Source organism: Melitaea cinxia, chromosome 21 (genome assembly GCF_905220565.1).
Source record: "Melitaea cinxia chromosome 21, ilMelCinx1.1, whole genome shotgun sequence".
Classification (NCBI taxonomy): domain Eukaryota; kingdom Metazoa; phylum Arthropoda; class Insecta; order Lepidoptera; family Nymphalidae; genus Melitaea; species Melitaea cinxia.
In genome coordinates this window covers 12,923,156-12,995,244 of record NC_059414.1, presented here as the reverse complement: position 1 = coordinate 12,995,244, position 72,089 = coordinate 12,923,156, and the positions used below count along the sequence as shown (strand labels likewise).

At 33.0% G+C, this 72,089-nt stretch overlaps 1 protein-coding gene and 1 non-coding gene across 2 annotated transcripts; one reads left to right on the top strand and one right to left on the bottom strand.

The window, feature by feature from the left end:
- Positions 1 to 24,326: 24,326 nt before the first annotated feature.
- On the bottom strand, positions 24,327 to 24,399 carry Trnat-ggu. Its single transcript has one exon. It is a non-coding gene; the product is annotated as a tRNA-Thr (tRNA).
- Positions 24,400 to 43,870: 19,471 nt separating this feature from the next.
- Positions 43,871 to 71,225, top strand: LOC123664022 (IDLSRF-like peptide). Its single transcript, XM_045598649.1, has 4 exons — positions 43,871 to 43,994; positions 59,427 to 59,555; positions 68,714 to 68,866; positions 69,235 to 71,225. The coding sequence occupies exons 1-4, from the start codon at positions 43,871 to 43,873 to the stop codon at positions 69,426 to 69,428; spliced, it is 600 nt and encodes a 199-aa protein (XP_045454605.1). The 3' UTR covers positions 69,429 to 71,225.
- Positions 71,226 to 72,089: the final 864 nt, after the last annotated feature.

The following is a 72,089-nucleotide window of genomic DNA, read 5'->3' as shown; positions in this document are numbered from 1 at the left end:
TTCCATTGAGAGTAGTATAAATGTCGATGAAAGTGAGATAAGCATGGATGAAATAGTGAAAGCGCTGAAAAGTATGAGATTAGGTAAGGCTGCAGGGTATGACAGGATCACCGTCGAGATGCTGAGGGCTGGACAGGGTATAGTGGCTAGCCAGCTGTACTGCCTTTTCAATTTGTGCTGGCGAAATGGGCAAGTACCGGAAGACTGGTGCAAAGCCGTAATCGTGCCGTTGTATAAGGGAAAAGGGTCACGGCAGGACTGCATAAATTACCGCGGTATAAGCCTTCTCAGCGTCGTCGGTAAATTGTATGCGAAAGTGTTGATTGAAAGGGTTATGAATGAAACAGATGAAAAAGTATGGGATGCACAAGCGGGATTTAGAAAGGGAATGGGATGTACGGATCAGGTCTTTTCCTTGCGGTGCATAGCCGAAAAGTTTTTAGCAAAAAACAAAAAGGTCTATTGCGCGTTCGTGGATCTGGAAAAGGCCTATGATAGAGTGGTGAGGAATGAATTGTGGTCAGCATTGTCCGTGTACGGTGTGAGCGGCGCACTCATGCGAGCACTACAATCTCTTTATAGGGATTCTAGTGCTTGTGTGAGGATAAACGGGGCATACACTGAATGGTTTAATATCGAAAAAGGTGTTAGACAGGGATGTGTAGCGTCACCGTGGCTGTTTAACTTGTTCATGGACAATTGCTTGACAGAGTTAAAAGAGAATGAAAGTGGGTTGAGAATGGGTGAGTTACTCGTCAAATGTCTTCTCTATGCTGATGACCAAGTATTACTTGCGCCCTCGGCCGAGGAGTTGCAGGAGATGGTAACTGCTATGAGTGGAGCTTTTGTTAGAAAGGGAATGAAGATGAATGTAAAGAAGACGAAAGTGATGGTGTTTGAAAGAGATGAGGTAGTGACAGACTGTAATATCGTGATTGGAGATGAACAAATTGAACAGGTGAATGAGTTTGTGTATCTGGGTTCGAAGTTTACAAGAGATGGAAAGTGTGAGAGTGATATTGAAAGAAGAGTGAATGCAGGAAACATGGTGAACGGAGCTTTGAACTCCTTTATGAGCAGTCGGAAGGTGTCTAAAAAGGCTCGTTTGGCTGTGCATGAGGGGGTGTTGCTTCCGACACTCATGTACGGAAGTGAAAGTTGGGTATGGCAGAAGAGACATGAAAGCAGAATAAATGCAGTTGAGATGAGAGCGTTAAGAAGTATGATAGGAGTTAAACTGAGTGATAGGATGAGAAATAGTGAGATAAAGAAACGGTGTGGTCTGAAAGAAGATGTAGTGACAAAAATTGAGAAAGGTATGCTGAGATGGTTTGGTCATGTCGAGAGAATGAATGAAGAGCGACTGACGAAAAAAGTGTATAAGGCGAGTGTGAGTGGAAGTGTTGGAAGGGGTAGACCTAGGCGGACATTTCAAGACCAAATCGGGGACGTCTTGAAAAAAGGCCAGGTCAAGAGTACCCTAAACCGACGAGCATGTATGAAGAGAATAATGAAAGTGGATGAAGCGAAACAAGTATGTAAGGATCGTAGCAAGTGGAAAGAAGTGGTCTCTGCCTACCCCTACGGGAAAGAGGCGTGAGTATATGTATGTATGTATGTATCAAAATCGGTACACCTAGTAAAAAGTTATGCGGATTTTCGAGAGTTACCTTCGATTTCTCTGGGATCACTTCATCAGATACTGGTTTTCTTATCATGTTACCAAACTAGGCATATATTCTTTTCATCAAAAAAAAGAATTATCAAAATCAGTTTATAAACGACGGAGTTATCCCCGAACATATATTAAAAAAAACATATATACGGTCGAATTGAGTATCCTCCTCATTTTTTGAAGTCGGTTAAAAAATGAAGATGTCTTTAACATTACATTGCTACTGCAATACCTCAATAGAGGTAGCGTGTAGCAGGAAAAATCTTGCTTGGAACCTGGACCAACCCGGCTGGGGATGTACCGCAACCTTAGGAAACTCGGTATACTGGCCACGGGTAATATTGGTTCCGTTAGCTCCTTGCTTAGATTAAAAACCTATGTTAGGTTTTATACGTCGACCAATTACGTTTTATAAAATTAAAATCAAAATAGCAGAAACATAATATAGCAGAAAATATGCTGATCAAACCTGGAGCAGTTCGACTGGGAAAATACCTCGACCTTACAGAAGATCACAGCTGCTTACAAGCGGTGTTGTGTTCCTGTGGTGAGTCAAACAAATTAAATCAAAATAATTTCATTCAAATAGGCTTCAAAAGCACCTTCGAATCACATTCGTTATCTTACAAATAAAATTTATCGTTAAAAGTGAAGCTACCACCGATTCGGAATTTTTTAATATCTTGCATAAAATACAGCGTCACTAAGTCCACACCTTATCATTTATGTAATCTAAAATTCATAAAAATAGTTTATTAAACATTATATACTCGTATATTTACAATTCACAACGTAAGAACTAAATATTATCTTCTATAATATAAAAATGAGTCGCTGAATGTGTTGCTAAGCGCAAAACTCGAGAACGGTTGGACCGATTTCGCTAATTCTTTTTTTAAAATATTCCTTGAAGTACGAGGATGGTTCTTACGGAGAGAAAAATTCTAAAAAAAAAATTTAAATTTCCTGAAAAAGTCTAAAAACAACACTTTTCTATAATCCCATACAAAAGATTTGTGATAATACTTAAAAGTCATTTTGAACTTTAATACCATACGATAAAGTTTGTGTTAGGCGATACGAAGTTCGCCGGGTCAGCTAGTATATAATAAATATTATATAAATTATATTAATAAATATTACATAAATCTAAAATATATTTCATCAATGAAAGAGTATTTTTCATTGAAATGTAAGTAGTACACGTATTTACAATATATAAAATAATATATAAAATAAATTAAGAACCGAAACAAAACTAAAACTTTTAACGTAGCACTCAAAACTTATAACGAACGAGTCACGGTTGGTATAATTTTTTAAAACTACTTTTAGAGGATTGTTGAAACTTAATAAATGTAACCAAAATTACAGTGCTTTGTTACACTGCCTTTATACGAATAAAAGAATGTATAGGTTTACTAATTATACATTTAATAAATTTTACTAACAATAATGTGTCTTAGTTTACAATATTAGACTTTACTTACGGTAGTGGAAGCCAGAAAGCTAAATGTGGATTTACTCGAGGGTCTAGAGACCTATTCGCTTATGAAGATTAAACGGTAAAAAGAAAAAAAAAGGTTATATGGTGTATGCCCTTTCAGAGATAACAAAGAAATGGGTACTCGAGCACATTAGATATTAATAGTATGTGCGCCCTAAGTGTTTCTGATAAGGTAGATTTAGTAACCGTACTCAGGAATAGAATGTCTTCTTCAAATCGTCAGATTTTTCGTTTCCTCCATATATCAGATTTTGGATCAGTACGACGAGAACATCCAGATAAATCTGTATGCTATGATAATATGTTTCTAACATTCTTTTTTTTTTTATTAATCTGATATGTTGCCTAAACTCGACGCTATAGTAAGGGTTCAAGTGTGGTTGGTGTACTCCACAAGATGCAAGACCATCCGCAATTTGAAAATTCAGTTTATTACTCGTAAAATTAACTTGAAATATAGCGGCGGTTGTGTTCATACCATCGCGCAATACTAAGGCTCTTGCTTGTCTCTCAGTGTTCAGATTTGAGTTTTATTTGATCTTATTGTATTATAAAATTAATCTTGACTTTAATTTGGTGTAATTAAATATTGAAAGGAATAAAATTGTTAATTTTGTTAAATTTTGTAGCATGAATCTCGGTATCTAATAAGATTTGCGAAATTGTTTTTTGGTAAGAAAGCCTACATTAAAAAAGAATTACAGGCTATTAAATGGGTAAAATAATAATTATAAAAATTTGACAGCCTAGTAATATTATAATCATGCTTACTTCATATTTTGGTTGTTGCTACTGCCGTATGGTACCCTGAAAGGCGGTCACTGAAAATCAGCGTTAAATTTGGGGATTATTTTTATTTTATTTTATTTATTTATTTTTATTTATTTATTTATGTATAAAAAACTTAAAATTAACATTACAGTAATCTGAATTTCAAAGCCAATTACGCATTCCAAATATAAATATATATATATATATGTGTGTGTGTGTGTGTGTGTGTGTAATAAATAAGGACGATATGATTTAGATTAATACCCAGTATAACAAGCCCTCAATGTTAACAAATTTCTATACTTATACGGGAATTTCCGCGATTTTCATTTTGACCCGTGACCATACCACCTGTGAGGCAGCAGAAATACTAGGAGCTTCTAAATGACAATCGCGGTAAGTTTAGTAAAAATGTTAATAGTGAGAGTTTATTTTTTGTTTATACAACTAGCATATAGATGCCTGGAACGCTATCCCCTACCTTACTACCTCTATCTACCTTACTTACCACAGGAACACAATACTGCTTGAAAGCAGTATTATTTAGCTGTGGTCTTCTGTAGATCAAGGTACTTCTCCATTTGGGCTGCTCCAGATTTTGAGCAGAATTTTTCCTGCTATGACCTACCTCATTTAAAAAATAAACGTTAAAGATTGAAATAGATCCAATACCGTACAGTGAGATATTTTGAGTATTTTTCGGTGTGTATTGTGTGAAACTCAAATCAAAACTGTATTTTTTTCTTTTTATTTTTGTCAAGCCAAATACTACTGAATACATTTGAATAAAAATTTGAATCGATATTGTGGACTCGAATATTGGAATTTTTATCCGTATATGCAGTGGTTTTCCCCCGGGTGAGGATAAGAAAATCAAATTTGTAATCACGAACGAACTCATATTGTTCGAAACATAAAGTTTCCAAAGATTTTAATGAAGCAACTTTTAACACAACCTTGGTGTCTTAGCATAGCTATTAATTCATATCCATAGTTTAAAACAACTTTGTAATCCAACAAAAACAAAATCAAAATCAAAAACAGCTTTATTCAAATAGGCCCGATGAGCACTTTCGAATCGTCATTTTACAAATTAAAAGTTTAAAAATTATTATTATTCTGTAAATGTAAAGCTACCACCGATTCGGAATGTAGATTCTGCAGAGAAGAATTGGCAAGAAACTCCGCAGTTACTCTTGTTTATAACTCATAAGTAAATATTGATCTTGAGTTTCATTTAACCATACATATGTAATTATGGAAAGCATATTTTTCACCCTCAATTCTGAACAGTTAGCAATTACCTTCAATCGTGGCAATTTTCTCATCGATGCACGCATGCACGGTCAAAGTGTAATACTGCCGCATTTATGCATGCATAGTCAAAGGGTGTATGCAATTCACAAGCAGGCAACAATATGAACAGCGATGTTGTTCTAATTATGTAACTTTTAACTGTATTGTAGCATAGTATTGAATAGAACAATGTGAAATAAAAACAGTTATTAATATTATATAAAAAACTAGCTGTGCCCGCGACTTCGTTCGCGTGGAATTTAACAAAAAATTATTGTTCAGTTCGCAGAATTATAAAATATATAAATTTCTAAAATAAAAGTAGCCTTAGTTACTCCTTATTATATCAGCTATCTGCCAGTGAAAGTCCCGTTAAAATCGATTTAGCTGTTTCAGAGATTAGCCGGAACAAATAGACAGACAGAAAAATCGTAAAAAATGTTATTTTGGCATATGTACCGTGTATACATCCATAAGCATTTAATAAAAAGCGGTTATTTAAATATTACAATCAGACACTCCAATTTTATTTATTTGTATGGATATATTTTAAGTTGATGATATGAACTTGTAACACTTAAAAATAGTATTAACTTTTTTACACTAACTAAAGGTTTAAAATAAATCAAATGCAAAACTATGTCCTTACAAAATATAAAATACAATTTTTATTTGTTCTCAGACGAGCTTTTTCGCACGCTCGACTTGGAGAGAGCGTTACGAAAAGTGTGATTGGGTGAGGCGAACGGAAGTTTAGAGGGAGATATAAGTTAGTATAGATAGAAAGATAGAGAGTTACGATTCGTATGTTATTACTGTGGGGAAACTAAAAAAGTTTTACTTCAGTCGTGTGGTCTAAAGCACATTCGTTTTTTTAATGTCTGTTAATGTGTTTGTATATTTTATATGTTGTGGAATAACTGCGTTATTTCTGTTCAAGAAAAGTAGTAATAAAGGAATACTTATTTATTTTATAAGACCTCTAGTAACTAGTCTAGTTACGTATCAATCTTTAGTTACAATCAGTATCTTTTGCCGCGCCAACCTTATCTACATATAATCCAGTGGGAAAACGAGTAACCAAACAATATTACAACTTCAATATTGAATATCTCGTGCAAGGTATCACCAATTGCGTATTGTTTTTTCCGATTCTTGTCTGGAGAATCTTCATTCCTAATCAGTGATAGTGTCACTTGTAACAATAATTAAAAAAAATGTAAGATGAAAATTCGAAGGTGCGTTTGAAGTCTATGTGAATAAAGTTTGTTTTTGATTTTGTTTCAATTCAGATTGTAAAATTAGTTTTGCATTAAAGGAATTACAAAAAGAAATCGCTGAATTATGGCAACTCGTATATAACAATATACACGTTATCTAATATTTTCTCATTTAGGCAAAGCTTTCGTGGAACAGTCATAATTCAAAATTACAAAATTATTGCAATAATTTTCCAACATTTTCATATTATACGCCTAACAAATCCGAAAGCAAATATTGTAATCTTTAAAGCCCGTAGCGACAAACGTGCCACAAAGGCCCTTAACCGTTTTACCTATTATGAAAATAAATGTTCACAATTGACCTATTTCCTATTAAATTAAAGCCTTTGATTTATATCCAGTATTAAAAGATACAAATTGTTACAAATTTTGTCAGAGAAATTAGATTATTCTGTTATTGTTTTAGATATTTGAGTTTTTCCTGTAAAATATTCAAATAACTGAAATGAGATGACCTATAAACTTTCTGTTGCTAAACAAAAGGTAACTAACCCGTTGGTCCACTTTGCAGTGATGCATTCTGCTTCGAAGGTTGTACGGTGGATTGATCAGTATCTGGGTGTAATATATAAATTTATTTATACTTGTATAACTTTTTTACCAAAAAATATGCATCTATATCAGGTGTCGTAACCTAAAATACAAGCATTAAGTTGCCAACCGTGTGTGAATGGTATAAATGGGTCTACTAATAGACAAATGTGTTCGAAAAGGGAGTAGGAAAATAAATAGCACCACACGGGTCCATTTTAATTCAGCAAATACCATAGTTACGAGGGGAAACGATTTTTAGCAAGGGACATCATTATGGTTAAAAGTGGAACTAATAGATTAACTCCCTCTGGAGAGATAAACAAGCAACAAAGCAAATTACAAATAACAATGCCAGAGACTAATAATTATACAAATATTTACATTCGGTCCTCAGAGAGAATCAAAACAACGAATTGAAGATCAAAATATTATTTGACTGCATTTTAAAATTAGTTTAAACAAAAGTAATGTGGGTACTAACTACTACTGCACAATTGGCGGCCTCATCGCTTCCAAGGAACTAGTTTGGTAAAGAACAACGTAATAAAAATGAATGTTGCTAAACGCATAACTCGAGAATGGCTCGACCGATTCGGCTAATTTATTTATTTTGTTTCTTAAGGCCCCGGAAGGCTTTTAAACTAAATAAATATTTAAAAAAAAAAAAAAATTACTATTAACTTTTGGCAGAACGAAGTCTGTCCTGGCAGATAGTTTTATTATTAATATTTTGCACCACAACATAAGAATGGTATATTAAATATACTATAATTGTTAACATAATTTAATTCAGCAGTTTGTTTGATTACTCTACTGATTTGATATTTTAATTTATTAGCGACCCGCCCCAGCTTCGCAAGGTTGCAAAAACTATCAGTGTTCTTCTACTATACTATGCATGTTTTATACATATATATCTTTCCCTGGAATCACTCTATTTACTAAAGAAAACTGTATCAAAATCCGTTGCGTAGTTTTAAAGATCTAAGCATACAGACAGCGGGAAGCGAATTTGTTTTATACTATACTATGTTATGATATAAAATTACAAGCAAGATTTTTTTTATTTCGAACCAGTAGTTCCTGAGATTAGCGCGTTTAAACAAACAAACAAACCTTTCAGATTTATATTTTTTTTGGGATTTTGCAGCACTACAGCTCACTGCTTTACTATGCACGTGCCGAACCTATGACCTTTACAGTCGATCGATACGAAACTAATAACAATTAAACGTAAAACTGCTCGGTTCATTCAACTTTCAATTATACGATATGTTCATATTAAAGTGGAATTTATAAAATGACGATATTGTTTCCTGAAAAATTCATTTGACTTGAATATATTAAGTTGGTTGGCTAACATAGAAAAAAAAATTGATAAAATTTGATTTTATTATTCAATAGAGTTACCTTCGAGGGCAATACAATGATTATAGCGATCATACAATTAATTGATACAATTTTTATAGTACGATGGTCGGCGATTATCTCTTCATGAGCGCTAAATTTTCAGAGCGCAATATCTTGAGATCTGAGAACAGGAAAAATTCGTATGTATTGCCGAAACTGTACATTCCGTATAGAACTCGTAACGATTTAATAAGCTAACTTGTTTCCGTCATTTAAAATTTTGTTTTGTTTATATATATTTATTAAAAAAAATAACGACTCAGCATTTCCTGGCCAATTAAACCAAGTATCTACACAAGCATTCAAATATAAGAAGAAAAGAACAAAGAAAATTCAATTAAGCTTCTCAACAATAACTTTATAAAAAACAGTCACACAAATGTCAGTCGTCTGCGTGTTTGTCTTTGTATTGTCTGTGTTCCTTAACACAGATACATACAGGAAAAAGTCCCACCCATCTTTCTCCTACACAAAAGTAAATGCTACTAGGAGCTGTTGAGTATAAATCAGTAGGTACGTAAGAACTAAATCCTAATCAATTACCATTTCTCAAGAGATGGAAACTTTTTTGATTATTATTAACACTGAAATTTCATCTTAAGCGCATACTTGCCTGATACTCCTTGATTAAATTAACTTACAAAATATTTGAAACGAGCTAATATAACCCTTATTTCATATACAAAAGGACTGAAAATAGCTAAAACGTTCATGAAAGGCCTAATTGCTCTCGTGAGAGAAGAAAGACCTAACAAAATGTTTTCACATATAACACTTGGGTTAAGACTTTAGAGTCCCTTAAGATATGTTCTATAACTAACAATATAAATAATAAGAAATGTTTTACATACGAATATTGATTTTGAGGCGTTTTTTATTTTCTGAACTAATGTTCGAATTTCAAAATTTCTTTGGAATTATACAAGATGGCGATGATGTAATGCGACGCATTTGAAGGTTTTTTTTACGCAAATAATTTAAACCACTAAATCAACTATATTTTAACGCTTTACCAGATTATTTTTTTCGGGTATAATAATGTTTATCATAACACATCGTACAATACACATACTGTTTTCACTAAAACTATTTTCATATTGCTGCCTTTATACTTTAAAAAAATTAAAAAAAAATGAAATAACGGTAGATGATATTCGTACTAATAATAATTTCTATTTTAAAAGCGTATCACATTTTCTCTCTAAGATTATTGTCAAAGAATATATAAAGCCCTTTTGTGTTTAACAAACGGTAACGTTTTTGTTATCTTTTATATGAAAGCGACACGAGTACATTTGACACTTCACAGTCTTCTCAACATGTACTAAAATATATAAGATTGTGTTACCAAAATCACTTGTAAGAAACAAATAAGTCTTCACAATACAATAAGTCTTCTACTTTAGTATTTTACCAATAAAATGTTGGATTTCATTTGAAAACACAATTCTCTCATTCGGAAAAAAAATTAATCACACTTGTAAAAAGTCTGAAACATTCAATTTCATAGCTATATTTCGGAATACAATTACAATACATATGGAAGAGTGAAAGATTTATATTTATTTATTTATACTTTATTGTACACCACAACTACATTTTATGCATTAAACATATTTTAAGACAGTTACAGACTGTGAAGTATTAGCTATTTATCAATTTCTTACAGACAACGCAAGTAAAAGATAGATAAATTTATGTCTAGCTCGAGACAGGGTAGGTAGTGCAATTATATAATAAACTTATATACAAATATATACATACTAATACTTATTCAAAATATATTTATAAATGCATACATATATACATAACACATAACCTCATTAAAGTAATAAATAAAAGATAAACAAAATTAATAATATAACATAATCAATTCTGAGAGAAAAACATCGAATAAAAACTCGTTCGTGTCGTCACCAGTTTAAGACAGGGATTCTTTATATTTTATCTTTAATACCAGTAGCGACTTAGCCTCTTTTATATATAGCGGCAGACTATTTCATAACCTTATACCTTCAACAGACTGTCTGAAAAACTTACTTTTTTGCATCGGCAACTTCAGTATATGACTTGGCGATGTCCTTAACACTGTAGCATTTTCAGATATTCAAATTTACCCTTTAAGTAAGTCGAAGCCTTTGGATTAAATAACACACAATACGGTAGAGAGCGAATAAAAAGCCACTTGAGCTTAAAGCAAAATTCAAAAACATGGTCGAATTTACGGAGGTGAAATAGGAACCGGTTAGTAAGATTTTGTAGTCAAGCTTATTACTATATACTCGGCAAATTAGGGTAGGTTGCATCTGCATTATCTAGAAAAAACAGGGGAAGAGAGTTTGCTAACATAATTTTGGTAAGGACTGGTAGAACAGATCTGAGGCGACGTAATGAGCTAATTATTATTAACAGTATTGTATCTAAATTTTGGTTAAGAAAGATATTATTAAACAATTTAAAAATATAATTGTTCTATATACGGTTGGTACAAAGCATTCCCACAGATATTTTATCAGAATCTGACATAATGCGTTTGATTTGCTGACTAAATTGATTTTTATTCCTGTATAGGGAAAGATTGTATCGTATGAAATGATTGTTAAAGGTACAATAGAACTGGCCTAAATCTATGTAGATTTTGTTTTGAATTAGATTGAAAAAAAAATAATTATTAAAAATTAGAAGTATCTTATTAACAATTTCTATAGATCTTTTATATTTACGGCTTATATTCCCTTACTAAGAATTCATCTAACCAAAAGGAAGCAAATACATTTTGTATAAAATAAAATGAATAAAATACGATGACTCTCTCGCACTAGCACTACAGCTCTACGAGTGCTACGGTACTTGCTACGAGAACTCTACGAGATTGCTCATTCAATAATCTCTGGCACGAAGTATGTAGAGAACTTTTTAAAACACAATTTATATAATAAAATAAAATTTTGTCTGCTTGTGACATTTTTTTCTTTTTAAACAATAAAAAAAATGATAACGAAATGTCTTCTTCAGCCTATCGCAGTTCATTGCTGGGCATAGGCCTCCACAAGTTCGCGCCGAAAATGGCGTAAACTCATGTGTGTTACCCATAGTCAACACGGCGGGTTGGTGACCGCAGGGCTGACTTTGTCGTAACGAAGGCGCTGCTGCCAGTCTTCGGCCTGTGTACTTCGAAGCCAGCAGTTGGACGGTTATCCCGCCATCGGTCGGCTTTTTAAGTTCCAAGGTAGTAGAACTGTGAACCTTTAGTCGCCACTTACGACACCCACGAGAAGAGAGGCTATATTCTTTACTGCCGTAACCACACAGCTAACGAACTGTATAAAAATATATTTTTTACTACCTATTTTCTGGAAGCAACCATTCCTCCCACAAATCCCTTTATAATTTTAGCATATGCAAGAATAACACGTAGAATCAAATGAATGGTAATGACATGCTGGTAATTTAAGTTGTTATAAGTTGTAACAAAAATAAAAATGGAAGGTACTTAGAAGTAAAAGAGTCTTAAAGCTCTTAAAAATAATCTCTGTATTAAAAAGAAACAATTCTTTTATAAACATACTTAGCCGATTTTAGTACATAGGCAAAATATATCTTGTTTCATTTTTATATACTTACATATTTACTTAAGCTATTGTATTCATTGGGTTTGTTTCTTTTTGTTCAATATTTTTGTAAGACATTTGTTACTTAAGAAAGATAGAGTTAGAACTTTTTATCCATTATCAATGATTTAAGAGTCAAACTTCGTTGAGGAGCCCTGTCATATATCTCTGAAGTTCATCACATAGCAAGAATAATATCATTTTTAAAGTTAGAATCAATATCATCATCATTGTCATTATGTCCGATTGACGTCCACTGCTAGACATGAGTCTCTATATATCTCTACGTATACCTTTCGCGATCAGCGTCGTTTGCATCCAGCGACTGCCAGTGACCCACCTTTCGCGATCAGCGTCGTTTCCACCCAGCGACTGCCAGTGACCCACAATGTCATCTCCACCTAGTGGTGGGACTTCCAACGTTGCGCTTACCGGTGTTACGCCGCCATTCTAACACCCTGGAACCCCAACATCCGTTGATCGTTCGAACTATGTGCCCCACGCAATGCCACTTTGGCTTTACAATCCGCTGAGTAATGTCGTTTGTTTTAGTTCTTCTACATATCACCTCGTTCCTAATTTGATTGCATAGAGAGACTCCAAGCGTGGCTCTCTGTGCCTTCCTATAAGGCTCATAGTTAGTGACCATGTTTAAATAAAGTTACAGTAAAGCACAAATAATATATATTATACTAAGGTGTAAGATGTTGTACAAAAGTAATTAAATATCATAAATAAATGTTGTTGCAGGCAAAATTTTGTTAAACACAATAAAATGACTTATCATATTTTTAAGAAAAGTTAAATACAGTTTAATGAGAAGTAACAATTAATCCTCAATTGAGATTAGAAAGATTATGAAGTTTTCATTTAAATCAAAATAATATCTCCAGAGGCGAAACTTTTTAATTTACAATCAATGTTTCTATAAAGACATTAAAAAAATAAAACAAAGTAAAAAGTAACGGTACAAAGACAAAAGAATCTGATTGTACGAGTGCTTTATTAGACAAAAGACAACATTGTTTAAAGTTAGCATTGTTACATGTACGAATATTTTATTTAAATTTTTTAATGTATTTTTATAAAATGTGTGAAATTATTTAATAACAATATTATAAAATTATCATTCTGATATGCAAACATACAATACCCATCTAATAATCAAACACATACAATTATGGCTTACGCCTCTTTCTCCCTGTAGGAGAAGGATCAGAGATTAATCTACTACGCTGCTCTACTACATATTGAGAGATAGTACCTGGGTGACCGAGCTTAGCTCGGTATTTTTAGTAAATCGTGTTTTTTGGAAATCATATTTAAATACGAATTACATATTGACAAAATATAAATAATATTTTCCGATTTTACCGAGATCATCATTACAGCCTATACAGTCCACTGCTGGACATAGGCCTCCACAAGTTTACGCCACAGATAACGTGAACTCATGTGTTTTGCCCATAGTCACCACGCTGGGCAGGCGGGTTGGTGACCGCAGTACTGGCTTTGTCGCACCGAAGACGCTGCTGCCCGTCTTCGGCCTGTGTATTTCAAAGCCAGCAGTTGGATGGTTATCCCGCCATCGGTCGGCTTCTTAAGTTCCAAGGTGGTTGTGGAACCTTGTTATCCCTTAGTCGCCTCTTACGACACCCACGGGAAGAGAGGGGGTGGCTAAATTCTTTAGTGCCGTAGCCACACAGCACACCGAGATAATAATAAAAAATATAAACTGGATATTTCAATAAAAAATCATAAGTGCAATTAGAAGAAAAGGAAAAAAATAATCGATCTTGAAGACATGGAGATTTGAACCGTGGTCTTCTCCGTCGATCTCGGCCGGTCGATTTCCCACCTGTGCTATTACAACTTTATTGACAATTACGAAATTTACCTTCGTATTCTAACGATATTGTAGCCATTTTTTTATTGTCTAAAAATAGGGATAAAACGAAATTTTATAAAAAGGAATCCTAGCTATATATTACTATGAGTAACAATTATATGAGTATCATAGCAAGTGGAAAGAAGTGGTCTCTGCCTACCCCTACGGGAAAGAGGCGTGATTATATGTATGTATGTATGTATGTATGAGTAACAATTATTTATTTATTTACAGAAGAAGAAAAAAAAAGATACAATTTATGTGATAAACAATGAACAGTTTAACAGTGCACTGTGTTTCTAAAGTAATAATACTAAAGTACATACGATATTATATACCTATGAATATAATTGGAAAAAGAAAAAAAAATAACATTAAGTGGTTAAAAAATAGTAATAATCATAATAAAAATAATAAATGCGGTCATGTCAATCTCTCTCTTTAAGTTGGTCGAAAAAGAATTTTTTAAATATGTTTTCAAGCGTACGTTTTTTATAAAAATTACTATGCCTAGGTATTTTTAATGTGTGATTTGTAATATTTCTTCTTAGTTTATAGTGACTCATTTTTATTTGAATGTTTGAATTAAAATATTGTTCTATTAATAATGTATATTATATTTAAGTATGTACTGGCATTACTTTGCAGTAGTTAAATAATTTCAAGGAGTTGTTTTTGTATTTATTTCTTATGTATATGGGTACGATTGTTTTTAAGATTCGTAATTGGAGATGACAGATTCTATCGAGATGTGATTTAAATGTAAGACCGTAGGTGCTTAGTCCATAAGATATAATAGATTCACCTAAAGATTTATAAAACATTAATAGCATTATGAATGGAATTTTGGTTTGATTGTGGTTAATTTGGCTAAAAGGGCACGTAATTTGTCGCAAACATTGTTTATATGTTCCTTCCAATTGAGGTTAGTATCTATAGTAATACCAAGGTAACGCTGAGTTTTAACAAAGTCAATGTGGTTACAGTTACAGGTACCAGTATATGAATTATGAAAACATTGATGGCTATGTGCAGTAATTTGTATGTCCCCAGAGAATCTATTTTGCATTCAGCTTATATAGATGGCTTTTGTTTTTTCTCTATTTAATACTAGGCCAATATCATGTGACCATTTTGAAAGTTGGTCAAAATCATATTGAATTTTTTTAATTGCTTGTTTTATATCATGATGGGCTGACAGAAGACATGTATCATCCGCATTGATAGATTTCACAAGTTTTTACAACGTTTATAAGATCGTTAACATATATTAGGTAATGAAGGGCTCCTAAAACTGAACCCTGTGCAGTTCCTTCTGTTATTGGTATTTCGTCACTGATGGTATCAGTAATTTTAACGCGATATGTTCTATTTGAAAGATAATTATAACACCAATTTAGAAGTGGGCCCCTGATTCCGTTATTTTCTAATTTTTCAAGAAGAATGTTATGTTGTAGAGTATCAAATGCTTTGCTATAATCTATAAATATTACTTACATGTGCTTTTTATCGTTCAAGTGTTTATTTACAGAATTTGAAAATATTGATAAAAGTTGTGTAGTACTTTTTTTGGGTGAAAACCGAATTGATTACTATATAATATGTTATTTTTATTATAAAAATTTTGAATTTGTTGATGAATGTATTTTTCCGTTCTTTTATCAATTATTGGTAAAATAGTTATAGGTCTATAATTATCATATGAGTCAATGTTTCCTTTTTTATTATAGGTCTTACAGTACCTGTTTTTACATCTTTAAGGTACATTCCTGACATGACACTACCGTTTATAAATTTCACAAGAGTTGGAGTTAATTTTTCACATAATTCTACGATATCAACTCCGCGAATATTATCTATCCCTGGTGCTTTTTTAGTATTGAGTGATTTTATTATTTTAGATATATTCCAATTGCTCTTCTTGTGGGCACAAGGAGAGACATCCCAACGGGAAATAGGCGGATATCATTACGTAAGTGTTTATAAACAATAGAACAAAATAAAAAAAAATGATTTTATTAATCTAAGCCGTGCATACAAACAAAACTTTTTACTATTGTCTATACTCTTGATAATTCTATGTAGTTCTTTTTTTACCTAAATAGAAGTTAAAAAAAGTAATGCAGTTGCAAACTCGAAGCGAATGGGCACTATTTTTATTTACCATATTACTTCGTTACTTCAAAACTCGAACGCATATCAAGTGAGTCATTTCTAATACTTATTTCAGCTCTTGGAATTGATATTTTTTACATTTTTTTTTTGAATTATTGAGATTTATAATCATCTCTATTTTATCTCCTTTCAGTAAACAATGGCTCTGAATTTGCTGTATATAATTACTTATTGCAGACATATTAATACATCCGCTATGTCGGTAAAAGAATGTTAGGGATGAATGTCGAAGGACGAAGAGCGATCGGCAGACCGAAAAAGTGATGGATGGATTGTGTGAGTGAGGATATGAGAAAGAAAGGAGTAAGCACTGAAGTGACGAATAATAGAGAGGAATGGAAGAGGAAAACATGTTGTGCCGACCCTACATAAGTGGGATAAGGGCAGGAAGATGATGATGAGACATATTAATACATGCTGACCCAGTTAACTTCGTTATGTGTGTCGTATATATCATTTTTTTTTTTCGCAAATTTTTATAACTAATTTTAGCTTGTTGTTTAATTTTCTTTTACATAAAAGTAAAATCGAATTCATAGGAAATTATGTTCACTTTTAAAGGTTGAAAAAATTAAATATATATAGATACTTCTTTAATGGTTACTCATAGTTCAATATATGTTAATCATATTGGGTACCAATTTATTTTATTACTACTATAAAACGTAATTAGCCTAGTTCTTTCGATACTTAGAACATTCATTCAACTGAGGTAGAGATCATCTGGAGTAGCCCAACTGAGGAAGTACCCCGACCTTACATAAGATCATTTGCTGTGTGGCTACGGCACTAAAGAATAAAGCCACCCCCTCTCTTCCCGTGAGTGTCGTAAGAGGCGACTGAGGGATAACAAGGTTCCACTACCACCTTGGAACTTAAGAAGCCGACCGATGGCGGTATAACCATCTAACCGCTGGCTTTGAAACACATAGGCCGAAGACGGGCAGCAGCGTCTTAGATGCAACAAAGCCAGCCCTGCGGTCACCAACCCGCCTGCCCAGCGTGGTGACTTTGGGCAACACACATGAGTTCACGCATTTTTGGCGCGAACTTGTGGAGGCCTATGTCCAGCAGTGGACTGCAATAGGCTGGAATGATGATGATGATGATGATGACATAAGATCACAGCTAAATATTACTGCTTTCAAGCAATATTGTGTTCCTGTTGGTGAGTAAGGTGACCAGAGCTCATGGGGAGGTGGGGTCGACAACGCACTTGCAATGTTTCTGATGTTGCAGGCGTGGCGGTAATCACTTACCGTAAGATGAGCCGTACGCTTGTTTTCCGACCTAGTGTGTGAAAAAAAATCCGCTAGTTAAGTGTTATTTCAAGAGGCGAATTATTAATGTGCAACAGGTTCACAAATTGACATTTGCGAGTCACCTTGGAGAGATGAAAGTGTCAATTTTCATTTCGCAGGTAATGGATGGCATATTGACATTTACTGACAACCTACTTTCGAACTAATTTCCTTCAATTAAATTCCTTTTGTAAGTTTTTCTTTATATTGAAACTACTGTGGCTAGTTTTATCAGCGTATGTTTGTGGTAGAACATAATGTATCTGAATTTAATTTTAAATGTTTATTTTTTTAATTTAAAAGTTTAATATTATATGATGTATAAAATTTTGTTAAAATTTAAGTTCGCACCTAAAAACATACGGACATTTTTATGTAAAGGTTATAAATATAAAATAAATAAATAAAATCAAATCTAATTTAAAATTTTAGATATAACGAAATATATTTGCAGTTATTGAGGGTAGTTACATTTTTTTATTATTATTTATTAAGTTACTGCCTAAAGCTGAACATTTTCTATAAAATATATAAATATTATTTACCTGATCTTTCCAGCTTTTACCTAAGATTACATTTATGAGTATAACTAAATAATATGGGTTCGATTTTTGCTCGTGGCAAACTTTTGTATTAGCCCAACAGATGTTTGCCGTAATTTGTGCCCTAGTACTTATACATTGTTTGTGATTTCGGATCCTCGTTACAGGATATATTCGTAGTACTTTTTTTAACCGACTTCAAAAAAGGAGGAGGTTACTCAAATCGACAGTATGTATATATATTTTTTTGTATTTGTGTTTGGGGATAACTTCGTCGTTTTTGAACCGATTTTGATAATTATTTTTTTGTTGGAAAGCAGATATCTCAAGTCCAATCTGATGATAGAATCCTAGAGAAATCGATGGGAACCCTTGAAATTCGTAGTGACGAATAGTGCATTTGATATATATTTTTTTCGTCTACTTATGTCGTATTACTTTTCGATGAAATCGAAGTCGGTTTTTTTTCGTTTACTAGCAAACACAATTATATATGACTAGGTCGGCAACCAAGCGTACGGATTACTTGATGGTAAGTGGTTACCGTAGCTTATAAACTTCTTTAACACCAGAAACATCGCAAGCGCGTCGCCGACCCTATGCCACATTTACCCCAGGAGCTCTGTTCACCTTGTCACTCACCAACAGGACAACAATACTGTTTGAAAACAGTATTATTTAGCTGCAATTCTGTATGTCATGTAACGATATAACGTAGGTCGTATCTTGAAGCGTATAAATACTACATTCATTTACTTGGCCTCGATTTTGCAATCTACCAGATTTCTAACCACCTCGTAGCAGTTTCGTAGCTATACGTTGAATATATCGGAGTGAAACATAATCGTGTTATAGAGGATAAATGTTTGGCATAGATTCAAAATGGGATTTATGTAGGGTTATATATTTATATTTCTTAAACGAAATCTTAGAATAATAGGAGAATTTATAGTACTGATCTTCGGAAACCGAACTTTTTTTCTTAAAAGATTTTTTTTTCTTTCTAAAAAGGTCTATACTTTTTAAGAACAAAATAAAAATATATTCCTTGTAATGTAATAAAATAAATGCAAACACAGTTCTTACATATGGTCGAATGACCTTTTTATTTTCATAACTTACATTTCGTAGCTCCCCGTAGACCCTTGTAGCACCTCGTAGCTAATCGTAGCGTATTTTTTGAAATATGATTCTGCCTCACTTACAAAATTGTTTCTTTTTTCACTTATTTAAGTAAAATAAATAGTGTACTAAACAGTATTGTACATATTACTGCCTGTATTTATAAAAATGGACAGTTTTTTAAAAGACTTATTGCCAAGTTTCTTGCCGATTCTTCTCCGAAGCCTCACATTAACTACATTTATATGATATATATGATATAAAGTAAAGTATTAGATAACGCGTTAGCGCAGCGGTTACAGCACTGGCTATTGCGCTGGCGGTCGCGCTTTCGGTCCCCGCTCACGATAAACATATGTATAGGCCATATGAGATGTCTGGGCGTTGTGTCTTGAGTATTGTGTGTGTTTCCGGACCCTCGACACAGAAGAAAATCCTACTGAGTGCCGTTGATTGTGAAACGTTTATTTATATATGTATATCATACCTAAAATTTTAACATTGTTGATGTCTTTTAGAACACTTGGCTGTATTGAGACATAGCTTAGTCAATCCACTTATTGTTTAAAAATTTATAACCAATCTGCAGTTGAGTCGCTTAGATTATTAAATTGAAATGATGGACGATTTCCTAGTGAGCTGTTCGATGACAGATGTAAAGGTAATTTGAATGCAAATGTAATAAACACGAGACTGTGTGCTTTATTACAAGGACAATACAGACCTATTGTTTCATATCAAAATAATGAGATATCCTGAATACGAAATTAATTAAAAAATATATTTTATATTAATAGCCAGCTGTGTCCTACGCGCGTTGCTACGCTTTTTTTTCTGGTTGTACTAACTCAGAAACCTTTATGGGCGCATACACAACACTTTGCTGAAGATCATGACATAATCAAATGCATAATTTACGGTTCTATAAAGGACATACAGACAAACATTCATTTTTATATATATGGATTGTTGCTATTCAAGTTTCCTCATTAAATCAATAAAAAAAATTTTTACGATATTGTAAATATATGTACTGTACAGAGCATATACATACATACTCTGTACATTCAATTTATTTCAATATATATATTTTTATGTTCTTTGTCTACTAAGCGTTTCATATACATTGTGTATTAACGTTTATTAATATGAATAAACCAGCGTAAAAACAGCACTCGTGGAGTAAATTCATTTCGCACATTAACTCCTCCTATATTATTGTACGTGTACAAACAGTTCCGTACAATTATTTTTTTTTGGTCTTTCGAGTAATTAATAATTTCAGTAAAGTTTTTAATTCTGTGTGATAACAGTCACATCTGTGCAAACAGCACATTTTTATTGAACTTTAAACACATTACGTGGCAAACAGTCACTCCCTCGCGACACGTGGCTCGGTGTTCAGTGAACAGAATATTAACCTGGACCCTTTTTTAGTGCTAGTAAAGTGAGACATTTATACTGTGATCAAGAGTACTTCTGGTGTGACCCCTTCGCACGCCCAGAGGACATCGGGGACCCGACCGTAAGGCGCTACCTAACAACAACTCAAGTAAGATCTTTCCTTTTTTTTCTGATAACATATGGATACGCTACTCCACCGCCAGGCTGAAATTCTAGACGCCATCAAGCAAATAGAGCGTAATTTCAAAAAAGACCCTAGCAGCCGCAAAACGCGTCAATATTTGGACGCCAAGCTCGAGTCCATCGACAAACTGAGTTTGGAATTTAATTCCAATGACAACAAGCTGGAAGGCTTTTAGGGATGACTCACCATACTTCGCGGAGGAACAGTACGACCGAGCGAAAGAATATTACACCAAGGTTCGCTTTATGATAGCGTCAAACCCGACCTCGCGCCGGGACGTCCAGCCCACTGCTCGCGCCGCGCGACTCTCACCAACAGCTCACTCCCGCACCCGTGTTGCAGTCAGAGCTTGAAGAATTATTGTCAGCGAACAAATTTTAGAGCCTTGTCGAGACAAATACAAGGTGTAAATTTAAATACTATTATAGATAAGTGGGAGCTGGAAGAGGAGCTTCGCAATCTGCAGACGCGTTGAGATACCGTCGATAAATTGCACCTTAAAATGGACCATATAAGTCAGGATTCCAACATCCAATATGAGAATGAATTTAGTAATAATGAAACAATATACAAAAATATGAGAAGGTCAATTTATCAAAAATTGTCAGCCACTTCCCATCTTCAACAATCCACCTCTAAAATAGATATTCCGGTTTTTACAGGCAAATATATTCAGTGGCCTACTTTCTTTGATCTATTTAATGAAACAATTCACAGAATACGTGTTTATTATATGGCATGACATATACCTTGTAGTATTGGGAAAGGCACGTTGTTTTTTCTTTTAAGGAATTTAAGTACCTTATTTTTTCATCGCCCCCAAATTTTCTCCTCTTCCATCTTCTCTGTTTTCTTTCTCTTTCCTTTTCTCCTCTTCATCTCTTATTCCTCTGATGCAGCGAGTTGCAATGATGTAACTACGTGAATTCTATTTAGTAATTTTAAATCAAATCGCATGTCTATGTTATTTACCCTTACCTCATAATATTATGACGAACTAATAACAAGGTTATTCATATACGTTATGCGCTATAAAATGTTACGATCGAATTTAGCATGCGTTGTTTGTTACAACCTAATACAAAACACGTGAATAATAGAAAAGGCGTTAAATTATGTTTTTTTTTTATTACAAAATAGTATCTTTATACTACTGACTTACTTACTGACTAGTAATTTATAACTACAAACGGTGATTCGATTATTGTATTATAGATATATTAGAAATACCTGTGTGAATAATTTGGACTAAATAAATAAAAAATTAACCGACCGTCAATCATGTTGTGCTGTGTGGCTACGGCACTAAAGAATTTAGCCACCCCCTCTCTTCCCGTGGGTGTCGTAAGAGGCGACTAAGGGATAACAAGGTTCCACAACCATCTTGGAACTTAAGAAGCCGACCGATGGCGGGATAACCATCCAACTGCTGGCTTTGAAATACACAGGCCGAAGACGGGCAGCAGCGTCTTTGGTGCGACAAAGTCAGTACTGCGGTCACCAACCCGCCTGCCCAGCGTGGTGACTATGGGCAAAACACATGAGTTCACGTTATTTTTGACGTGAACTTGTGGAGGCCTATGTCCAGCAGTGGACTGCATAGGCTGTAATGATGAATCATGTTGACGTTGTTTCAAAATTAAAGCCGTCATATATATCATATAAATTTAATAATTAATTAATGTACAAAAACAAAAGCAATAATAAATTTTTTAGTTATGGTTGCCGGTAGAGCAAGCAATTATCTATAAAATTATATATAATTTATGTGGTAAATTAAATGTGAGTTTTTTTTCTAAAAAGGGAGGCAAACAACTTATAACCTTAGCGTATTAATATATATGATGTACCCACTCGTATATGAGGAAAGAAGCCTACACCTGGCATTTGGATGTTTCAGACTAAATTATTGTCGTCAATCGTCACATACATATAAAATAAACATGGATTTATGATTCACGTAATATTTTAATGTTATCAATGAAATTTTAAACGTGCATTTGAATATTTTTGTTGAAAAAATATTTTGTATCATCATTACATCATCATCATATATCAACCTATACAGTCCACTGTTGGACATAGGCCTCCACAAGTTTACGCCAAAAATAACGTGAACTCATGTGTTTTGCCCATAGTCACCACGCTGGGCAGGCAGGTTGGTGACCGCATTTTATATAATCTATACAAATAAATAAAATTGAAGTATCTGTTTGTAATATTAAAATAACCGCTTTTTACTAAATGCCTATGGATACATACACGGTACTTATACCAAAACAACATTTTTTACAAATTTTGTCTGTCTGTCTGTTTGTCTTTTTGTTCCGGCTAATCTCTAAGACGGCTGGACCGATTTTCACGGGACTTTCATGTGCAGATAGCTAATGAAGTAAGGAGAGAACTTTGGCTACTTTTATTTTAGAAACTTATTTATTTTATAACTCTGCGACTTGAGCAATAACTTTTTTGTTGAATTCCACGCGGACGTAGTCGTGCGCACGGTTAGTTCTCAAATAAGTACTAAAACATCTCTGTTTCTAGAACAATATTAAAACTGAAATTATTAAACGGGTAAGAGAATCTGCAATAAACACTGAAAGGAAGATCGTTAGCACAAATATTCTCAATCACAAATAACAAGCTATTTAGCCATGTGCTGTTCGTAAAAGGCGTTATTCTCTATAAGATATATATCACTTCAGCCTCTCACAGTCCACTGCTTTCACAAGTTCGCACCAAAAAATGGCGTGAATTCATGTATGTTGCCCATAGTCACCAAACTGGGTAGGCTGATTGGTGACCACAGGGCTGAATCGCACCGAAGACGCTGCTACCCGTCTTCGGCCTGTATATTTCAAAGCCAGCAGTTGGATGGTTATCCCGCCGTCGGTTGGCTTTTTAAGTTTCAAGGTGGTAGTGGAACTGTGTTATCCCTTGTCGCCTCTTACGACACTCACGGGAAGAGAGGGGGTCGCTATATTCTTACTGCCGCAGCCACACAGCGTGCTGCTGGTCAAATGCGTTATTCCCTTTAAGATATATACAAAGCAGAATACTCTATAAAGTGACAAAAGATGAAGTATGCTCATAAACGAAATGCTCTTATGAAGAATGTATTTAGTTTGAGAGATACCATATAAACTGATTTCTATACTAAACCAGCCTTACTGCCAACTAACTCATTGCTTAATATATTTTTTCTTTTATTATTCATGTTACAATAACGATATTGTATTTGTATTGTCTTATACGTTAAGCCTTTTTCAGGCTTTAACTATCCCACATTAGAACATAGATTCTAAAAAATTTCGACGTCAAAGTCATATGTTCAACCTAGCCTAGTTGCGGCCGAAGTCACGACTACAGTCGATCAATTTTTATTTACTGAGGCGTTTTGGCTATTTATTATATGTTATAATTAACATTTTATTTTCATAAAAAATATCAATAAAATAATATAAATTTAACTTAGTACGTGCTAAAAATCTAATCCAATGCCGCGTCTAGAAACGAAATAAGTTTCAGATATCTGAATAGTTTTAATCAGAATTATATATATTATGTCTTACTTGATATACTCATAGTTATCTTAACATTTTGAATATCATATCAAAAATTGACCGTTCCAGCGGGGCTCGAACCCGCGTCTCCGACTTACCGTGTCGGCGCTCTAGCCAATTAAGCTATGGAACGATGCACCCGCTCGAGCGAAACTTTCGATATGATAATTTTTAATTTCGGTTTAAGCGAACCGTGGCGCCATCTATAGTGAGCTCTTTACAGAAACCCGTAACTATTCAAAGTTTCATATTACAATGAAAATCTTTGACAGGAGACGACACCGTGCTATTTTTAATATCTAAGATTTTTATTTTTGTGTTACCCACATTAGGAATTCTAAACATTTTGAATATCATATCAAAAATTGACCGCTCCAGCGTCCAGCTCCATAGTTATCTTATAAGAAAAATTGATATAGTTTTCTTAGTAAAAGTATTATATGCTCGGAAGCGAATGGAGCTTTTCCAATACAAAGAATAAATTAAGTTCTTATTACATTATTAGAAATTGAAACTAGGCTTAAAATAAAACAATACTTAAACATTCCATAATTGTATTAAATTAAATTGAAATGGCTTCTAGATTCTTGCTTAATACCTATGTTTGTTGAAAATAACACATTAATATAATTTTTTTATATAAAAATCGTCGCAAAATTAAAAAGACCAAACTCTTTTTTATATCTACAATGAAAGTAATAATTGTTACTGTTACTGTAATTGTTAATGTGTAACTATGTTATTATAAAAAATGCTTTTAAAAGGTAAAAGATTCTTTTTTATGTCACTAGATTGGCAAAAAAGCGTACGGCTCACCTGATGGCAAGAGATTACCGTAGCTTATAGACATCTGCAACACTAGAAACATCGCAAGCGCCCTATCCCCAATTCCCCCCAGGAGCTCTGGTCACTATATTGATCAACAGGAACACAACGCTGCTTAAAACAGTATTATTTAGCTGTGATCTTCTGTAATGTCGAGGTACTATAGTAGGACTGCTCCATATTTTGAGCAGGAAATTTCCTGCTGTGCCTTACGTCAGTTATTAGTTCTAATTTAGGCACTCAAAAAAACACGACATTTCGAATAATGATAAATTAATCGCTTAGTTCATACTCATATATAAAGGCACACATTCCCAGTCTATATATTTTTTTAGGATACGTCTTAAAATACGCCTAAGTTAAGATACATGGGTAATAACATAAAAGCCTACAAATAAACTTGTAACAGCTGAGACGGCGCAACGGTACACGCCGATATTGTTCAGTGAAGCCTATCTTTTCTTTTCTTTTACACAAAGCTTTATAAAGTACTTCGTTTAGAATTTTATGTTTGATACTCAAATTTTATATAAAAAAAATATTATATTACAAACTGCTTTGGTTGAATTTATCATTTTTGGCTATCTTTTTTTGTTATTTTTTTTTTTAAATTATGGACTTTTGTCCTACACAGGCACGCTAGTCCCATTGTTTTTTAGAATACCATAATGAGGGAAAAAATAGGTCGCATTATTTATGTTCACATTTAAACTGATTAAGCTTTTTTTTTGTTTAAGTTATATTTTTTAATCAATAATCAAATGTAATGTAATGTTTAACTGAGGTAGGGCACAGCAGGAATTTCCTCCTCAAAATATGGAGCAGCCCGACTGGGGTAGTACCTCGACCTTACAGAAGATCACAGCAAAATAATACTGTTTTCAAGCAGTATTGTGTTCCTGTTGGTGAGTAAGGTGACCAGAGCTCCTGGAGGGATTGGGGATTGGGTCGGCAACGCGCTTGCGATGCTTCTGGTGTTGCAAGCGTCTATAAGCTACAGTAATCGCTTACCATCAGGTGAGCCGTACGCTTGTTTACCGACCTAGTGATATAAAAAAAATGTAAAAATATTAATTATTCAAGTAACTCCTCCCTTTTTGAACTCGGATATATGTTAGTCTTTACTGACTTTGGTGACTATAGGCAACACTTATGAGTTCACGCCATTTTTGGTGCGAACTTGGGGAGGCTTATGTCCAGAATGCACTGCGAGGCTGAAGTGTTTGTGTCTTTAATGACATATTGGTCCTATCGTCCTCTGATTCTCACTATATTTAAGAAATGGAAAAATCTGAGACACAAGCCATTTTTGTTTAAATTACCGAAGATAAATAGAAATTTTTTAACCGAGTGAAACCGCTGTTAACCAGTATAGTAACTTGATGAAACAAAAAGTGTATATAATATTTTATATAATATTTTACCACACAATACTGTTTTAATAGGACATAAAACTCACAACTCCGATCCAGCGTTCCCATAAAACCTCATTACTGGTATAATTAAACAAAAAACGCTTTGTTTCTCTCGACATTAATACAAAACAAAACAAAAACAAAAAACATTGCGAGTGCTTCCATTAGCTTTAATGAAATAAAAGCATCGAGATTGTATTCCATTTCGAGATATCTTTATTTCTTTACTTTTGATGATACGGACTGATGAAGTGATATTTGATTTCGTTATTAAGTACTGTACTTGAAATAAACTTAAAACTTAATACAATTAGTATTAGAACTGATACTAAATACAATTAATTACATAAAGTCCTTGTGGGTCTCCCGACCGTACCTCGGACAGCACGTTAAGCCGTCGGTTACGATTGTTATCATGTACACCTGATAGCGATCGTTACTCATAGTAGGGAATATATCCGCCAACCCGCATTGAAGCAGCGTGGTGAATTAGGCTCTTATCTTTTACCCACATGGGGAAAGAGGCCTATACCCAGCTGTGGGATATTACAGGCTGAAACGACATAAACGAATTCAAAAAAAAAATTGAATAAATATAATATTATTTTTAAAGTGAAACGTTGTGATGTGTAACTCCATGAAACAAAGATGCGTCATAATACAGAAAGAAATACAGATATGTATAGGAGAGAATGAAATTGAATATATTACTGCTTAAAACGCGTAAGCCGCGATCATCGACGATAGAACAAATCGTAACCGTCTACTTTCCTACTTCTTACTTTTCAGAAGTTTCACTTCTGCAGTTTGTGAATTGCATACACGCACTTTTTTTTTATTATATAGCATAAAAGTTTACTAAAGAAGGTAGCACCAAGTGTTACAACAGGTGACAGAATTTCCGTTATCCCTCGGTAAAGAAGTTCAATGGCTCTTTTAATCTAATAACTAAAATTCTTGTGTCGCGGTACTTGTAGTTAAACAGCTTGACCGATTCTCATGCAATTTTGTGTGCATGTCGGGTAGGTCTGATAATCGAACATCTATTTTTCATACCCCTGAGTTATAGGAGGGGGGGGGGGGGTTAAGAGGGTTAATAAAATATTATGAAATTTTGTGCGCATATATCGGGTAGGTCTGAGAATCGGCCAACATCTATTTTTAATTCCCCTAAATTATAAGGGGGAGGGATTGAGAAGGTTAATAAAATATATGGCAAAAGAACGTTTGCGGAGTAAGCTAGTAAGTAATATAAGTTATTCTTATTAGAATATATACCTATAGTAGAAATAAATAGAATTGTTCTATATTTAAATTTACATGTATAGGTATACAGAAAAATAATTTTAATACATAACTTATGCGTCCTGCGGAATTTTCTCGAAACTAGTTATTGAATAATTGATAATATATAACTGTATTGCTTATAAATCATCCTATGTATTTTACTAGAAAGAAAACTCTTAAAATAGGACTCTGTGTGATACGCTCGGAAGTTTTTCTATATATTTTAATAAGAATTTGCTACGTATTTAGTGTCCTTGCAATTCCATACTACCCACGCACCATATACTAATGAAACTGAAACTGATGGCAGGCTATTTGTCTACGTCACAAATGTGGCATAATAACGGGTAGCCCTTCGAAAGAAGTTTATGTGGCTCTCATGTAGGGTGAATTATAAGTGATTATAGTTAGGTTATTATTTGAGAACATGTTCCATATGTGATGAGTTGCTTGAAACGCGGAAAATATTATTAAAAATTAATTCTAAATTCAAAATAGATATAAATATGTATTTAAAAAAATATTTAAATAGAGAGTAGAATGATTTTTTATGCAGAAAGGCTGGCTTTTAAAATTATAGTTTAAAAATAAAAAAATAAAAATGCTGTCACTAATGACAATGTGGTGCAATTTTTTTTAATAATGACACGTAAATTCAATTTTAGTTAGAGTCAAAGTTAGATAATGGCTATAACTTGACAATCGAAGTAACAATAAGTATTGCTCACGTCTTGGTTACTTAATTGTTAATTGTAACTTTAACAATAAACAATCGAATATCACAATTGAAGTGTGTAATTACAATTCCACGCGGAAATGATTTGTAACATAACTATCTGTAAATATTTAGTTCTTAAGTTGTGAATTGTAAATATGTATAAAGTTTAATGAAAAATTATAAAAGTATGTAACATTAGGGCATTTCATGAAATTCATATAAATATTCTAAAAATGTCGTTTTATCAACAACGTTTTCATCAACCAGACGCTGTTTTCACATGCACAGTATGCTTTCGCGTCTGTTTTATCATCATCATTATCATCATCACCACTTCAGCCTATCGCAGTCCACCACTGCACATAGGCCTCCCCAGGCTTGCGCCAAAAAAGGCGTGAACTTATGTGTTTCGTCTATAGTCGCCACGCAAGGAAGAGATTTATAAATGAAATTATTTTTATGAATAAATTTTATCTATCCATATATCTATTTAGCTGTGGTAGATCAACTATCTATCTATATATACATATATAGGTCTTACGCGTTTCATCGTTAAGCATTGTAATATTTCCATGAATATTTTGAACTCCTGTACTTCACATGTTATTTATTTCTTCTCATTTGTTGCTTTTACGACTCATCCAGGAGTCACTAATGAATCCAAATGGTATAATGCACAAATTGACATATTTTATAATTTATTACTCTCCGCACACTCTCTCATTCATTTTGTTATTTAGCGACTTTGGTTATGTTGTACATGTCCATCATTCACGTTTAAATGTTGTGACATTTCATTTTCTATTCATATGGAATATTTGCTTGTGCATTTATTTACACGTAAATTTAAAATTATGTATTTGTTGATCCAAACATTACTATACTGAAATTGATGCAAACGACGTTATCCTATCTTTCGAACTGAAATACTTGAAGTTTTATATATCAGTAGCTGACCCAAGAAATGTTTTTTTGCCATACGTTATTAACCCCCCTAATCCCCCTTCTTATAACTTAGGGGTGTTAAAAATAGATGTTGGCCGTTTCTCAGACCTAGCCGATATGCACACAAAATTTCATAAAAATCGGTCCAGTCGTTTCCGAGGAATATTGTAAATAACATTGTGACACGAGAATTTTATACAAAAGATTATGTTTGAAGGTTTTCAATTGTTTGTGCAATTCCCTTTATTTTTCATATTGCAACATTTTTTGAACAAAGTAAAGCAGATTTAAGGAATCAGTTTAACCATTCTTAAGATTTGCGCTTAATTTTCTTTATAAGGATTCATTTACATTTATAACTGAATCACCGTTATATATCCCAATTTAAGAACCCAACATAATACAAACTTTTTCAGAGAATAAGAGAATATCTGTACGAGTATAAGAGATTTGTTTTTTCAGCATTTCGACACGATGTACAAAAAAACGAATATGCCTTAGGCCACACAACTGAAGTAAAACTTACGACATTTAGCTCTCTGTTTCTATCTTCATTTACTTTTTTTTTATTCTTAAAAAAATTGGAGGTTTTGTCACACAGTGACCACGTCATCGTCACCTCCATCGTTCTTGACTAAATCAAATCTTCACTTACTTATATCTCCCTTTCAACTTTCGTTTGCCTTACCCGATCACACTTTTTGTAACGCTCTCGCCACGCATTTACTAGCTTACTCCTCAAGTCTAGCGTGGGTGAAAAAGTTTTGCTTCTAAAAAAATTTAAAATATTTTTGCCATCATTATCTCTATAGCCTATCGCAGTCTACTGCTGGACATGTGCCTCCACAAGTTCGCGCCAAAAATGTCGTGTTGAGTACACGACATTTTTGGCGCTGTGCGTGTTGCCCATAGTCACCACGCTGGGTAAACGGGTTGGTGACCGGTTTTACTCTAATAATGCGTATTTAAGTTCTTGTTTTATAACATTTCTATGTAAATTGAAGTCATTTTGTTTAATTTAAGAACAAATACAATTATATTAGTATATGTACGTATTTACTTTACAAAATATAACATCTATATATTAACAAAGAAAACGATATAACATAAGTGTATTCTATATACTTTTCTTTGAATAGATCCATAGTCCAAAGTAATTTCTATGTAAATGTTAACTACTCTTAAAGTAGTTATATGTTGTGTAGTGTAACTTCTTAACTAAATCATCATAAGTTTGGAAGTTGAACCCAATTTCGAAGACAACGCTTAGATTAATTAACAATCAAACACTAGTAAATAAACAAGGTTTTACTTTGATGTGCTTTGTATATATATGTTATTCAACTTTATTAAATACGTTAAACAAAAGGTCAACTTAAAGTCATACAACCATATCTACTAAGAATAAAAAATAAAAAATAGTAAATCTCTTAAACAAAATTTTTACTCCTTGGCCATTTTTGACATCAACATAAATAGTCAATTTTGACACGTCTACTGTAGTCATAACAGAAGTACACACAAAAAAAAAACAATACAAACGGTAGTGACCTGACGTAAATATGGAAAAATTAAGTAATCAAGGCCTACCAAGGCCAACGAGGGTAGGGGTCGGAAGCTCCTCCTTAAAATTCACAGCCTTGAATATTTGATACAGTTGATATAGCAGTCGCTTCGCCCTTGTTTTTAAAAACAATTCAGCTGCGCCGTACTTTGAATGTGATTATCTGATCGAGATATTTTTTTTATTAAATAGTGTATTAAACTTCGTCTTATTATGTTGAAAAAATAATCTCATAGCAATAAATTCAAGATAACTTAATATTCAGGATTTTATGGATTATTCGGAACAATTTTTACCTTGTGTAAGTAATAATTTTCAAGGCGCAGTGAAACGGCGTGGTCGATTAAGCTCGAAAGAAGCAAGAAGAATCGGAATTCTTCCTCTACACAGAGACAGAGGCCTATGTGGGATGTTACAATGCAATAATTTTAGTAATATTACTTTACACAACGGCGCTACCGTTGCCTACATTTCACGACAAAGATCGCCGTAAAGATTTTCGAATGTTACGAATTTACTGGACTATTATTGATTGAATCAACCCATAAAATCCTACCGCTGGACATGCCTCTTTCTTTATGTAGGAAAAGGTGAGGGTTGGCGGATACATTCCGTACTACGAGTAACGAGCTACCAGGTGTCTACAGTAAATACCGCGACTAACACTTACTCGGAGAGCAGTAATACAGTAAATTATTATTTGATTTGTACGATCTTTAATAAATTATTACATTTCATTGTTAATAATAATAATAATAATAAATACTCTTTATTGTACACCACAAAGAAACATTACAACAAAAGTGATACATGAAAAGAAAAATGTACAAAGGCGGTCTTAACGCTAAGAGCAATTCTTCCAGACTTTCATTATCATACAGTATTTAAGAACTTCAATTATAATTAAATTAATTTTATTTTTATTTTTATAGACATTAGGTACAAATTATTTCGCGTTTTTAATATCATAAGAAAGTTGCAGTAAGATTTTCTAATTAAAAGTACGTACCCTATTCTTTGTATTTCGCGCTTTTAATATCATAAGAAATTTGCAGTAAGATTTTCTAATTAAAATTACCCTGTTCGTTCTTTTTTTTATTTTAAAATGAGTTAATTTCAATAAAAATAAATTATTTTATTAAAAATTCTTACAATTATTCGTATAAATATTATTTTCAAAAGCTTGTGCTATCACAATAAAGCTAAGTTTAATATTCATTTCGCGTGAGATGCTTTATAAAGACGAAAGTTTAACCGTTAACGCCGGAAAATGTTTTGTTTTATTTCTTAGTATTTACTGAAATCAACAAATGAAAGATATAATAGATAAAAGCTCTCGTAGTAATAACAAATCTATTTCAACTCACAACTTTAGGGCTAACTTTTACAATTCACAACTTAAGAATTCAATAAATATCGAATTAACTTAAAGTGTCTTTAAAATTCTATTGAGATTGTAATCTCAACCGCTTCTCCTTTTTACGTTACGTTACTAAATCATATTTTGTCACTATTGAAAGCCTTAATTTAAAATAAATGAATGATAACACTTCTTTGTTTTAATTCATTAATTTTACTGGAATCAATAAATAACAGATCAGACAGAGTTTCCTTAATTGATTTATCACACTCAAGTGTCTTCAAAATATTATTGAGGTTGAAATCTCGACCGCACTGATTAATCTTCTCCGTGTTTTCTTTATTCTACATGACATTGGCGAAATCATTGACTAATGAATGAATGATTACACTCTAATTTTGATATTATTACCGAATCTTTTTATTTCAATGTTATGTAATATGATAATATTAGTTGAAAAAAGATTGAATTGGACTGAAATAATCCGTAAATACCCCTCTATTTGCTTGTATCCTTTTTACCTATACATGAAAAAGGGTAGGATCTTACTTAGTTCGTCAACTCTTCAAATGTAAGATCGTTGTGTTCCGTTCAACTTCTATAGTGATAACTAGCTGACCCCGCAAACGTTTTTTACCATATATTTTATTAACCCTATCATTTCCCCCCCCCCCCTTATGACTTAGGGGAATGAAAAATAGACGTTGGCCGAGTCTCAGACCTACCCGATATGCACACAAAATTTCATAATATTTTATTAACCCTCTTAACCAATAACTTAGGGGTATGAAATATAGGTCTTGTTCGATTCTCAGACCTACCCTATATGCACACAAAATTTCATGAGAATCGGTCAAGCCGTTTCGGATGAGTTTAACTACAAACACCGCGACACGAGAATTTTATATATTAGATAATAATAATAACTAAAAAATGAGACTGAAAATCACTTATTTGATAAACATATTTGTGCAAAAGCAAATATTCAATTTATTATTTCATATTTTTTGTTTACTATGAATAATAAATGAATAAACAGTTCCAACAAAACACAGGTCAAAATTTTGGGTAAATTTCTGTGAACCGGAGAGTACTTTGGTTAAAGTTGAATCCTGAGGGATTATACTTGGAATCAATGTTCGTGAACGCTCTCGTGTTCAGCTCAACACGTACAGACGATATATATACATAAGCATAGTATTTTGATCACTGTATTAAGGACCCAACAAGCTTTAGGACGCGGCTTGGTTTATTTTATCTATATAAAAATAAATCACCAAAATGTATGTATGCGCATAAATTCTGAAAAAAAATGAAAAAATATTTTTTTATTGTATTCGTCATTGTTAGGCCTAAGTTGGTATTAAAGAAAAAAAATATATATTTACAGTAAAAAATATGGTATAAATCTCACCGGGTCAACTAATCTTTATTAACATCACCAAGCTCCTTTTAAATTTATGTGCAAGAAAGATGGGCGTGGATTATTTCAAAATAAAAAATACCAAAAATGTCGGAATTTCCTCAGTCATTATAGAAACCATTTTTTATCTCGTGCCATAAATTAAAAGCTTTAAGCTTACAAATTTAAGTATCTACCTGAAATAAATCATGTTCACGACAATCTGTCAGATCAAAAAAAGCCCTACATTAAATCCGATTGTTATTTTATTTTTATAGACTTATGCGAAAAATTCTAGTAACAAAGGATAAATTTATGAATATTTAAACATTTTTTAATATTATATCAAAAATCGACCATTCCAGCGGGGATCGAACCTGTATCGACAGACCGTGTCGGGGTTCTTAGCCTTAGCTTAATGAATATTTGTTTATTTATTCCTACTATTTATTTGTATTTCACTAGAAGTCATTTTATACCTTTTTGACTTTTCATTGGTTTTCAACAAGACCTCGCTTCAGCCTGTAATATCCCACTGCTGGGCATAGGCCTCTTTCCCCATGTAGGATAAGAATCAGAGCTTAATCGACCACGCTGATCCAATGCGGGTTGGAGGATATATTCCCTACTATGAGTAACGATCGCTATCAGATGTACATGACAACAACTGGGACTGACGGCTTACCGAGCTCTCCGAGGCACGGTGTGTACTATATAACAATTATATTTAGTTAAGGATCTAGTGAATACCGACTCTGTTGTATATTCTGTTTGATCACTTAAACAAAATAATCCACTTATCAAGATTATATTACACACCTTTACTTCGATGGTGTTACGTATCAAAGAATTTTGTACTGAGCGTAGGTTTATCCTACTTAGCCCTTTATAACGTGAAATAGAAGCTTAAGTGGAATTCTATTACAATTTATTTTGGTGCTTATTGTTAAGTATTTATTGAGTTTATATTATAGCTGAGGTAGGGCACATCAGGAAATATCCTCCACGAAATCTGGAGAGGCCCAACTGGGGAAGTACCTCATACAATCAAAACTCGAGAACGGTTGGACCAATTTCGCTAATTTTTTTTTAAGACCTAGTAGAAGGTTACTGTACTAAAAAAATAAAAAAAATTACAAAAAAAATTGGAAAGTTTCACAATCATTTAAACTGTGTATTGTATATGACAGTTCTTTAGGCAGGATATTATAAGCCTCTCAGGAGTTACGAATCGCGTCGAGCTTGTAAGGCAATCGCTAGCGGTATCGCGGAAGTGCAACTCCCCGTGATTCCGCCCAGGCGTGTCGAAGGAACACCCCAGAGGTTTTAGTCCGTGCGACTCGGACATACCCTCCAGCTCTCCCGCGCTGTAGGCATCCGTTAGGGATTTCCTCTGGGTAAAAAAAAGGATATTATAAGCGTACCAATAAAAAATATATTTATCGTTCGCGTGTTCTATTCTGATCGGACATTAATTTAAGTCGAGGTGTTTGTAGTTATTTATTTTTCTAATGTGCCTCTATTAGTACCTCATTACAGCCTATACCTACACTCCACTGCTGGACATAGGCCTCCATAATTTCACGCCAAAAACAACGTGAACTCATGTGTTCTGCCCATAGTCACCACGCTGGGCAGGCGGGTTGGTGACCGCAGGACTGGCTTTGTCGCACCGAAGACGCTGCTGCCCGTCTACGGCCTGTGTATTTCAAAGCCAGCAGTTGGATGGTTATCCCGCCGCCGGTCGGCTTTTTAAGTTCCAAGGTGGTAGCGGAACTGTGTTATCCCTTAGTCACCTCTTACGACACCCATGGGAAGAGAGGAGGTAGCTATATTCTTTAGTACCATAGCCACACAGTACATAGTACTACTATTAGTACCTACTAACATTATATTATTTATTAAGAACCTCAGCTTTACATAAAATCACAGCTTTTCAGCTGGTTTCAAGTATCGTTGTATTTCTGTTATGAGTAAGGTAGCCAGATCTCTTAAGGAAGTGATTTTTTTACATATATATAACCTTTGCAAATCTGGATTCGTAATTGACTTTTGGTTAAAAGGATATTAACATTTTGAACGTTATACAAAACTTGATCCTATTTTTTTCCAAAGAGTTAATTCAGAGTTTCTTACCGATTCTTTTCTAAGGAATTTACATTCTACCACCCACCATTCACCGATCTTGGTGGTAGCTTCACTTTTAATCATATTTCATTAATTGCAACAAATATAATTTGAATCTGTAATTGTTTGTTTGTTCTATGTGTTGTTATTATTGTATTCTTTTCGACGAACTATAGTAAGTGTATATTTTAATGGAATATTCCTATCAATATACTGAACAAAGCAATTCTATGACTTAAATTTTGTCGTTTTTACGGATTCTTATCGGCTAGATTGTAATAAAACAATAAATTAAAATATATCAAGTAAATTTTAACGATCAACATAAAATTCTTACTAAACGACAAACAACTTTCAACCCTCCTGTCACGTCCCTTCTCACAAATTGATCCATATCTTTCCGATATATATTTATCAAATTAACCTCTTTATTCAGTGAATTGACAAATAAGGTGACCAAATAGTCGAACATTTTATACCGTTACTGCTCCAATATCGAGAGAGATTTTATCAATTCGATAGCTCGGTTACATTTACGATGTGGAATTTCCCCAGTGATTGGTGATTTTGACAAATCGACCGCGTCGGTTACTAAATACTAAGAGGTAATTACTTTTACTCTTAGAGCTTTCGTACTTGTTATTAAAGCGCTATGTATACTTAAATAATTTTCTTTATCAGCTATGAATATATTACAGTTATTTAGCTATTTTCTTTACGCTGTTATTTCTTGCATGTCTCCCACGCAGTACGACACTCTCTCTCATGACCATTTGTTGACTGAAAGATGTCTCTTCCAGGGATAAGTCCACCTTCCGTCCATCAACTATACGTGTAATTTTCTGTGTATTCTTTGTTTAGTGCAATAAAGTATATATATAATGTTGTCTATAATTGTGATTGATTCAACATTTGTTCTTAACTTCTTATGAACCAGCCCGATGGCGCCGATGGGTTCGTTTCCCTGATCTGATATATACGTATTTATTTATGTGTGTATTATTTTTAAGTATCGATCGAAAAAATATCTATCATAAATCAGTCGAACACTATAACACAAGCATCAAGTTGCTTATCCGAAGAATAGGTGACCGTGTGTACGTTAAAGACATAAAAAAGAAAGAAGTTTCTGTCCACAAAATTAGATATATATAAAATACATAACCAAAATTAATTAATTTAGGCATAAAATACATGTACGTATGTGAGTATAATATGTTCATGTGTATGTTACATAACATTTTTGCGCCCCATCCCACACTCCTTATTTAGTCCTCTGCCCACAGGTTGCCTGGAAGAGATCGCTGTATTAGCGATAAGGCCCCCTGTTGCAACTATGTTATTTATATATACAAATTCTATTTTTATATATCATTTGTAAAAAAATACTGTTAAAACCTTGTATTTGTGTGCGTAAGTGTAAATAAATAAATATATATATTAATACTATTATGACAAACTTAGAACAAAATTATAACAGGAAAAGTCATTTTACATTACATAGTCACGACCTAAAGTTATTATAGCTACTAAATTTGCGAAGACCGTAAAAAGTGGACCCGTCCGTTTTATGAGTCACGTATAACAATATTAGAACTTTTTTTAAATTCCTTCTTCCGAGATGATAACTTCACAAAACCACAAAAATTATTGCTTCTTACAAACTGGATTTAGGTAAGCCTTTTGAGTTTTATAAATTTAATATTATTATTATTTTACTGACTAGCTCATTGGCGCAGTTTATAGTTGCCCTGCTTTCTGCTACCTGGGTTGCGAGTTATGTATTTATATATGTATTATTTCAATTTTTTTTTATGTCACCAGGTCAGCAAACAAGCGTACAACTCACCTGATGGTAAGAGATTACCGTAGCTTATAGACGCCTGCAACATCAGAAGCATCGCAAGCGCGTTGCCGACCCAATCCCCAATCCCCCCAAGAGCTCTGGTCACCTTACTCACCAACAGGAACACAATACTGCTTGAAAACAGTATTATTTAGCTGTGATCTTCTGTAAGGTCGAGGTACTACACCAGTCGGGCTGCTCCATATTTTGAGCAGGAAATTCCTGCTGTGCCCTACCTCAGTTTTAATGTAGGGTAGGTCTGAGAATCGGCCTACACCTATTTTTTATACCCCTGATATATGGAAAAACAACGTTTGCGGGTCAGCTATAGTTCATTTATAAATATTCACACCATCTGTCATAAATTTACTACTGCAAGTTATTTCTAAATATCGAAATATATTCCAACATAAATCTCTGCAAACACAACACCCTGTTACAACAAGGAATAAATCATAAAAATCGCCGTTGTGACTATTTCGCTGTAAGCTGGTGTTCCTATTATCCGGGTTAAGAGCTGACAGCTGGAAACGAAGACTAATAGCGTAGTTTCAGTGGAAAATATGTTGAGGCATAAGATTTATTTGTGCTAAAATTTTTCTGAATATTTTTGTAATATATTTCATCATTTGATATAATAGCGAGATTTTGCATAGACATAAATTACATTAGAGGTTGTCTATAAAATCAGAGTAACTTAAGTCCACGTTATGTAAATTAGCACAAGTAATGTTGGCAATATTTGAATATTAAATTGTAATCTGAATAATGTGGACAAAAGAATTTAATGGAGGTAGAGCACGGCGGGAAATTTTTTGCTCAAATATGGAGTGACCCGACTGTGGCAGTACCTCGACCTTACAGATAATAGCTAAATAATACTGATTTCAAGTAGTGTTATGTTCCTTTGGTAAGTAAAGTGACCAAAGTCCTGGGATAGGATTGGTGATAAGGTTGTAGGCGTCTATAAGCTACGACAATCGCTTACCATCAGGTGAACCGTACGCTTGTTTGCCTATTTAGTTGGATATTAAAAAAAAAATTAACCAGTTTTCATTTAATAACTACAAGCCTTTGCTTGGCTTCGTGATTTTTTTATTATTTAACATACAAACACACACATACACAGACACACACACACACACACACACACACACACATACATATACGGTTAACTATTAATAAGATATGACAGTATGGTCAACTTCTATAACTTATTGCCTGTTTAGGTAACTCTAATACAAAATTTATGATTTTTTTTAAATAAGTAATGTATAGTAAATACAGTATCAAAGAGCATGCGCGGAACTTGTAGTTGAACTCATAAATCAATCATAATACATACTTATGATTCATTGAAATGTTAAAAAAAAATATACTTTTATAGAAACACCTCTTTATTTCTTTACACACTAGCTGTGCACTGCAGTTTTACCCGTGCCTTATTTGAGGAAAAGTAGCATGTAGCCTTCCTTAGTTAATGTGCTCTCCAACACAACAAGAATTTTTCAATTCGAACAAATAGTTCCTGAAATTAGCACGCTCAAACAAACAAACCTTCCAGCTTTATAATATTAATACAGATAAATAAACAAAATTCTTCATTCGCTTTCTTTTTCATTTAGTTATAAAAATTTTCCTAATACATATAACTAGCAACACCCGTGCGAATAATTCGCTCTAATTAAGTAAAAAAATTACCGATCATCAATCATGTTGACGTTGTTTCAAAATTAAACCTGACATATATATAATTTTAACAATTAATTAATTTACAAAAACAAAAGCAATAGTAAATTTTTCAGTTGTTGATGCCAGCAAAGCTATTATTATTATTCATATTGGACATTGTGTGTTTGTAATTAGTTTAATTTTATTATTGTAATTGTATTTTTTAAATTGTCGTGACATTTATTAATTTTTTTTTTATTTTTTTTTTTTTTTAAGTTGTATTTGATTATAAGAATTGAAGACAGTCAAATTGTTTTATGGGTCAAATTGTTGCCTGAAATAAAGAATTATTATTATTAAAGCAAGCAATTATCTATAAAATGATATAATATATAATTTATGTGGAGTATGTGGAGTAATTTATGTGGAGTAATTGTGAGGTTATATTCTAAAAAGGGAGGCTAACATCTCAACCTTAGCGTATTAATATATATGATAATTCAAGTTAAACAAACGAATATAAATTCTGAAATAACAAAGTCAATATTTTTGTTAAAACGATCAATCCCTTCTTCGAAATTAAAATGTCACGTGACGTCAACTGGTATTAAATTACTTTCTATTATTGTAACCGTTTCAGTGGGTAGATAAGAAAACAACTGCCTACGTTGATCTGGTTAACGTTCACCATTATAATGATACCCGAATGTGTGAAAGTAAAAAACGTATTTTTTTATTGAACTAGATTTGTGAGCTCGATTTTCTTTCCAGTATGGAGGTAATATATGTTTTTTTTTTTATAAATATATACATCGAAAAAAAAATGTAGCTAACTACAGACATTATTGGTGTTTGATTAAGTAATTTTTTAGGGTCAAGAGAACTGATAGCAAGCCGGAGAAAGATCTCACTCTGCTCAAAGCAACGTAAGCCTGACCTTTAGCAAATAGGTGACTGCTTAAGTCAACAACTATTAGTTTTAATAACCTTACTAACCTTAGGTAAAACGACCGTGTGTGTACATTTAAGATACTTTACTATGAGTTATTTACTTACGTTTTTAGTTCTTGTCTTTAGTATTTCGTAATTAATTGACTATTATTCCGATTACCTACGTCGTCTCACTTGTAAATGTAATTGAAGTCGGTTTTTATTTATTTTTTAGATACTTATTTATTTTTTTAATATAATTTAAAAGATATCTTATACTTTTCCTTGCTAATATAAACTTTAAATATTATTCTAAAGTATAAATTTTACGATAAAGTTTTGTCGTAGTTTTCGTATATTAATTCGAATTTCCCTCGTCTATTTCAAACAACAAGGCTTATGAAAATTGCTAACAAGACAATGCCTGAAGGCAGAGATGGGGAAAGAAGCCTATGCCCAGCAGTGGGTTATTACAGGCTGAAGCGTTAGTGTAAGGTTCTAATAGCCTATTCTACCTCCTGCTATTAAAGTCTATTCGTAACTTATCAGAAGGATACACTTCATCCAAAACCGGCAAAACAGGCCCTTAACGTAGAAATGACATAATTAAGGTTGGTTATATATGACTCATACATTTAGTATTACATTACATAACTGCACAGGTGTTCGTTTTCTCTGCGTTGCCGTTTTAATAACTCGTAACACGAAACATCACGTTTATTTTAAACAATTTGTCATTTTTATTACTAAAGATTTAAATCTATGAATTATAAGAACAGCCTTACTGAAATATAACTTGGAAATGTACAACAAACTACTAATGTTGGAAAATAGTGTCGGGTTTTAGCCTAAAATAAAAATACATACAATTACAGTATTCATTTTTAAATACATTAAAAGGAAAAGTACAACTAAATCTGTTAATTGACAATAATAATATTAAAATGTTTTTCACTTTACATTCGACACAGCAAAGATGCAAAAGTTTCCGCAGCGTAAATCTGAAAAAACTACATTTACTAATAATTCTACTTATTATCTACTAATCCCGTTTGAAATCGCCTATGGTTCGTGATAAATAAATCCGAAGCCGCAAGCAAAATTCTTGTTAATTCCTTAATTAGAAATGGATGGACGTAAACATTTCAGCGTTACCGCAGTCTGAAATAAAGAAAAAAATACAAGTTTTAGAAGAAACGCAATTTTTGAACTGAAACTTCTTTAGAATTTTTGTCATTTGAAACTCGATGAAATCAAAATGCGTGACGATACAGATATAAAGGAATAAATACAAAAATTTAGAGGAGAGAATGATTTTTTTTTATGTCACTAGGTCGGCAAACAAGCATACGCCTCACCTGATGGTAAGCGATTACCGCAGCTTATTGGGAATTCGGTCGGAAACGCGCCTGCAACACCAGAAGCATCGCAAGCGCGTTGCCGACCCAATCCCTAATCCCCTCAGGAGCTCTGGTCACCTTACTCACCAACAGGAACACAATACTGCTTGAAAACAGTGTTATTTTGCTGTGATCTTCTGTAAGGTCGAGGTACTACCCCTGTCGGGCTGCTCCATATTTTGAGCAGGAAATTCCTGCTGTGCCCTACCTCAGTTAAAAAGATTATATCATCAGAAATAGATTAATTACTATCAAACGCGTTAAACGCGTAAGCGACGCGTTTCGTATGGCGCTTACAACCTTTTTCACGTGACCGCGATCCTTGTTAATGGAACAAATTGTAACGCCCTACCTTCCTACGATTTTTCAGAAGTTTATCTTCTGTCACGTCTGAATTGCACACACACTTATATTTGTCTGATCAAGCAGTCATATAAAGTCAAAGTAGCCTCGTATTACATAAACGATAGTTTAAAATTGTTAACCTAGTTATGGGATTGTAGCACCTAAGCTATTGAACTACAACTTCCTTCGAGATTTCTCCATTCTATGTGTCTAAAATCATCTGTACTAATGTATTGCAGTAGATCAGAATGTCTCAATTCGATTCATATCTTTCTTCTTAGTATAAAAATTACTATCGCTCTGTTTTGAGATATAAGCACGTTATTATAGTAAAACGTAGAATAATTTACTAAAATAACACAAAACTGGTACACAGTTTTGCACCATTTCAATAATATTACGGCACATAAAACATTTTATTTAAGTGATAATTATCTCTTTTTAGTACGCTTTTTAAACGTTCTCAAGTAAACCTCGTGAACTCTTAACGGTCGTTTAACAGTTTTTCGTTTGAATTCTCGCGAAGATGCTTATGTAATTAACAAAATCGTAGATCAACTTTAAGAAGTGCTTCCTTTTATATTAAACATTTTATGTTAAGTGTACTTTAGTTAGACTCAAATATTTTTCACGAAATTACGTTTTAATAAATCATTCATCATCATCATTTCAGCCGATCACAGTCCACTGCTGGACATAGGCCTCCATAGGTTCACGCCAAAAATAGTGTGAACTCGTGTGTTTTGCCCATAAATAATAATTAATAAATAATAATATTTATTTCATTTACAAGCGAGTTACGATTGTTACAGCCGCAGATGCCAAAAAAAAAGCAATTTACTTATAATAATTTATTAATTTAAATTACAATTAAACTTATAACTAAAAAGAGGTGATTCCCTACTGATGTTAAGTAAAAGAATGATTAAATAAAACGAAGTTGAAGAAAGGTTTCCACGGTGTGGCCGTCGCTGCGGTGGTCTCTGCGGTGGTCGCTTTTCGTTCCTTGCCATCTTCGTCCGAAATGATGTTGAAATCTTGCACGTGTGCCGTACAGAGAAAAATAAGGATGTGGGCACACCTGGGTTTCTTATATTCAAATATATTGTTTAATTATCTACGTATGAAGTTAAGTCGGAGGCACACTGATACCGTGGGGTTAGGCTAGTGTAACAAGCGTGTCTCGAAAATCATGTTAAGCTGTTGGTCCCAGTTGTTGTCATAAATACCTGATAGCGGTTATTACTCCATATATCCCATATATCTCATATATCCCTCTATCCGCAGTGAAGCAGTGTGGTTAATCTACACTAATCAAGCTCTTACCCCTCTCCTGCATTGATAAATAGACCTATGCCCAGCGGTAGAATGTTATAGCAAGAATCAATCATTAATCAAAGTTTGTTATAAATAAGAAGTTTCAATAAAATGTGCTTTTACTTACCAAAACGGAAGAGATGTATTTGAAATTAATGTTACACAGAGTACAACAATGGCACAGACTAAAATAAAAACCACAGACTAATTATATCAATCAGCATAGATAAATTATAAATGACAACAATAGTAATTTGAGTACTCACAAATTAACAAAATTTTAAATCATTAAATACGAATTTATATTCTTTAATTATTAATTCTGAGAGTGATTGTTTGAATAGACGAGCATAATATTGTATTTATTTTATTTGAAACAATTTCTCTAATGAATTAATTTTGTCTCACATACATGAACGATATCAATAGCTTCTTATCTTTTGTTTACAGAAATGTCGCCGTGTCGAGCGTTGGCCTGTGTCGCCGCTTTAGTGGCTGTATGTTGCGCACCAGGATCAGTTGAGTCCCTGGACATCACTCGACTTTATGGACACCATAACTTGAATAAGCGATCCGGTGAGTAAAAATGAAAAAACTCAAACAAGACAAAATCACTTTACACCAAAAATTATTATTTCGTAAAACATCTGATACTCTTTAAGCTGCTGGATCAATTTTAAGCAAAAATTCACTTACACGTAAAAAATTTACTCATCAGTTCGAAAGCTACGATGCGACAAAAACACACAGATCAACAGTGGCGTCAATCTTATAAAATCTCTTTGGTTGTATCAATCGAAAATTAATAGTATTTGCTGGCAAAAAAAATCAAATACACATGGTGTTTATCTTAACACATGCAGGGCCCCATCACTGTGATGCGTTGTATCATTATTTTACAGTCAGTCTTGTTTTTGCGCAAAAAGTGAAAAGAATATGAATCATAAAAATGTTTGTAAGCCTTTCGCACAAAACTTCGACAAAGTCTTCGAAGATGGGCTGATATTTGGACACCCATCTCACAACATACTGGTATTATAAAGCTGAAAAGTTTGTTTGTTTCCTTGAACGCGCTAATCTCACAATCTACTGGTCCGGTTTGAAAGATTCTTTCAGTGATAGATGTCTTATTTATCGAGGAAAGCTATAGGCTACATATCTTCATGCTGGAGAAGCAGAAGCTAGTTTATAATATAAGTAGAATGAGGCGTGCCGAAAAAAATATTCTCTCTAACACATAGAGAAGATGGAAGTTAAACGACAAGGCCAGAAAACTTCCAATACACAATGATTTATCACTCTGATCGAAAAATCATTGAAGAATAAAATCACTGAACATTTTATCGAACCTCGATTCTAATTAATTTTGTACAAAATACGGTATATCATTCTCGGTTAATTCATTTCGAAGACCACAAGATTTACCAAAGGTACGTCGCTTCAGCCCGTAATATCCCACTACTGGACATAGGCCATTTTTTCCCATATAGGAGAAGGATCAGAGCTTAATCCACCACGCTTCTCTAATGCGGGTTGGCGGACATATTCCCTACTATAAGTAATGATCGCTATCAGGTGTACATGATAATAACCGGGACCGACGGCTTAACGTGCTATCCGAGGCACGGTGGGGAGACCCACAAGGACTGCACAAACATCCAGACCACGGCAAACACCTGTATGGCTAATACAAATGTTTGTCATGTGCGGGGATCGAACCCGAAACCGCCAGCGCAACAGGTACAATCCATGGCTGTGACCGTTGCCAAAGGTACGTGCCTAAGGCTTTTAATGTGCGGGGGCGACACAACAAAGCCACTGCTAACAGGAAAAAATGAAAGCTGAATCTACCCACTCCATTATTCAATTATAATTTGTTGGTTTACGTTAAGTTCTTCTACCAAGAATATTGTTTTATCCGCAAGAATATTGTTTTATCCGCAAATATCAGAAGCTTTTCCAGTATCAATTTAATCAAAGTAAAATAACAGAACTGTTAAAATCACAAAACCGTCTCTCTGCTTTTATAACGAGAAAGTTTTTGTTTGTTTTTTTTTTTTGTTTCTTTTTCTGAGTTGTTACCAAATGATTATAACTTCTTTCACTACTGAGGAACTGTAAAGAAATATAAAATATCTCGCTAAGACTATCAATAATTATAAATGTCAAATAAAGAAGTGTACGGAAATTCAACATGATTGAAAACGTGACTACGTTTATTTAGATGTGACGTAATTTATTTATATTACTAATATTAGCAGTCAGAGTATACAGATCGTTCTGATTGATTACCAGTAATAGACGGGCTAATTTTGTTTGCGGTAGACTTATTTACGTTAAAGTTTTCATTACTTCGAATTAATGAAATTTGTTGTTTCAATAAGAACTACTGTACTGTGTGGCTACGGTACTAAAGAATATAGCCACCCCCTCTCTTCCCGTGGGTGTCGTAAGAGGCGACTAAGGGATAACACAGTTCCACTACCACCTTGGGACTTAAAAGCCGACCGATGACGGGATAACCATCCAACTGCTGGCTTTGAAATACACAGGCCGAAGACGGGCAGCAGCGTCTTCGGTGCGACAAAGCCAGCCCTGCGGTCACCAACCCGCCTGCCCAGCGTGGTGACTATGGGCAAAACACATGAGTTCACGCTATTTTTGGCGTAAACTTGTGGAGGCCTATGTCCAGTAGTGGACTGTAAAGGCTGTAATGATGAATAAGAAACAAAGATAAATGGAAATTTTAAGGTTATTTAGCTTCTTAGTAAGTTTACAGTAACGTCTGAGTATACTATGTGACTTGCGGTTTTTTTCGCACATAACATTTCATTGTAATGTACATTATATACTTTTGCATCTATATGTAAGTATTAAAGAGTATCAAAATGTCATTAACCAATAACTTTTAGAAGACCAACTAGAGAATAATCTGCCTACTTGTCTCTATACAGATGGACGGAATTATGCACACAAAGGATAATTATGATTACTTCCAACTTATGCCATTTTCGCAAAAATATTTCTAGTCATATCAAAGCACTTTATCAAACAAATTAAATGCTTGGTAATTTAACGGTGCTGACCCGGAATTGACGTAAAACAATCGAAAGATTAAAATCCAAATCCACGCTTCTTCTATTTCTTTATATAGCCAGTTTATACATCGTTAATGTATAAACAATAAACATTAGCCAACGTAAACTTAAATAACATACTTAATGGCAAAAGACAAAAGTACGATCCCACACGACAGGGATGTGTTTACCGCTGTCGGCTGAATCAATTATTCAGAGCCTTCCGGGCTTCAGGGATCCCGAGTTACCACATGTGAGAAACTTTTGATTTATATTACTTTTTTAACCGACTTAAAAAAAGGAGGTGGTTACTCAATTCGACCGTGTATATATATATATGTAGTCTTTCGACTGTTGGATACAGAACGACCGAAAAGAACTAAAATACCGATGTACCCACTAATAAAAGAAAATAAAACGATGATCGATGTACCCACTAATCACCACAAAATAATGCAACTAACTTGCACACTCGCTAAAAACAGATGTATCGTCAGGAGGTGGGCCTATAACTTCAGCTATTTTCTGAAATAGCTTCCATACCGAAAGCGAAGAGAGACATTTCTTCGTTCAATGTAACTAACTGAATTAGTTAAATTTTGAAAGTGGGGGTGGATCTTATCCCGCTTCTGATGTAGTCTTTCGACTGTTGGAAGCTCCTTTTCTATATTCGCAGGGCGCGGGCGTAGGTTATACTCGCACTCTTTACAATATTATGTAGGTAGTACTTAAAAAGATTATAACAAAATTGTAACGTTCACCGAACACGTGGATGCGTGCGCGCTCTTCAGCGTTCCGATCGAGTCTATCGTGTGGCGGAGGGAGTAACTCAGAGCAGTGCCTAGGACTTGCGACCCAGGTGTAGGCTTAAGGAGATCCCCTTTGAGATGCGCATCAACGCTCACCTTCACTGCTCGAGTTATACGCCTCGCCTAGCCAAATTAATCGTAATAGATAACAATTAATTCGTTTGCACAAATTAATTATTGAACGAGTCTAGGTTAAGCTACTAGCAGGATACAACAAGTGTATCGTGTCAAGCCAGAGCCAAGACTGCCTTAGCGGCGGTTGCACCGTTCGTTTCGTACACGTCAGAATAACTCGAGTAATATAATAAAGGAGGGTAGATGACTTATCGAACGATGTGCTAGGTGGCGCGATCGTTGCATCTTTTGGTTATAAATTCCTTTCTAATTGCGTAAGACGGCGCTAGTGTTGACATATATATATATATATATATATATATATATATATATGTATGTATATATATTATGAATGTTCGGCGATAACTCCGTCGTTTATGAACCGATTATGATAATTCTTTTTTTGTTGGAATCTTTGATAATGCGTATTTACTTGACTATTTTTTCGTCAACCTACGTTGTACTACTTGTCAATGTAATTGAAGTCGATTTTTCTTCGTTTGCCTGCAAACACAATTATTGATATTTATGTGAACGCAACTATTAAAGTGGATTTAATGAGATATTTAGATCTGGATTTAAAAGTACTTAAATTTAAGAGGTAATGAATAATATAATAAGGAAAGAAGTGTCATTTTCTAGACTCCAAAATGTTTGTAATGATGATGTTATTATAAATAGATTAAATACTTTACATTTTGCAATATGACTTGATGCGTTATGCTAAATACCTACCAATAACATCAAAAAACAATCGCTTTAAAATGCTGTTTCCAAAAATCAAATTATTTGTTTAAAAATTGCAAAATCGAACGGATTACAAATGCATACGTATTAACTATTATGGATGGTAATTTTTCTGATGACTCTGAATATAAAGCCTTATCGAATTTCTGGTAAAGTACAGTAAAACCACAGCAAACACGAATTATACGCACAGTAGTTAATTTGATTTAACTAGCGCTACCACGTCAAAAGGAATTCATTACAAATGCTTAATTAATCTAAAATGTCACCAGAATACGTTTCATAAATAATAGTATAAAAATCAACCAAGCAGATGGATGTAAAACTGTTACAATTCAATAGTTTTATTTTCGTTTTGCCTATTATTCCTCGAGGCCGACCCGATCCGACCAATGTGCCGCTGACCGCAAACATAATATTTTACGACGCTGTTATTAATGTTTATCGTACTACCCTCCAATTAGCTCAATTCAGATTTATACGAACATTTGTTGGATGCTTTTACGTTTATTTGTAAACTAGATAATGCCTGCAATTTTACCTGTTTTAGGCAATTTATCTTTATCAATAGAAAACTCCAACGGCGTGTTTCATTACTTGCCGATAAAACTAGTCTCGCACATAAGTAACTAATAAAATTTATCAGCAGGAAGTAAATTTACCATCTAATAAATCATTTTTTGGTTTCACAAATGACGAATATATATCTATCGATATACGATAGATCTGTCAGATATGCGATATATATCTGACAGATGAATTTGGTAGAAAAGAATATATCAAAAAAATTATATGTAAGATAACAATAAATAAGCTTAATAACGACCACAGCTAAAGAATACTGCTTTCAAGTAGTGTTGTGTTCTTGTTGTGGGTAAGGTGACCAAAGCTTCTGGTAAGGTTAGCAACGCGCTTACGATGCTTCTGGTGTTGCAGGCATCTTTAAGCTATGGTAATCATTTACCATCAGACCTAATTGTATAAAAAAAAAAGAAAGCACTTAAATCATTATCAGGCTATCAGCGATCGGTGAAGTTGGTCGTTAGTGTGTTTTTAAGCGACTTTAAAAGGAGGAGGTTTCTCAATTCGACTGTATATATACATATTTTTTATCGAGGATAATTTCAAATACAAGTAATAAAAACTAAAAACATCAAAAACTTTTAGTAATAAAAATTCATTTATTATATTTAATTAAATTCGGTCAAAGTTTATTACGGTACAAATTGAGACGGTTCAAACAAAGGCTTCAAGTTTTCTCAAGTTTGATAAATTAATACCGCAAGCCAAGTTTATTGTTTCGAACTTAAAACAAATGTTTAAGCTCACTTTAGCTCTTCTAAAAACTGTTTTTAGTCATTAAACTGAATTAACTCAAAATATTCCACTCCTGGACAAAAGCCTCTTCTCGCTTGTGAGCTTGTATTAAAAATTACCATAGCCTAGAAAGAAAAATCACCAATTATGTTTCTCACTTTCCACCAATTAAATTTGGGTTTATGAACCGAATTGTTTAATCTTCTCACCTATAATCGAATAATTAATATTGGCAGTCCTTGCCAATCATAGATCAAAGCATCATAATAATTATACGTATGGCTGTATATCGTATAATTACAAGCGAGGACATGATAATGTACGTTGTTAGATCATAAACCACATGTCCCGTCGCAAGTAAGTTAATTAAATAACACAATATCAATATAAGTTGACCTTGTCCAAGTCAGAGAATATTACCTAGCAGCTATTTTATGAAGGTCTCTACTTTTATTAAGTACACAAATATCTTATACACTTTATTTTACATTTCTTACGAAATTTCACATTGTCTTCAAATCAAAATGCTGTATCTTTGGTTTTCGGTCTTCAAAATCAGTTCGCAATACAATTATTTCGACAACACAAGCGTAAAAATACCTATTTACAACGATGTACACTTAACTAATAAACTTTTTTTTTAAAATCCATTTAAAAGAAAAGAACATTGTTAAAAAGCGAAAAATACAAAGACATCGAACTATTTGTGAATTCAAAAGACGTTCGATAATTACAAAGTCTATTTTTAAAACAAGTATTTTCTAAACGTGTTCTTTGTGAAACACGCCGCAGGAAAAAGACTGTAAAACTTTAAAAACTAATCATATTTTTGTTAGGAATGTTACATAATATTCATATGAATATAAAGTCTCAACGTTTCCCTGAATAACAGAACGTTAACAGTCTTATACTGAAGGGATAGGTGCGGAAAGATCTTTATAACTTAATATGGTAATGTCACGTAACTTACTGATGAAATTCTAAGGATTATATTATGTAATTAAAACTTATTCTGCAATATCATGTTGAAGCTAATTACCCCATTTCTTAAAATATATTTTAGCTAAGTCTTCCAAAGTTCTTAATGTTCGTTTCGGTAGCCATTGACTTAATTTGATTAAAGAAAAGTTTTTCTTTGGAACGGAAAGGTCTTTCAAATTAGAGCCACTTCTATTGTAGTTTGGTAATTTAGTAAATCTTTTATAAAGTCTGTCTGACCCAACTAAATCACAGACGTAAATACAAGTACCTAATTTATATTTAACTTTTTATAAGGGATTTAATTTTTTTTTCAGGGCGTACTAATTTTGTGGTGTTTTGTTACTACAGTCAATACCAAAAATCAATTTAGCCGGGCGTCTTTATCTGCGTTTAAGAAAATGTTTTTTTTTTTTAGTAATTCCATGCTAAATTGCTGTTTGGCTACGGCATAAAGAATATGGCCACCCCCACTCTTCCCATGGGTGTCGTAGGAGGCGACTGTGGCGTGAACTTGTGGAAACCTATGTCCAGCAGTGTTGCAGTCAAGCACGCAGCAAGGTGGTAGTGGAACAGTGCTATCCCTTAGTCACCTCTTATGACACCCACAGGAAGAGAGGGGGTGGAGGATATTATTCTATTATTATTCTTTTATGCCGTCACCACACAGCATAACCAAACCTAAACATGTAATAAATATTAAATATTTTTTTTATCAATGATACTTACGTTTTTTTTTCTAGTTATTCAATTCTATATAAAATATCACGTGATTTCGTCACTACATTTTTTTCACATATTGATTTTTATTTTAACAATAAAAAAATTGTTGTTGTCAAATATCATTAGTATACTGCATTCAAATAGCGACTCGATTCTTTAGTTCATACCTCGATTGGCGCTACCGTCACGCACCAAGCGAATAGACGAAATCACTAATACGAATAATATGATTGCTAAAACTAATGCTTAACTATTACAAGTTTCTCGTATAGCAGGAGGAATTTCTCATACGTGATTGTAACTACACGTAAATAGTTAATGAACTTGAATAATATATCGCAGTATATATCGCAGTTAAAATATCTTAATTATCGCGCTACGTTTCAGCCTATAATATCCCACTGCTGGTTATAGCCCTTTTTCCCCATGTACGAGAAGGATCGGAGCTTAATCCACCATGCTGCTCCAATGCGGATTGGCGGATATATTACCGACTATGAGTAACGATCTCTATTAGGTGTACATGATAACAACCGGGACTGACGGCTTAACGGGCTCTTCGAGGCACGGTGGGGAAACCCACAAGGACTGCACAAACACCCAGACCACAGCAAACATCTTTATATCCGATACAAATGTTTGTCATATGCGGGAATCGAACCCGCAACCGCCAGTGCAACAGTCACAAACCAGTACAGTTACCGTTGCGCCAACGCGTTGTCTTATTTCTCGTTTCAGTTTTATTTGCCAACCCGCAGTAGTACTCTTTCTCTACTGTAGAACTGCAAATATACTCAGCAAAAATTCGTTTAAGTTTCCTTGTGATGTTTTCCGAGTAAACATTTAAAACGTGAAACTTCAGCAGTGCTTGCTAGAATAGTAATGTGCGCTTTTAAATTAGCTCCAGTGTTATATCCACTAGACTAGAACATATCATCTCTATGGGTTTATATATAATTGTGTTTGCTCGCAAACGAAAAAAAAACCGACTTCAATTACATCGACGAGTTATACAACGTAGATCGACGAAAAAATAGTCAAGTAACTACGCGTTATCAAAGATTACTTAAAAAGTAGTTATCAGATCTCGATAAAATTTATACGTGACCACATGATAAACATCAGCTTTCGATTAAATTAAATATTATCAAAATCGGTACACCCAGTAAAAAGTTATTGCGGATTTTCGAGAGTTTCCCTCGATTTCTCTGGGACTCCATCATCAGATCCTGGTTTTCTTATCATGGTACCAAACTAGGGATATCCCCTTTCCAACAAATAAAGAATTATCAAAATCGGTACATCCAGTAGAAAGTTATACGGTATAATACAACGTAGGTCGACGAAAAAAGCGTCAAGTAAAAACGCATTATTAGATATAACTCGAAAAGTAGTTGTTAGATCTCAAACAAATTTAAATGGGACCAAATGACACACACCACCTTTCGATCAAAAGAAAATTTGTCGAAATCGCTCCACCCAGTCAAAAGTTCTGAAGTAACATACATAAAAAAAATACAGTCGAATTGAGAACCTCCTCCTTTTTTGGAAGTCGGTTAAAAAAGAAAAACATAATAAAAGGTTACTAAGTAATACAATACAAAAAAGCTGAAGAACTCTCAACAAAAGACACGAACTTAAATACTTTTTCTTATAACGACTGCCCTGCCCTCTCCTGGGAAATACCTATAATCACATCACGGTATCTTGATGACGATGTTGCTGGAAGGTCTTTTGTTCCGACTGACTGGACTGTTTAAGTAAGACATTTACGAAGAAAACATAATTACACATGAACTGTTTTTGTGTAAATATTTTTCTAATTAGCTGTTATACGAATTTTATAAACGTTTTTTTTTTTCTTTTATTTAACGGGAGTTTAATCACTTAGTGATCATTTCACCCCCGTAACAGATTATACAAACGACAACAAAAAAAACATAGGCATATAACAATGAGTAACATTATACTTAGTTAAAAAAATATACGAGTTTAATAATAACTAGCTGCCCGGACAGACTTCGTTCTGTCAAAAGTTAATAGTTAAATATTTTTTAATTTTTTTAGTATTAACCTTCCGTGGGAACATACAATAATTGTGTTTGCTCGCAAACGAAAAAAAAACCGACTTCAATTACATCGACAAGTAATACAACGTAGATCGACGAAAACATAGTCAAGCAACTACGCGTTATCAAAGATTACTCAAAAAGTGGTCATCAGATCTCGATAAAATTTATATTTAACCACATAATAAACATCAGCTTTCGATTAAATTAAAAATTATCAAAATCGGTACACCCAGTAAAAATTTATTACGGATTTTCGAGAGTTTCCCTCGATTTCTCTGAGATCCCATCATCAGATCCTGGTTTCCTTATCACGGTACCAAACTAGGGATATCCCCTTTCCAACAAAAAAAGAATTATCAAAATCGGTACATCCAGTAGAAAGTTATGCGGTATAATACAACGTAGGTCGACGAAAAAAGCGTCAAGTAAAAACGCATTATTAGATATAACTCGAAAAGTAGTTGTTAGATCTCAAATAAATTTAAATGGGACCAATTGGCACACAAAAACTTTCGATTAAAACAAAATTTGTCGAAATCGGTCTACCCGGTCAAAAGTTCTGATGTAACATACATAAAAAAAAAAAAAAAAAATACAGTCGAATTGAGAACCTCCTCCTTTTTTGGAAGTCGGTTAAAAAAATAAATTACCCGAATCGATCGAGCCATTCTCGAGTTATGCGCTTAGCAAAATTCATTTTTATTTATATAGATAATATTTTATGATCGTTAAATTTACATTTTTCAGTTGACATTAGTTTTTCCTTTTTCCTAGGCCTTTTTTGCTTCTATGGGATGCAGTATGATATTTTCAATAGTTGGCTATTTAATGCTAGACATTTCAATTCTGACTATTAAATACTGAACTCTTCACAAAACGAATTATTTAAATATATAACTCGATAGTAAAAATCAGGATTGCCTCGTGCGTACTCATACGTACAAACAATAAGCCTGGGAAACTTTGATCAGGAGAATAATTTTAAAGTTAAAACAAATACCTATTTAAGCGGGACCCTTCACTTCACAAATCAACACGTGCAATCGATCCGACTCCATAATAATCTGATCCATATTCATCAAGCCATATTTGTACAAAATGTTAGCAGTGTTTTTATAGTAGTTCATGAAGCGGCAACGTAACGTGTATTAGTTTAATTTCAATATGCTACAGACTATTCAATCTAAAACTCTAATTATTATATAGTTCGACAAATAATAATCATCTATTGCGTAAAACGATTTATACATTACCGTTGTTTTGAGAATTGCAACGATATTGCGTGTTTCACAACAACTCTGTTGAAAGCAAAATTTATCAATGAGAACAGATAGTTTTCTGTATCTAAAAGTTTACGATGTAACGATGTGCTATATTTTATACTTTAGACACCGCAATTTAAAACAATTCGAGTAACGCCATCTATTGACATTAAATTGTTGAACATATTTTCTTTCGTAACAAAGCGCCATCTATTATCACAGTGTTGTAGTTAACTTATACGAGTACACGATTTTATAATATTTTTGTACAAAATTGACGTTATGTATTCTATATACGTTTATTGTTATATAGTAATAGATTATTATTTTTCTTCATTGTACGTGTAAAATTTTAATAATATTTAGGTCATATATATATATATATATATATATATATATATATATATATGAGAAACATTTTATTACCTTCCTCTTAGTTAATTTACAACTTTATTAAAATAATAGCTTTATAGAATATTGTAAAATTGGTGAAGTGAATGCGGTATTTTAGGCTTAATAAAGGTTTATGGTAACGTAATTAATATTTTCCAGTTTAATCCTTTTGTACCTGCTTATCTAATGGAACCATTAAAATTTATTCGGTAGTGATTCCCATGAAAGCAATTTTCGTTCTGACGATAGCTTACTTTTTAAACATCACTTCGTATATTAAGACAAAGTAAAATATAAAAAAGTGCTAAGATATTTTTTTACGCGGAACGTAATCTTTTACACCTACAGAACTTTCAATTTGAATATACGCAGTTAGGAGTCGAACACCTTTTATATGTATGTACTAGCTGCTGCCCACGACGTCGTCTGCGTGAACGCTATACAGCACCAAAAAATACTTATGATTATACCTCTTAAAAGAACATTCATTTACCCGTTTCTTCTTTACATTTCATATCTACAGAAAAATCTCATAGATGGCGCTGCTTTAAAATTGTCTTGTCTACTTTTATTCATTTAATTATATTTATCGGCTTAGTTACTTATATTGCGTGATTTTTATAGCGTGAAGCTAGCTTATATAGCATGGTTATTAACATAATAACAAAAACAATCAAATATGCGACGTTAGATTACACGTTGTTATGCTGCTCGTTCCCCGTAGGTGATAGCGTGATAATATGTAGCCTATATTATGTTGATCCAACTTCTTAATAATATTCGTGCCAAATTTGAAGCAAATCCATGCAGTAATTTTTGAGTTTATCCCGGACATACATACAGACAAACAGACAAACAGATAAAAATTCTAAAAACTATATTTTTGGCTTCGGTATCGATTGTAGATCACACCCCAAGTATTCTTTAAAAAAACATTTAATGTACAGTTTTGACTTTCCTACCATTTTATTATATGTATAGATAGATATATGTACATGTATATTATTTATATTTATGTTATGTGTTGTATGTATTTATATATGATATGTCAAAGTGTGTTTTCCTTTTATATCTCACTTTAAATCTCCCCTTCTCCTAGGTTACCTGGAAGAGATCGCTTTTCAGCGATAACACCACTCTTTGTACCCTATGATATTTTACTATGTAATATTTCTATTTTTGATGTATAATAAAGAGTATTATTATTATTGGAATGAAATACAATTTGTGACAATATTTTCTTTCTCATTTTTAAATTATAACATATTTTATGTTGAACTTGGTTTTAAGGGCAAATATTTTTACCGAAAATAAACCCAGAGGGAACGTGGGAATACGAAATATCGTGAAAATATTTATATTTTAATTATAAAAAGTATAATATAAGTAAGAGGGAGAAAGCCTCAATTTTTTAAGAAATTACTTTTATAAAAAAGAAAGGCATTTTAATCTAAAAAATTAAATTTTCCTAAACGGTCCGTACTGTAATAGAATACCAAATATTTTTAATATCGCGTTATACACAAAGTTAATTAATTAATAAAATGTTAAGAGTATAAAGCTTTTGCATAGTAAATATTTTTTCTTTTTGTTTCACAAATCGCTTGAACGAAATAAATTTTATATTAAACACTATTCGGTGGCAATTTTAAATTTATATTTTTCAAATACTTGTTATTTATGAAAGATCAACTTGAAATTTAATAAGTATATCTCTCCTCTTTATGTTAGTAAAACTTAAGACGTTTAGTGAGTACAAAATTGCCTTGTATAGATGGTGTGGTATAGCTTGGTTTCTATTCATTTTTTTTTTTTTTTGTATATCATATCAAAAATTGACCGCTCCAGCGGGGTTTCTGTTGGTTTCTGTTCCTATTATTACCCACTGATAAATAATAACTGTACTAGTTCATTTTCTTCACATAATGTGACTTTACTCCTTGTTAATGTAAACGAGTCTAAGCCCATCACGGTTTCAACTGACTAAAAACTGAGGTAGGCCAGACTGGGGTAGTACTTCGACCTTACAGAAAATCACAGCTAAGCAGTATTGTGTTCCTGTTGGTGAGTAAGGTGACCAGAGCTCCTGGGGAATTGGGGATAGGTTCGGCAACGCGCTTGCCATGCTTCCGGTGTTGCAGACGTTTACCTAGGGCTAGGGGACCTAGTTGTATAATAATAATAATAAAAACTATCCGAGTAATTAATTAATTATTAATTCTTAATTAACCATAGCTTTGTTAGGTTTGCATTGCTCTACTTTGATTTTCGATAATAGATCCATTGAGTATAGTAGTCAAAGATTTTTTTTTTAAGAATAGCTTAAACAAAGCTTGTAACAAATGGATTGTATGAAACCATAATAATTTCATACGCAACGGAGCATCGCAATAACCTAAGAAAGTACCATCACTTTTTATATTATTATGCTGTCTTTAACACCAGGGTATATTGTCATTTGTTGCCGCCACGAGAGTCATAATCATTTAGACCCAAGGTTAATATTAATTTAGTAATGTAGGGAATTGTTGACTGTTCACAAACAGATGGCAGCCTTAGGCTTTGTGTACAATATAAGACTCGTTTTGTACCTATTAAGGAATCTCAAAAAAAAAGTTAAATAAAAAATTAATCATGCTTAATTTCAATAAATCCGTGGAACTCAATTGGAACTGATATTTGTATTTATATTAATTTATTTATTTATTTATTTTATTGTACACCAAACAAATAAAATAAACAAGTAACATTAGCAATGATTTGTAGAAAAAAAAATGTACAAAAGGCGGCCTTATTGCTTAAAACCAATCTCTTCCAGGCAACCTTAGGGCAAAGAGGATGATATATTGACGTTGTAGGTGTACAGTTTAATTTTATAAATATACTTTTTAAGTCCGGGTGTATATCCTTGTGGCTCTCGCCGCCATGTTTCATAGAGCACGTAAAACTGTCAGTCCCGGTGCTTACCATAGACACTCGATAGCGAATCATTAATTAATACTAAGATAATGAATGCCAACCGCCAGAGGAGTAGCGTGATGAATTAAGCTCTAAGATGTTTCCTATATAGAGAAGAATCATTTATCTAATAATGGGACGCTTGTATACTGATTCAGCTTAGTTCAATACAAAACCTATATTTTATGCCAGATCGACAATTGAAAAGAGTGGTTGCGATCATGATTCAGCCTGTAACATGCCACAACCGGGCATAAGTCTCCATTTAGGAGAAGGATTGGAGCTTAATCCACCACGCTCCTCAACTGTGACTAGGCCGATATATTCGCTACTATGATTAACGGCCGCTATCAGGTTTTTATGATAACAACCAAGACCGACAGCTTAACGTGCTCTCCGAGGTATGGTGGGAACACCCACAAAGACATCAAAACTGGAAAGAAATAATTTTACAAATACAAATATACATACCAAGCGCTAATTGCGCACCACTACACCAGATCGTTATTTTAGATAGCTTTGCTGATGTTATTTTTCCTTTTGTACTATAATGGTGACCAGGGCCCTTTTATCGAAACAAAAGTAATCAAATCGAACCCATTGTTACCAGCCTCGTCATTTAACTTTGACTTTCCTATTACAGAAAACAGACCTTTCCAAAGCACAAGTTCTATATGCCATTGTACAAACACCTAACTCTACTTTCCTTTGTTTTACTTATAATTCCTAAGTTTTGCCAATTTTCTACATATTGGGAGGATACGACCCTAGTAGGCGAATACGTGTTTGACTTCTGAGACGTGATAATACGTAGAGTAGGGCCGAATTTGAGATGCCATTATGTTTTTCGCCTTAAAAAAGGTCAGATTTTACTAATGACTGAAAATTACAATATTCGTAGCCATTAGTAATAAATAAGAAAGGGTTAGTCTTACCTTAAAATATATATTATATCAGTTGGCTGTTACCTAAAATATAGGCCATGGTAGGCGAACCTCTATGCCGGGGCGAGGTGGCGAATGCTAACGCGACCCCATCTCGCCCCACCCAGGCGGATGACTGCTCACACGTGGTGGTTTTTTAGTCAGTAGGAGTCTGACATAACCCTCTGGCGCCCCCGCGCTGGAGGGTATCCATGATAGATTTTCCCCATGTAAAAAAAAGGCGAACCTCTATGCATAAACGTGCCATTTTTTTCTAAAGAAATGTTTTATGAAGTCATAGACGTTCCATCAAATAATTTTGACTGTGATTATTGGGAAAATAACAGTAGTAATTAACTCAAAACTCTTCAATCAAACATTCCGTAGCTTGGGATCACTTGAGTTCATTGGGTATCATTTATCATTCAGTATCATTTATCAGCACAGAGAGAGTAGAGAAAATTAATTTCGTGATAGGTGACGTGCCCAAAATATTGTATTGCGTTCCAGTAATGACACGCATGCCAATGGTCCGCCATCCCTGACATAAGCATTACGTTACTTTAGGATGAGACGAGCGTGCATGTAAAACGTAAAAAAGAAGTTGTATAACAGGAAATGTTTAATGTTTTCAGAATATTGTCATCCATATGAGCCTTTCAAGTGTCCAGTCGATGGTAACTGCATCTCCATCCAGTACCTCTGTGACGGAGCTCCCGATTGCATTGATGGCTACGATGAAGACTCCAAGCTTTGCACAGCAGGTAATATTTTATAGAATTAATGTTACATATCATCGTTGAAGCTCTAACGTCACATCTTATCAAGTTTTTAGAAGAGCAAAAAACAGGATCTTTTTCTACCGTCTTTCAATTTTCTAGAATAAGACCTTATAATGGTGTGATTTCAAAATCTATAGACCATTAAAATTTTAATTACAAGACGGCGATATAATTTCCTACATTTAAGTGAGATTCGATGCTTTGACCTAGTTGGAAGAACCATGGTCACAACGAGATTCCATAGAGTATGTATAAAAGGTATCTAGTTTAAGTAGGTATATTTGCCCCAAAATACACAATTTTAAACATTAAAAATCATCTTACATCCTAATTACGAGTTTTAAAAGAAACTAAAATATATAATAAATGTATTAAACATTATAGATATTTATTTTATATCTTTTTATTTTGAGTTTTGTGTAAACTATTACAATGTAATTAAAAAATTACAGAAATAGATAACAAAAGAAGTATAAAAACATTCTCCAGTTACAAAATAAATACTAAGTGAGTACCTAGATTACTTAGGAAGTCAAAGAAACTTGCAAAGAATGAAGCTCATCAAGTCGCATTTACTTCGGACTACATTTCATTATTCCATGTAGGGATCTCTACGAACAAACACTAAATTCTTAGGGCTTGTTTCGCGTGAACTGTTTTCAATTAAAACATATATAGATACTAGCGACATCTATCCATCCATGTTTTTTTTACATGATAAGTAATCACCAACATAAAAAACCGGCTCTTCATCTTCTATAATATAAAAATGAGTCGCTGAATGTGTTGCTAAGCGCAAAACTCGAGAACGGTTGGACCGATTTCAGGTCAGCTAGTTTATTATACATATATAGAAGGTAGATATGTATATCAGTTGGTTGTTACCTAAAACGATTCATTAGATTGTCTGCCGTAGGAACAAACCGTGATGTATGTTAAGGGGCTCTTTTACGTATTGCTGATAAAGTTTATCTCTGTAAAAAAGTAACTGATAGGCTCTATCAGCGGTTAAAAGAGGCCTTTCAGGTCTGTTTCGCCTCAACTAATAAGATATAAGATGTGAATTAACTGGTGACATATAAAATATTTAACTGATTAAAAAGAATTTGGTGTTCAATAAAATACATTATACAAACATTTATCTGTTGGATAGCGTTATCTGTCAGATAGCTTCATTAATGGGAAACAGATCTTTTAAAAAAAACGAGTGTCCTTGAGACCACACGAGTGAAGTACAACTACTTTAGTTGCCTCTATAGTAATATACAAAACGTAAAACTTGAATCCCCTCTCAACTTCCGTTCGCCCCGCCCGATCACACTTTTCGTAACGTTTTCGTCACGCATTCACCAGCTTACTCCCCAAGTCAAGCGTACGTAAAGAAGTTTTACTTCAATAACATAAAAACTTTCTAGAACCTTTCTTCGCTTGTCTTTTTTCACCCTAATCTGGAAGTTCAACAATATTGTTTCAATCGTAAATATTTTCCAGACACGTGAACCTTGTATTAGGTAATAAAATACCTAAGGTTATGTACAAGCTTGGCAAATAGGTTATATGTGTTCATAACGGAGTAGTTTATGTACATACATGAAAGCGTATCTGAAAATATGAGAACATTTTATACAAAACGTCAGGGTAAGCTTATTTCTTTTTCTTGCAATGTTTTACAGAATAAAAGAATTCGTTAAAAACAAAATTATTTTATATTATATTTATAGAAACAGAAATAATTGAAGTTTTATTTTATTATTTTGACTCTGTTTCATATTTAAACATTTAACGTCGTGTAGTTCATTGTCTTATACCTGCTCCGTTTGGAAAATCCTTCATCACTGATAATGCAAACAACACTGTAAAATTTTTTTGTAAAATTATCATTTTTTTACTCAACATGAGATGGCTAAATTACTAATCAGTGTGTATGAATTCAAATTATAACACATTTTGAGTAATTTTCCAAGACATATGAGAAAATTTGCTAAGATGCGCTTTAATTTTACAATCTTAGAGTATAAATCTTACTTGTATTGTAATTTCACGGAACAGTTTATTAAATTTTAATAACAAACTTTGAAGATTTACCAAAATTTTTAGTAATTTGAGATACTATATTTTTTTGTAAAATTACCAAATATTTTATAATTCGAATTACTGTGAAGTGTTTAGAAATTTACAAATTTTGTTATTATTTTTACAATTTGAACTGCAAAATTACACAATACATTGTAAAATTACTAAAAAATACTATTTGTCTGTTGCCATGTATAATTTTACTAAACAGGTTATCAATTTTCGATACCAAGCTCCTTAAATTTACTAACATTGTTTGTGTTTTGAATTACTAATTTTGTTGTAAATTTACAAAACAATATTGTAATTTAAACTACAATCAAAGTATTGAAAATTCAAAAAAATTTTTTGGTATTTTTACTATTCTTATTGTAAAATTACACAATGTATTGTAAAATTACTAAAAAATACTACTTGTCTGTAGCCATGTGTAATTTTACTAAACAGGTTATCAATTTTCGATACCAAGCACCTTAAATTTACGAACATTATTTGTGTTTTGAATTCCTACTTTTGTTGTAAATTTACAAAACAATATTGTAATTGAAACTACAATGGAATTATTGAAAATTCAAAAAATTTTTTTGGTATTTTTACTATTCTTATTGTAAAATTACACAATGTATTGTAAAATTACTAAAAAATACTATTTTTCTTTAGCCTTGTTTAATTTTACTAAACACGCTGTCGACTTTCGTTTCCAAGCTTCGTAAATTTACAAACATTGTGCGTATTTTAATTTAATCTGTGGTCTAGTAAGATTGTGAAACAATAGTTAAATTCGAATTCTAATGAATTCATTGGAAATTCAATAATCTTCTCATTAATTTTATTATTTTGACTGTAAAATTATACAGTGTTTTGTATAATTAACAGTATAATAGGGTAACTACTTTTTTAGATGAACCAAAATTGTTAGTATTTCGGTTTACCATAGTTTCTTGAAAGATTACAAAAAAAAATGTTTATTTACATATTATTGAAATTATTAAAAATTTATCAATATTTTTATATCATATTTATATGTAAAATTTTGATTTGAAAATTATATATAGTAAAGTTATGATTAATAAAGCATTTTTAACTTCCCTCTAAAAAAATTAAAAAAATTTTTAAAAATCGGGAAGTTATTGGTTTTACCCCGTTTTTCGAAAGTCGAGTTTTCATCATATCTCGACGTTTAAAGGCCCTAGAAAGCTTCCCTGACTATTTTTACGAGGGTGTCTGTATGTCTGTGTGGATGTGTGTGTGTACGCATGTAAACCTCTTATAACTTTTGAACGGCTTGACCGATCGAAACGAGACTCGTGGCATTCGAAAGGGTTCCACTCAACTTAGACTTCCTGAAAATTTGAAGTGAATCGATTTGGTAGATTTTGAGAAATTTAAAAAAAAACCGCGAAAAAAAATTTTCGAAAATGATGTTTTTTTAGAATAACTTTTTGGCTATTGCACCGATCAATTCCATAACCTAATCAGCTCTTAAGCTCAAAAAACGACGTCGAATGCCGTTTTGCAAATCAAAATCGGTTCATTCGTTCGTGAGATATCGAAAACCAAAAAAATCGAAAAAATTAAAAAACAAGCGTTTCTTAGAATAACTTAGTGACTTTACGTCTCATCGGTTTCGCTCTCATTGTAACATTTTTACGCCTCAAAAAACTGCGTCGATTGCCGTCTTGAACATCGAAATCAAACCACGCGTTTTGCAGTTATGGCATTTCAAAAATTCCAAAAAAAACGTTTTTTCAAGATAACTTTGAAATTTTGAGACTTATCGATTTTGTTCTCTTCACAACATTTTTAGTACTCGAGAAACTGCGTCGAATAGCATTCAGAAAGTTAAAATCGGTCAATTGATGCGTAAGATATCGTTGTTGCAAAAGTTCTAAAAAAAATTTTTGAGCTCGAAGAGCTCAAAAATCATTAATGTTGAAGTGTTGATGAGCTCGCAGAGCTCAACAAAGCACTCCTGAACTTACTTCGGCGCGCTTCGAGTGTAGATAGCGGGAAGTTGCAAGGATGGCCTTCAGGGTCATCCTCTTTTCGAATTTTTTTTTTAACAAGTTATAAAGTTAGAAAATGTTGGTGAATTAGCTGGTTAAAAAATGAATTATCGAATACTTAATTTTTTTCCATTCAATCTTAATATATGTATTTAATTTTTTTCTTGCAGTTAAAAGTAATGATTTTTTTTCTCAGTTAAAGTTCTAATATAAGGAGAATAATTATGTATAAACTATCATTTAAAATATTAAATATTCTCTGACGGTTTTATGGGCTAAAAGTTCTTAGTATGCATAAAAAAAAATCATCGGTAAAATCATTTGATCTGTTATTTCTTTCTTAAACACTCACTTTTTTCATTTAACTAAAAAAATATGTAATCCATGATTTTTTTATGTTTACAAATAATTTTAATTATTTCGAATAAATCAGTTAAATTATTAAACTCAACATGATCGTGGAAATATTATTATTTTTTTGTACGAATTCAAGTCTCAAGCAAGGTTTTTATTGAAACCGTGATCATTGATGTTCAATATAAGTCGGTAGCATGAGTTGCACTTTTTTGCCTAGCGTCAGGGAAAGCCAGGTTCGAATCCTAATCAAAAGCAAAGATTTTTTTTATTTTATTTTATTTCGAATTATTACGTAAAATTTTTATTAAATTGATGATTTTAATTTTCTGTAAATTTTTATTTTATTTATAAATTATTTTATGTTTTAAACTGAAAAATTGTGTATGTGTATACTATAGAGTAAATAATCATTTAATCTACTAAGAAACATAAACTCGTTTAATCGGTCTTGAAAAATGCTCTTGATTTGAGTGTCGTTATTGTTAGTATATAGAAATTTGACACTACACCATCTTCCTCGAAAAAAAAATAAATTTAAGTGTTTGTAAGTATACGAAGGTTACACCAGATAGTTTATCAATCTTCAACGTAACCAGCGTCTATAGTATTAAACTTTATAGATTTAATAATAGTCATATGAACAATATAATAATAATTGTTGTTATGATTGTTGTTGCTAGGATTCATTCAATTAATATTATTTTATGCTGCTATTAGTATTACTATTTTATTTCCTCAATAAATGGTTTTATTAACGTAAATAATATGTAATAATTTTTATTTATATTTTAATTTTAAATTAATCAATTAAGTCCTATATTTTTAACGTTTCAATTATTTAAATTAACGACTTCCAGGATATTAGGAAGTATCAAAAATAAAATAACAGCAACAATAATAAGTTGGTAAAATAACATCAGATGTCTCTAGTTTTAAAAATCTCAATTGAAATCAATTGTACAGTACAATAAGAAAGCTACATAGTAAATTTACTAAACATTTTTATGATCAATTATTGATTAAAATTACAAAACTGTATAGTAAAATTACCAATCAAATTTTCTGTAACTGCTTGGTAAATTTCCGAAAATATTTTGTAATTTTATCAAACCCAATTCAAATGAATTGGTTGGTATAGTTACGAAACTGCGTAGTAAATTTACTAAACATTTTTATGATCAATTATTGATTAAAATTACAAAATTGTATAGTAAAATTACTAATCAAATTTTCTGTAACTGCTTGGCAAATTTCCAAAAATATTTTGTAATTTTATCAAACCCAATTCAAATGAATTGGTTGGTGTAGTTACGAAACTGCGTAGTAAATTTACTAAACATTTTTATGATCAATTATTGAATAAAATTACAAAACTGTATAGTAAAATTACTAATCAAATTTTCTGTAACCGCTTGGTAAATCTCCAAAAATATTTTGCAATTTTATCAAACTCAATTCAAGTGAATTAAGTAGTATAGTTACAAAACAGCATAGTAAATTTACTAAGCATTTTCATGATACATTCTTGAGTAAAATTACAAAACTGTATGATAAAATTACTATTTAAATCTTCTGGAACTGCTTGGTAAATTTCCAAAAACATTTTGTAATTTTCTCAAATTGAGTTGAAGCATTCTGTTTAGTAAATTTACTAAATTGTTTTGCGTTAAAACTTCCCACACATTTTTAGTAAGTTTACCAAAGAAATTTTTAACAGTGAAGTTAATCCTAAGTGATACGTAAGCTTTGTATGTGTCACGCATAATCCTATTATGTCACAGCTTATTTAGCGACTAGACTTCGTAATATTTGGAGTTCTTGTATTTTCATTAATGCTTTAATAAGACTTGTGTATTTTCAATAGTATTAACATTCTAATATAATGAAAAGAAAATATTTGATCATTTTATCGTCGATATTGTCGTATCTGCTCTGTGGCTACGGCAGTTAAAGATTATACTACTAGACTAGGGGATAACACAGTTCCATTATCACCTTGGAACTTAAAAAGTCGACTGATGGCGGGATAACCGTCCAACTACTGGCTTTGAAATACACAGGTCGAAGACGGGCAGCAGCGTCTTCGGTGTGACAAAGCCAGCCCTGCGGTCGCCAACCCGCGTGCCCAACGTGGTGACTATGGGGAAAACACATGAGTTCGCGCCAGAAATGGCGTGAACTTCTGAACTGCGATAGGTTGAAGTAATCGTCGATAAAGTTTGAAAAATCTGTTACGATTTTTTTTATTTATTCTTTGGCATTGGAAATTTGAACATAAATGTCTTAGGCCATAAAAGACCAACTCATCAAGCTATGACTCACATTGATATAACAATTGATTCTATTGACAACTTAGATAAAATCGGGAATAAATATACTGAACACTTATATGTATAATGTATTTTAATTTGTTTTTTAATGAAGCATAATTCAATTTTTAATCAATGAACTAACGACCGTTCAATTCAAACGTCTACCTATAATTACTAACAATAACATTGTTCCTAGTTTCCTACAATCAACCGAGTCATCGAATGTTTCGATATTGAATAACAGAGTAAATTTGCTATCACAAATTTTTAAAATAAAAACCTTTTATAATTAAAATATTATTACTTACATAAAGTAATTTAGTTGAACATTTAAGTATTGACTACACTTTTATAAATTTTGGCGCAGTAAGACAATTTACAAGAAATGAGAAATGAATAAGTAAATAAATCAGAAATATTTACAATGTTTAACATTTGTATACACAATTTATTAAGTAATGTAACATTCAACTTGCATAAAATATTCATTTCGGACGAAGCTTGCTAAAGTGCGCCTGAACCTAATTTGAATACATTTGAAATTCCTCAACTTTCCGAAATATGGTCTGGAGTTCGTAAATAAACGGCGGAATAAGTTTTGCATTATCGTACAGATAATAAAATATTACAAAGGGGAAATTGGGCCAGTTTCTGTATAAGTAGTTATGCTTCTTTTAAATAATTTCATTTTATTTGTCCTTACATAATGCCTTCATAAAATTACTTATATCAACGTATGTTTTCCAATGCCTATAGTATCATCTTTTCCTATTCGTTTTAATAGTATAATCCACTACTGCATAAACAACTACTGAATAACAAAGGTATTTAAATTAATAATTCCTTTTAACCCAATTTAAGAGATTTCAAGTTAGTATTGATAAAATAAATATAATAATAGTTGCTTGAGATACGTAGCGTTTTTTTTTTAGCAGATGCAAGGAAGGCTATGCCCTTTTTAGGCTATATTCATCTAAATTGTATTAACTATATCTAATATAAATTGTATCAACTTCAGACTGCTTAACTAAACATAAGCAAAGCATTCTAAAAATATCGGATCACAGATTGCTTTCAACATAACAATATTTTCAATTTTCGAATTGTATTAAATTCATATTTCTAAGGGCAGAAAACGAAGCTCTACCCAGCCCTGATTCCTAACTTACAGTCTTTTCTATATTTTTCAATTATTAAGTACTTTTTATAAAATTAATTAGAAAGATTTTGACTACAGTAATTTAGAGCGTAAATAACTTACTTGTCTTACAAAAAATTTAATTATAACCTTTAAAACACTTCGGGATAAAAATAAATTACTTCTTACAATAATATTATAAGCGCTAGAAATCCAGTAAAAGCTTTTAGTATATAAAATTACATTGCCAATCTAGTTAGTCTTTCCACGCATAATTTTGTTGTGCTGACTTACTCAATTGTAATTAGCTTTTCACATCGAAAATGTTTAGTTAATTTTGTGGTAGGTGAGGTTTACTGTGCTTTTCTATCACGATGTATTTTAAAATATTCATTTTCCTATATTAAAGTTTCTTAGCCTGTTTTTGTCAGTCTTAGTTGCTTTCACTGGCGTATTATAACTTTGTAAAGGGTATGGCAGAAACAAATAAATGTTAAATATCATTAAGTACTGTGTGGCTACGGTACTAAAGAATATGGCCACCCCCTCTCTTCCCGTGGGTGTCGTAAGAGGCGACTGAGGGATAACACGGTTCCGCTACCACCTTGGAACTTAAAAAGCCGACCGGTGGCGGGATAGCCATCCGACTGCTGGCTTTGAAATACACAGGCCGAAGACGGGCAGCAGCGTCTTCGGTGCAACAAAGCCAGCCCTGCGGTCACCAAACCGCCTGCCCAGCGTGGTGACTATGGGCAACACACATGAGTTCACGCATTTTTGGCGCGAACTTGTGGAAGCCTATGTCCAGCAGTGGACTGTATAGGCTGTAATGAATGAAAAAAAATCATTAAGTACGAAGTAGAAAAACGCAATTTACCGTAACTATCCAAATTATTTGAATAATATCTTGCAGACGTTTTGGCTAAATTAAAATTATAAATCTAAAAATTCAGTTGTTAACTTCGAGTCAGGGTGGCAAGTGCCCCATTTTACACACTAAGGGCACGGTCGTAGTTGCCTTATTGTTTATTTATAGGAAAAGATTTCAATAAAAGAGTGTCACCTATATTTGAAAATAGAATGTTGATTTGTTCGCAAAAGCTTTTTTTGCGTGGGAAATATCAAGATACGACTTACCTAAGTATATGTTCTGACAGTGGCTAAGCAAATAAAATCGGGCAAAATCTCCTTAAAATTAGAACTTAGATACTGCATAGATAGTAAACAGTAATAAATTCACCGTACTTTTTTCAGCTAAACGACCTCCTGTTGAAGAAACGGCATCCTTTCTACAGTCGCTGATAGCTTCTCACGGACCCAATTATTTGGAAAAGCTATTTGGAAGCAAGGCAAGGGATGCCCTGGAACCGCTTGGAGGCGTGGAAAAAGTGGCAATCGCTTTATCTGGTAATAAATAAAATGATTTCATAATTTCTACATAACTATTTTACAATACTTGAATTTGGGTCACAATCATTCATTTTTTCTTTATTATCTGTAGATAATTATTATTTTTTACTGCAAACTTATTGTAAGTAATAGAAGAGAAAAGTATTTGGGAGGATAATTCCAAAAATATATATGTTAGCAATATTAAACAACAAAGATAATATATTGTATTATTAATGTATTCTATAAGAAGGAAAAAAGGATCTATAATTGGGACAATTTCATATATTTAAATTTCATATACCCCAAAAATACAAAAAAACGGAACAGTTCATTAACAAAAAAGTTACAATCCGTAAATTATTTGAAATTAAATATTTTTTCAGAATCGCAAACCATTGAAGACTTCGGCGCGGCTTTGCATTTGATGAGGTCTGATCTCGAACACCTCCGCTCTGTCTTCATGGCAGTCGAGAACGGTGATCTCGGCATGTTGAAATCCCTCGGCATCAAGGACAACGAACTCGGCGACGTCAAATTTTTCCTGGAGAAGCTGGTCAACACCGGTTTTCTCGACTGAATAGCGCCGGAGTCGGCCTCTGACTATTACCACGTCGTCCAATTTGGTCCCATCAGCTCCTCGTTCTACAGCTATCTACCCTACGATTCTTTTAAGTATAAGAGAAATTAAAATTTCCCTGCCTACGCCCGTGAGAATGAAGTGTGTATGAAATTTCTTCGTCGAGAGGCCCTTGTTCGTAATCGGAATCGTTTTCTGCATCCGGCCACGTGACATCGATTCAACTCGAACGAATGTCTCTCGATTTTGATTAAATATCTTGAATATTGACTGCGTGTCACGCTCTTCTTCAATACATTCTACAATTAGATAGTCCGTATTGATTAATTTTCGAATAACACTAGGCTAAGTAAGTATATATACTTATATATTTTGTAATCGTTTATTATTTGATCAGTTTATGAAACTGAATATTTTTAAGTTACGATCGGGGAAATACTCGCGTCTTTATAATGAAAGTGCTAAAAATAATAACACTAAAATGTAACTCGCTATTTCCATCTGAAGATTGAGTAAAACTATGTCGGTATAAGATACTGAGTCGGTAGAAAAATATAAATATAAAAAGCACTATTCATGACCCTGGTCGTAACTTTTATTAGGTTACGTTTGAGTGAATGAATGTCGCCCTTAAAAAACCTAATGCTTATAATCCCAAAAACGATGTCAGAGGCGACTCCATTGAAACGGCTATGTCCAATGATGAAATTAAAAAAAAAAACATCAAAAATATTCTTTTCTTAGGTAAATATAGAAAATATAAGAAAAGTAAGGAATGCATGCGCTTTGTATCTGGCTTTTGGAAAATATTCCAAAGTAGGACCACGATAACATATCATTGTAACTTAGAACTATTTAATATAATATGATAGATAACAATCAGTAGTGGATAAAGTACAATTATTTTAATATGATCGGTATTGTAGTGTTTATGAAACATTTTTAGATCTTTTTAGCGAGTAGTGGAGTAACGATACATATCATGCATCGATGGTGCTCCATTGAAACATACATATCAAAATTATGTGATTAAATAAATGTTAGAAAGCAAATGTTATTTAATAAAATTAGTATATACGTAGTTGAAAACAAATCATAACTTTCTTAATATCTTTATAGCTACGGTCGTTTTGAAATTCGAATCAATTCCAACTTTTGTCTTTTTAGAAACTTTTGTCAAATGCGGGCTACAAAGACAACGAAGTTGCTATACGTGTTGAGTGTAGGTTTAAGATCTGGCAGTTAACGATAAAAATATAGTATTTAAAGAGTATTGTGAAAATCGTAAAAGATATTATGATATTTTATAAAATCACGAAATACTAATTCACATGGATTCGGAACAACATCGAAAAAAGATTAAAAAATTATTTAGCAATTGATGAATTTGATTGTTGATCAATAAGTTTGTCTAGTCTACCTACACGACTATTTGACGGATTTCATTTGTCTCGTGAGCACAGGTACGTAATTTATTAAGATCAGGAAGGACTCGAAAACTTGAAAGACAAAATACAAGCTCGCCTGGATTTGTCAGAAGTTATCTGATATTTTACAATTCCTACTTTAGGTATCACGTAGGATATGAATTAGTAGCTACATGATAAACATTAATAAGTAGCAAAAGAAAATTTAAGGGTAAAAGATTATATTTAACTTGCGTCAGATCACTATATACCTATAGTTTTAAGAACGGTGTTGTCTATATAAAACTTTTAACTCCATTAGTTAATGTGTTTTGATCTATGTATATGGCTTATCTGTTCTGAAAAGACAAATAAATAAATGAATCATCAATTCGTCTTTTATTGCAACCCTGAAGATCCCTAACACACATGGTACAACTGAGGTAGGGCACAGCAGGAATTTCCTGCTCAAAATTTGGAGCAGCCCGACTGGGGTAGTACATCAACCTTACAAAAGACCACAGCTAAATAATGCTATTTTCAAGCATTATTGTGTTCGTTAGTTGGATTGGGTCGGCAACGCGCTTGCGATGCTTCTAGTGTTGCAGGCGTCTACAATCTACGGTAATCGCTTACCGTCAGGTGAGCCATTTGGTGAGCTTGTTTGTCGACCTAGTAATATTTAAAAAAAAAACGGGTGACTTTCCCTGCATTCGTCCGAGCGCGAGGGCGCTGTCAGCGCTGACCTGATTAAGGACCCGAATGAGTTCTTAGTCATATGCCTGTAACACAATGCAAAAGTTACTAAGCACTTTTTATAGATTAATTACTTTGAATTACTTAATGACTTTTAAGTGGCAAAATATTTGCTGCATGTTATGTTAATCAAGAGACGATACTAGGGTAAGACTCATTACAAGAGGTATTATATAATCTCTCTACTATAAAATACTTATGTTTTAAACATTCAAGAACACCTATCCATAGAATTAAAAAAAAATTAGATCAAAAATGTCCTCTTTTAAATGCTACAAAATAGTATAAACGAGCCCCGATGCAAAATAGTTCGTCTAGTACGGAAAGTAGTGCAAAGCGTAAAATATAGAAAGATTTTAAAAAAATCTAAAAAACATAACGCAAAAGTGTTCGTCTACCCTTGTCACTCACGCAAAATAGTTCGTCTACCACTTAGTTGTGTCGCCTTTGCTCTCAATGATAGCTTTAATGCGAAGAGGCATGGTTGCAACCAACGCTG

Bases quoted from the DNA above. Each gene is read 5' to 3' on its own strand.
- LOC123664022 (XM_045598649.1), top strand. From the start codon at position 43,871: ATGTCGCCGTGTCGAGCGTTGGCCTGTGTCGCCGCTTTAGTGGCTGTA. The intron at 43,995-59,426 runs GTGAGTAAAAAT...TAATGTTTTCAG, and splicing joins TAACTTGAATAAGCGATCCG to AATATTGTCATCCATATGAG. The intron at 59,556-68,713 runs GTAATATTTTAT...TACTTTTTTCAG, and splicing joins CTCCAAGCTTTGCACAGCAG to CTAAACGACCTCCTGTTGAA.